A 69173-nucleotide genomic window follows, 5' to 3' on the forward strand; every position below is an offset into this window, starting at 1 on the left:
CATTGCTGTATAGCCTGGTAGTGTGGATCAGTGAATCGATGTCTCGTTCACTCTTGGCATACAGCTTGATGTCATCCATGTACAGGAGGTGGCTGACAACTGCTCCGTTCCGTAGTCGGTATCCGTAGCCAGTCTTGTTAATGATCTCACTGAGGGGGTTCAGGCCTATGCAGAACAGCAGTGGGGACAGAGCATCTCCTTGGTAGATCCCGCACTTGATGGTGACTTGTGCTATGGGCTTGGAGTTGGCCTCTAGTGTTGTACGCCACATCCCCATTGAGTTCCTGATGAAGGCTCTTAGGGTCCCATTGATCTTGTACAATTCTAGGCATTCCAGTATCCAGCTGTGGGGCATTGAGTCATAGGCCTTCTTGTAATCAATCCAGGCAGTGCACAGGTTGGTCAGTCTGGTCTTGCAGTCTCGGCTGATTGTTCTGTCTACCAGTAGCTGGTGTTTTGCGCCTCTGGTATTCTTGCCAATTCCTTTCTGTGTCCCGCTCATGTATTGACCCATGTGCCTGTTCATCTTAGCCGATATGATGCCTGACAGGAGCTTCCATGTAGTACTGAGGCAGGTTATTGGTCGGTATATATATATATATATATATATATATATATATATGTGTGTGTGTGTGTGTGTGTGTGTGTGTGTGTGTGTGTGTGTGTGTGTGTGTGTGTGTGTGTGTTTATATGTGCTCAGGACGATAGGGACTTTAACCTAAGTTTTATATTGTGAACTGATGAGGCATTTCAGGACATGACAGGGACACGGAAAAGTAAAATGACGAGTAGTGTAACAGTTTATTTCCTCCAGGGCAAAATAAAGGAATGTGCAATGCATTACTTTTTGGGGGGGCTAACTATCCCAACACTGGACTACACTGACCAGTCAGTGATGTCATGATGGCTACTCCCTTCTTTGATTTACAGTTTATAGTGCCACCTCATACCCTTCCCTTTAGCTACAGCCATGGTGCCCTCTGTCTCATTTTACTTGCTGTGTATTCTCTTTATAGGATAAGCTAATGTGTTTGCACTGAGGATCATTACAACCAACTTCATATTATAAAATTAAAAATGAAAACAAATAGAGCACACAAATAAAAAAAAAGAAAAGATTATTAGAACTGTGTTGGATGATTATTAGAAGTAAAAATAGAAGCCTGTATATTTCAGTATAATCACCTCGCTTCATCATTTTTTCCAACACTATCATCTTTAAAGCGTTTACGTCATAAGGTCTTCCCGGAATACTTTTGGTGTTTTCAGATTTTAGTGGGAGTGGGAGTGGTCTGGAAAAGACCAGAAGAGGGCGGTGCTAATCTCTTCATATTCCCAAATGTCAATGAAAACTCTCCACAGCAAAGTTGAATCCTGAGGGGTGGAGTGGAAATAATTGAAGAATAATGCGTGCCGAGGATTGGGATGAAGTAGTCCAAGCTAAGCCTGCAGAGGATTTAAACACGACAAAAGGCGGAATTAAACTCAGCATTTCTAAATGTCTGTTGTAGCAGTTTTATAACAGGGAAAGAGGACGTTATTAGCAAATGGGCATCCTTAGATAAAGCACTTGAATGCGCCTTCTTGCCTTGTTTTACCTTATGCAGACTTACAGCGCAGTCAGGATGAGGCTGTGGATTCTGCTGCTCATTTTCCCGGTGAGCGCATCCTCTCCTCTGTTAGCCGGTGAGTATGAACCTGCTTGGTGTTTCTTTTCAGTGTCATTTAAGAAAGTTGTTTAACTGTTGGAAAATGCTAGCTGGATCTCCAATTACTAATATCCCAAAAGTAAACACACACTTTCTCTCCCCAGTAACGTCTAAAGCCAGGGATCACCGCTGCTCTGGACGAGCCTGCAACCCCCGCATGGGCAACTTGGCCCTGGGTAGAGTGCTGAGCACTCGGTCGGTGTGCGGCTTCAACTCCTCGGAGCCCTTCTGCTTCTACAGACAGACCTCCGCCCCCCGCAGCAGCAGGGGGTCTTGCTCGGCGGCAACGTGCAGCCGGTGTAACTCTGCCATCCCCAGCCAGGAGCACCCTCCATCTGCCATGAGCGACTCCTCTTTCCGCCACCCTGACACCTGGTGGCAATCTGCGGAGGGGGTAAAGGAGGAGACGCTCCAGCTGGATCTGGAGACGGAGTTCCTCTTCACCCATTTGATCCTGGTGTTCCGCTCCCCACGCCCTGCTGCCATGGTGCTGGAGCGCTCCCAGGACCGTGGACGCACATGGAAGACCCTCAGATATTTTGCCAGAAACTGCGACGAGACGTTTGGCCTGGTGGAGGGGTCACCAGTTGGCGAGGGTGGGGCAACTTGCACCTCCAAGTATTCAGGAGCTTATCCTTGTAGCAGAGGAGAGGTGAGTGTTGTCCTGAAATCTGAGTTATGTGCTTATGGAGTTATGGAACGTTTCGGATTTACATATCTAATCAAACAAGTCATCTGAAGTCGAATCATTTTGAAATAAGCCTTGAAAAGGGGAGAAGAGTGATGTACTGTAGCTCTGACAGAGATCTGGAGGGCAGATCTGGAGTGTCATTTCTGAGATATGTGATCACATCAGTGCTGCCAGACATCCCAGCACTTCACAGCAACTGCTTCACCTTTGTGATTTATTTATTGGCACTTTATTAGCTGCTATCACACAAACTACCAACCAAACAGTTGACCAAGCTTTGTAAACTAATCTCCCTCTCATGGGCCGTGCCTTCAAGGCCTCAAGCTGCTGTGATATGCACAGCTACAATATCAGAGTTCATTTTGACACTTTTTTTTTTTACACACACAAGCCATATGCTGCCTTACCACCAGCTATGTTTCATTCACAGATCGACTCTCGCTGGACAGAGTAAAGATTTGTTTTGCTCTAAATTTGCCTAAGAACATGTTGGGAGGTTCTGGTTGGATAACACAATGAATATATGGCTGATCTCATAATTGCAGTGCATTTGCCTGAAGTGTGTGTGTTGCCAGTATGTGAGCTCTGCTTCTCATCCTTTATAATTAGCGTCCCTTCTTCTGCTAACACTCAAAGAAGCCCTGAAATGTTAATTGTTGAAATGAATATTTAGAGTCAACCTTGTTTTTTGTTGTTGTTTGTTTTTGGTAAAGAGATGAAGTAAAACGTGCTCCTTATAAATCAGCCTTTTCAGATTGCACATCAGATTCTGTATATTTACCAAGTGCGTGGTGCCACGGTGTTGCACAACCATTCTGACACAGCAACAAGTCTCTCTCATGCTCATGACTTGTACAAACCTTAGCAAAGTAATCACTCCCTCATTTTCAGCTTCATATTTCTATTCTTGAGGTTCTCTAGAGTTCTCATTGTCTCATGCTGGGCCTCGGTACGAGCTCTCAGTTTGTTTGCTGTCCTTTAGTTCCACTCCCTCAAATGGTTTCTGCAAGCGTGCCCCTTGCAAACAGACGGTTTAAACAGCAGGTGACTGTGTGGGTTTTGAAGGAAAAGTGACAAAATTCAAGTATGCTTCCAGAAAAACATATAATTCACTTCCAGTTGGCTCAACATGTTTAAAAATAATCTATATGGGCTGGAAAGGAAAGGCCATTTGGAGAGGATATTGTAGTATATAGTGTATTTTATACACAGACTTGGTCCATAGATATTAAAAGTGAATGTTTTGAGCCTGTGATAACTTCCTTCTCCTCTGTGTGACTCACAGTTTTCATCCCTGTTCTTAGAATTCAGAGGCGGGCTGAGATTATTCGTCTAAACAATCAACATTTAACAAAATGTAACGAGGGAGAAGAAGAACCATACACTGATGTTCACATTTAAGCTACTCATGTATTGCTGTAACAGCAGCTGTAGCACAAGCGTGTGAGGAAATCCAGGCTGGTGCCTGCTTTTACAAACTTAATTTATGTTTGGTCATGATCCGTCAGTGCATCTAAGATTGTTTTTTTAATACTTGTTAGAGAGGTTTTTGGAGGTTTTCACATGTGCTGCCCTTCATCCTCCAGGTGATCTACCGAGCCTTGTCACCCTGGCACTCAGTGGATCCCTATGGCCCGGCTGCTCAGGACCAGCTCATGGTCACCAACCTGAGAGTCCGTCTGCTGCAGATTCAGCCGTGCCCCTGCCAGGCCAAGCATCCTGGTGCCTCTGCCCTCCCCACGGATCATTACGCCATCTATGATTTTATAGTCAAAGGCAGCTGCCTTTGCAATGGACACGCCGACCACTGCGAACCGGCCCGTGCCCACCTTTCTGGCACACAGAACATCAGCAACATGGTGAGCACTCATTGAGCTTGAGTTTGTGAAACGGTTTGCAGGTACATGACAACCCACTAACAAAAATGCCCCGTTGTGAGAATGTACTCAAATGTTGTGTCACATTGAAATCTGCTGATGCCCCCAGTTTGTCTCGAGGTTTGTGATGTGGTTTGGGTTTGGGGTTTTGTTCCCACCACTCCCTCGTTACCCAGCTGTGTGCTGGTATGTGCTGCTGAAGTGGAGGGCTGCAGTGAAGACTGAATATTAAGCCACAGCTTTACCTACCATTACAGGGATTTAAGGGGGTGGAAACCTTAATTATGGTATTCGGCCTAATACTTTAACAGCCCATAGTCTCAGTCATGTTATTCTCTTAACTGTAAGTGGAGAATAGAAACAATAGTTTATTGCCAACACAGCCTAAGAGGTGTAGACATGTTGCACAGTGTGTAAACACTGTCAGCGTGCATTTAGATGCCACTATGTTGCGATACTTAAGAAGGAGGTTGGTTATAAGTACATTAGGTGCTTATTACAATGTGCATGGTTGTTTATGTGCAGCATCAATTTTAGAAAATGGATCAACAATGACTCCAAAATACACATTTATTTAAAATGGCTATTATTGTGTATAATTAACTATAAACAGCTAAATTAACAATTTCAAATTGGTCACATGACACATGAAGTCATAACTGATCTCTAAGCGATGTTCCTTTAGTGCATGCAGATACAATAAAACGCTCAATAACTGTTAAATTCTCACTGTCTGGTGCGTTTGTCCGGCAGGTCCACGGCAAGTGTGCCTGCAGACATAACACGGCCGGCGAGCACTGCGAGCGCTGCGCACCTCTCTACAACGATCAACCCTGGCAGGCCGCCAACGGCATCACGGGGACGGCGCACGAGTGTCAGAGTGAGTGATGGGGCGAGAGAGTGAGATGCATCGTAGGACACGCGGCTCGTTGGCTTATCGGGAAAATTAATTTAGCGTCATAAATCACACGCACACCTTTTAGATGCTGATGCACCGCTTAAAGAGTGTCACTGGGGTTCAAAGTTGAGAGGTGAGCTGATTAAAGCGTCACACTTGAATGTTTCTTTTCTTTTCCCACGCTCGTCTGAACAAAGAGTGCAAGTGTAACAGCCACGCCAGGAGCTGTCACTTCAGTCGAGGGCTGTGGCTCGCAACGGGGCGACGGCGTGGCGGGGTGTGCGACGACTGCCGCCACAACACGGAGGGCCGTCACTGCCAGAGCTGTAAGAAGGGCTTTTACAGAGATCCCAGCCGACCAAAAATGGCACCTGACTCCTGCAAAGGTAAGACCCCACAGTGTGTCTTTGTTTTTTGGCCTTAAACCAAAACTTTAAACTCTATTTGGAGCAACGCCAGCTGAAAAGTCCAACTAAGAGTTGCAGAATTTGCTATTTGGAGGGTTTTGATTTTTCTTTTTTACCCTCTGGATTAAAGCACATTGATCTCCTTGATAAGGGGATTTTGCTCCAGCACCTTCCTAAGTCACTGATGAGACACAAAGCAGACTTTTAGCCCGCTCCTTAACAGGAGTCTCTGTAATTCTTGCTTAAGTTGCATTCGAGGTTTCAGAGTGTGGCTGTAATTGCAAACAGTGGAGGAATGTCTCCACGTTTTTCCCCATTGTTGCCCTTCCATCCTTCCAAGCATTCTGCAACATTCTTTCTTACACAAACTAGAAATGAAAAAAAAAAATCAATCTGTCATGTCAACGAGCCTTCAGACAGCGAGCCGAGGGAGTCCTTCACTGTTTGTTTTTGCTGCATCTGCTCAAAGCACACTGACTACATAACATACTTCCGACTTGTCGCTTGTAACGAGTGCAATGATAAAATACAGCTGATGTGGAAGTTCAGAAGTGTTTGCTACAGAGATGTTAACACGCAGTTCTCTTGTTCTGTCACTCTCTCCTGCACAGCCTGTTCTTGCCACCCTGTCGGCTCAGTCCACTCAGGTGGCAGCACTCTCTGCAACCCTAACACCGGGGAGTGCACTTGTAAGCCCGGTGTCGGAGGCTCCTACTGTGACAGCTGCATGACGGGATACTGGGGGCTTAATGAATACGGCTGCCGTCCGTGTGACTGCACGGGGGACTGTGACCCCTACACTGGTGACTGCATTTCTGGGTAAGAGCCAAGACTCAACCATATGTATTAATGGAAATAAATCAGGTGATTTATGCTGGGGAGTTTGAGAGCATACTGGGTTATTAACTGGCTCTGACTGGTTTTACCTCTGCGGCACAGCTCAGATGTGGAGGTCTTCTATACAGCCAGTGGCCACATGGGACACAGCAGCAAATATAGTGAGACGGCACTCTTTAGGGTAGAGGAGCTTTTCTCTGCACTGCACCACTCCGGTGAGTCACAGGTCACATCACGCCAAACACTCTGCGTGCTCATCGGCCCACATAGATGCAAATAAGGCTGCTTTCATCTAACAATCTATACTTCACGGTGAAATTATGTGTATTAATCTTGTTATCTGTTTGACTTTCATTTTCCAGAGAAATGTGAATGCATAGAGGTAACCCTTGGCAACCCTAAACTCTTCTGTGCTGCAGAGTTTGACTATGGTAAAAAAAATGTTTACATTTATTGTAAACCTGTGAGAGTCAATCTTAACAATCTGAATGATTTATAATGAAATGCTTGATGTCTTGAGGCCAGGATAGGGTTAGGGTCTCATATTTTAAATCATTTTTGCACATGACCTGTGGACAGTGTCAAGATAATCAGGTCCTGTCTCACAGGGAGCACACAACAGGACAAAGTCCGCTTCAGACGTGCTCTCCTGACTTGAAGTGATCAGTTTGGGTTAGGTGAGGCTGCTACCTGGAAAGAATGTGCAGAAGGCAGGACATATGACACCCGATGGCTCAGGGGGGAATTCACTAGATAATTACCTTCACCTTTGATGCAAGACACCATGCAAATCAGTAAAATTGGACATCGTGTGGTCTTTGTCTACGGAGCTAGCAGGTTAAACATTTCATGCTTATGTCACATCTGACTGACCACAGGTACCACCCCATATCTTAAATTACATGCCTTAAAAAGAACATATTTTCATAAATGTGAGGAAATGTTCCTTCAGAGCCAAAAAACACATTAGAAAATTCTAATTAGAGTCTTATTAGTACTACTATTAGTCAACACTTATATTCTAAACGATTAGAATGTTTCTCACATGGTTATTATTTGTTTACTTCTTTTGGTTGTTTTCTTGCCTTGGCAGTACTGGTGGCAAAGGTGATGTCAGCCCACGACAAAGGCTCTCACGCAGAGGTCAAGGTCAAGGTCAAGAAGGTGTTGTATCAGAACCCTCAGATGAAGATCCAGAGGGGAAGTGTTACCCTTTACCCAGAGTCCTGGACCACCCACGGCTGTACCTGCCCCATCCTCAACCCAGGTCAGCTGCAGCCGGCTCCAATGAGAAACTTTATTGCTCACGATGCAGAAGTGTATAATTAGTCGACTCTTGAGTGCACAAGAGTGCCGGCTTTGTGCAGAGTGAAAGATCCCTGTCGCCTCTCACAGAGGCTTTGAGTGAGTGCCAACATCCAAGCATTACTCATTTAAATTGGACATTTACAACTAAAAGATTAGACACACTTCTCTGTTATGAGACTATTTCACGTCTAACACTCCACAATAATCGCTTCTGCTAAGCTAGCCAGGGAAGCGCGGTATTTAACTTGTTATAGCTAAATGATGTACATTTCCATAGTCATTTTTTTTCTCTTTTTTCTTCACCCTGCTGTAGTGGCATTCTCAGCAGATCTGAAATACATTATTGCTTTTTTTCCCCTTCTCCAATATAGGATCTGAGTATGTGGTGGCTGGTCATGAAGACTGGAAGAAAGGCCGACTTATTGTTAACACCAAGAGCTTTGTTAAACCTTGGAAGGCAAGCCTCGGACGCAAACTCCTCCACATCCTCAGAAAACACTGCGGCCACTGGTAGGGAACCGCCGAGAAGTGCAGTGGACGCAGCTGGCAGCAGGACTGTCTGAATTAGGCCTCACTTGGACATGAAAGTGAAACCGCTGCCTATTTCTTTTTCTTTTTTTCCACGGTCCATGGTCTCAGAACAAAAGGGGGAAAAAGCTATAGGACTGAGGTTGTGAACCTGTGATAAAAATAAGCATGTGAGAGCAGATACCTTCCAGACTACAGTCACTGTAGGATCAAAGAGAACAAAGCAGACCGTAAAAACCTTCATCCGCACAAAGCTGTCTGAATTGTATTCCTGTTATGCTGTGCCTCAGCTCATAAAACTTTCAAGATTATTTATAAAGCAGCAAGAAGTGCATATTAAATACTCAATTATACTTCATTTCCTGGCTCGATTTCCTCGCTGTCGGAGCTCACGAGCCAAAAAACAGTCGCGTCCTGCTGTATCCACTTTATGGAAGACTGTTTACTTTGAAATTTCGCAAAGGCACAGACTGAATGATCCGTGTCGTCACACAGATATTGCCGATAAATCATGAACGAGTAAACATCAGGCAGCGTGTGTGGAAGAGTACATATGCTAGATGTCCTTGGTGGTGAGTCTGGGACTGTGCAAGTCAGAACAAGTAACTCCGGGATGAAGGGAGAGGATGAAAAAACATTAAAGGAATCAGATGGCTTAAATCTGAGCAGCTCCACTTTACTCTGGGCCACTCGCCCCCCTGCTGACTGATGAGAACAAAACCCTCTCTGCATACAACAGGCTAAAACACTTGGGATTTGTTTGCTCTTATAGCCAGCTCGCTACGAAAGGATTTCACCTTCTTTGGAAGACCTGCTTCCACATGAGGAGGATTCGCTTGACAAGACCTCCCTTAAGTCAGCCCTGCAGGAAGCGGTGCGTGTTTGGGTGTTGCAAATGCTCTCTGAACATATGCTTCTCTTTTTGGCCTGTGACTCCTGCTGCCTCAAAATAAATATGTATTAAAAGCCGGGGTATTAATGGACATCACAGTGTATCAGATCCGGAGTCCACAAGCCACTTTAGAGCCAGCCCCCGGTTAAGAATAGGCCTGGTCTGCTGTCTCCAAGGAGAAAGGACAAACTGTATGAGGGGACACGATGCATTCCTCAGCCATAGCATCACCACCCATGCCCTTGTCTGAAAGACTTTGCCAAAATAAGAGAAATGGGCTGGAAATTTTCTTTTAGAGGACAAGGTGGTGATTTTTTTTTATTTTTTAGGGTGAATGAATGTGCTCTGTCGTCATCGTGATGCTTGCAACGCTGTTTCTGTGTCCTGTCCGTTCTGTTTCATCTAAACTGCATAAACTAAACATCAGTGTGCTCATTCTTAATGCTTCTGGGAAAAATCGGTTTCATTCCTCGGTCACATTATGCAGAAGCACCAGGCTATGAATAAACAGCCTGATGTGCCTTACTGCATCATCTTCACCAGCAGAGGTGGCTGACTGATATTTAACCCATGTTTGAGTACCGCCCTCCGTTGGTTAAAAGAGAGAAATACACATGTACGTGGTTAAAGTTTGACATCATTTGACATTTTTGCTTACTAGCTAAGAAAAGAGGGAGCAATATAAGTGGAAACAATAAACATTCACTGTTGTAATGTTTATTTTTGGTCAAACTCTTTCTTAAGACGGAGGTTTTTCCTCAGGTTTCAGCACTGCAGCACAGCCTGCATTAGGTATTGGAGTAGTCTTCCTAATAAACTGTAAAACTGCTGTGTATCGGTGATGTCTCTAGAGCTGCCAGAGAGCTCCATGAACTTGAATGCAGCATTGGATGCAAGATTTATAACAATTTATTTCTTATAAAACTGCCTCAAATTAAAATAAAGCAAAGAAATGTAGAAGTATAAATATTTGATAGCGGTTCCGTTTTCCTCACATGAGCTTAACAAGGCAATAAAGCACAGCATGTTCAGGCAAGGTGCGAGCACCTAAACCTCCTTTTTTTTGCATGATTCTTTTGCATAAATCTCTTTTGCATATTACCTAAAAGCAGCACATCAAAAAAAAGCTAAAATGACAACGCTGAATCAGTTAAAGATATGCCCTTTTTACTATTGGCTTGATCCTTTGGAGAGAGAGAAAGAAATGAAACAAAACTATCTCAGCTAACTTCATGAGAGTCTTTTTTTTTTTTTTTGCTAAAACAATTATCTAAAGGTATTCAAGCACTGGAAATTTAGGTCAGAGAAATATTGCATATTTGCTGTCAGTCTGAAGAAGTCTGTCGTCTCCTGGTTCGTTGTGGATTTTGGCGCATGCTTAGTAGTCGTCGCCCCGGCTCACCACCTCTTTGCATGTGGGCCTGAGTAGGATGGTGTGCTCATACTGGGCGGTGTAGCTGCCCTTGATGTCGCAGAGAGGTGGGTACGGGTCTATGATGCCAAGGTCGCACAGATTCTTCAACGCCATGAGGTACTTGCTCTCTCCCAGGCGGTCCAGCCAGCGGCGGCAGAATGCCAGAGTGCCAAAATTCTCATTGATCACGTTCAGCAGATGTTTAGCCCTCGGAAGTCTGCGGTGTTGGTGGCGACACGGAAAGAGAGGTGAGAGAAACGTGACAAACTGGAGATCGAAGAAAGCCACCGTATAAAAACATAAAGCACGAGGCGATGAGGTGAAAACAGAAACCTTATTGGCACGTGTCCCACGTTGAAGTTTTTCATGTAATGCGAGCACTCCATGTCATCGTGGACAGCGCCTCTTCCAGTGCTGCCAAATGTCTCGATGGCATAAGCTTCACCTTCCTGAGAAGCAGCAAAAGAAGCAAAAAGAGACGAGGACTTTAAAGTGCAGAAATGAAAGACTGTTAGAGCAGGGCAGGTGTCATTGAGCACTCATAGGACAAAAGCACTTTAGAGGGAGGAGGGGAGGCTGAGAGCAAATTTAACAAAAACCTCAAGTTGTCAGCCGATGACATATTCGTGTGGAGTCTATTAAAGGGCGGTAGTGCTCTTTTCAGCTGTTGATTGGTCGGATCTCACTGGCACTTTGCTTCTCTATCAGCACGTGACTGCTGTCGGAGTCCCCCGTGGTACGAGCTGATAGCACTGAGACGCCCTTTCTCGCTGCACCGATAATCAGTCAAAGTGCTAGCAGTCCCCGTGGCACACCCAGCTGCCACTCTCTGATCACAAAGAGGGTAATTGCCCTTTTACACCAACACACTTTAGCTAAAAATACAATACACAAAGCTGCCACATCAGCATCAACCCCTCCTCAACTCTCCTGGAACCATCAGGTGAAAGGCTTGACGCAGCAACTTCCCAATTAAAATGCCCACTTCTGTCCAAGATAAAACCCCAGCCATGCACCACAGCTGTGCAGCCAGGCACAGGCTCACTTTAGTTCCCTGCATAATGCGAAGCCGTCTTTCTCCTTGGCCCCGTTAATGAACTCTTGATGCCCACGATTGAAACGAGTGGCTGGTGTGCTAACACGTGTTGCAACTCGATGGGGCCGCTAATTCCATTAAAAAGTGTAATTAGGGTGCTTAGGAGGGTGACCGAGAAGCTGTTAAAGCGGCGAATTGGAACATTTCTCCAGACCCCGTCGTAACCCTAACCAGCCACATGTTCGTCCAGTTGCACTTAAGAATTAAAAAGGGTCCATTTGCATTCACGCAAGGTCAGTCAGGTGGAAAAGGTTTAATTTCAAACGCTTTAGTAAAAAAAAAAAAAAGAGGTCTGCAGTTTTTTAATTTGGGCCCCACAGTCTAATCCACGTGTAATCTGTGGTAAATGGTGTACAAACCTCCATCCTTGTGGCTTCTCCACCTTTTACGATAGGGACCGTCTTCCCTGAGTGTATCCTGTATTGTCCAATAGAGTGGCCGTTGAGATTCCTTACCGGCTTCACTGTCAAGAGAGCGGCACACAGAGGGTTTCATAAACAGGAAGCAGCTCTAAGCCTTGTTCGTGATTAAAAAGGATGAAGCATGGCATCATTTTTATTTTACCTTGATATGTTTTCCCATCTATCTCCACTTCATAAGACTCCATCACCTCCTGAATGGTCTCGCCAACATCGCACAGGCGCACATCAATTCCGGCGAACTGGGACAGATCAGAGTTTGCACACACACGTCAGTAAATAACACGCCATCCATCGCACACTGAAGGTCTGGAGAGTAAGAATCACATCCCACTTCTTTTTTTTTCTGATTTTTGAGGGGGAACTAACTCTGAATAAGTGAATCGTATACTGACAGCCTTTAATATATCCAGTCTGAGCATCATCAGGTAACATCAGGTACCAAAGTAGTCACATTTAAGTGAGACATCATCTTTTTCCAGCCACATGTTTAATAAAAAAATATAAATTATTGTTTTTTTGCATTATGCGCTGTTCAGTTGCTGTATATCCATGCATTTCTATTTTACACTTGATTGCTTTTATGCTTTCTCACTATAAGATTACATCAGATTTTAACAGTGTGTCCCCTGCAGCTGGCAGGAATTCAACAGCGTGCACATTTTATGTCACCCTGAATTATTACACGCCACTGTACGTTATGATTTGTGCCGTTATTTCAGAGTTATCGTCACCCGTTATCACAGTTGCATTTCAGACTAGATATGAATTATAACCTAAACTGTGATCTGGTTTGATGATTCTCGTTTTTTTTCATAAGTCTTTGTGTAAGCACGGTGCATGGGAGGACGGGCCCTATTACCCTGATGCCAGTGTTGGTTGCGTCTCTCACAGCCTCCAGCAGTCGGTCGTACTTTGGATTGAAAGTGACGGTGAAGGCACAGTCTATTATTCGACCTGAAAATACCAAACAGTTTGGTTAGTGCCGGCAGCGGCTAATTATTTTCATTTTTTTACACTTTTTTTTTTTTGCAGAAACATTCAGCATGTATTCATCCAGAAAAAGAGGACGTTAATTAACTTATGAGAACAGTTTATTCCAGGCGGCCAGAATCATAAGGCAATCATCACTCCACCGTGCCAAATGGGGAATGGGAGACCGTAACTTGAAAAAGCACTTAAAAAGTTATTAGCGAGCTCTCACCGTTGATGTGCGTTCCAAAGTCAATTTTGCAGACGTCGTCGTAGCGCAGCACAGTCGGGTCTCCGGCGTTTGGGGTGTAGTGGGCTGCGCAGTGGTTGATGGAGCAGCCTGTGGGGAAAGCCAGGCCCGCCTTTAACCCATCTTCTTTGATGAGCCGCCTGGAGCAGTCTTCCAGCTTCTCACTGACAGAAGCAGAAAGAAACACAAAGAGGCAGCAGATGTTAGAGAGAAGCCAGGTAAAACATTCAGAGGAGAAAAGGTGGGAGCAGATCCTCCCTTTCTTTCAAGGTCTTAATCACATTCTCATCTTCTCAGACCATATCAATAACTCTCAAAGACAAATCAGCGTGTTTCTCACCAGATCTCTATCATGGTCATCCCTGGTTTGATCCAGCTCATGACATACGCACGGACCTGCCGGTGTGCCTCGGCCGCCTGCCTGAAATCATTCCACATTTCCTCGTTAGCCCTGTCCAGGGCCCGCTTCTCCTCGCTGGTGGTCCGCCACGCTGCGCTGCGCCTGGGGGTGGGTGCAGGGGAGCACCACGGAGAGGAGGCACTCATTATTTTCTCATTATACAAATGTTTGTAATGAGGCTATGACACATGCTCCCTGAAAAAAACACTGCACAGGTGAAAACAGTGCTGATATTTTTAACTGCAGCAAAACATACTAAAAAAAAAAAGAGAATGGATTTACATCTTTACTGGAAACACGATCAATTAGTATATTATAGCCTGTATGGATAGGCGGAAAGTGGGACCTAAGTTAAATGTAGGAATGCCACACAACGGAAGACGGAAGGAACAACGTAGAGGTCACACACACCCGTCTTTTGATGGGGGATATTCACACTCCTCTCCCTTTGGAAAGTCTCCGTTGGGATACAGCTCACAAATAGGGACTGAGGGAGGGTCAGTCTGTCCCTTCACTGTGGCCCAGATACAGAAAAGGCGGAGCAGAGGAAAAAGCAGCAGGAGAGGGGAAATAAAACACGTTAACAAGTTATGAGCCCTTGTGCTCATGACATTGATATTTTGACTTTAAGAGAACAATGCCTGGCATTCTGGTACAGAAAGAGAATTACAGTGCTGGGGAAGTCATTCATATCGTCCTGTCTGAACAACATGCAGTTTTGTCCGACTGCATGTTGCAATACTGACGACTAATGACATGGATTTAAAAAAGACAAACTGCTGTTGTGCTCTGTTTGCAATCATCTGGTGTTCCAAAGCGCTTTCAACGCAGTGACGTCTGTTTTCGAATACACGCCGATGCTCATACACAACCGCAAAGATTTTACTGAACGATCTTTCAATGCTATCAACAAATGCTACATATCTACTTAATATCTTAAGTGTGCGTGTGTTTGCTTTTTAAATGAACAAACAATAAGAAAAATCCTCTTGCTGAGTGAAGAATTTAAATTCTTGGTGCATTTTGGTGCGCTACGGGAAAAAAAATAGCTTACATCCTTTCTTCTTCTTCTTCTTCCTCTTCTTTTTTCCAGCTGAGTTCTCTCCCTCGTCCCCATCTGTTGAAAGCATCATTAGTTTCAATACAGTTTGCAAAGTGAGAAATATCGACAGGCGTTTGGGCACAATTCCCGGAGTGCTACTGAAAATCAAATATCACATTGCAGATATGATCAGCTGAATTTCACAGTGCACTTTCTGGGACTTGAAGTCCAGCAGCATGACCGCTGCAGACAATGATGCTGATAGTGGGCGGCTGTAATAAGAAGATACCTTCTTCTCCATCCTCGGCCCTTTCTTTGTCCTCCAGCGTTTGCTGTTCCAACTGTTTTGTCACATCACCAACACCTCCGGCGTCTCTATCCCCCTCAGCCTCGCTTGTCCCTGCTGCAAAGTCACACAATGCCGTGCATGCATGTGCAGGTGAACATGCACGTGCATGCACGCACACACACATACACAGAGGGAGTAAATTATCTGTGGTTCAGAGTCCATTCAAGAAAGTGCATCTACCATGATCTGAACTTGGCAGGATGTGTGAATAATTTCTTGCCTTGAGAAGTCAGTATCCTCAAGGGCATATGCAGCTTGCAGCATTATGACATTTAGCCCTTCATAGACAGAGCTGTGAGGACCACGCTTGACTTAGGGCAGCTTCAGCAACTTAACCTTTTGGGATTTTACTGCTGATGAAGCAGTAATGCTGCAACTGGCAACATGTCATCGTATTGCACTACAACTGTGGGTCTATTACATAATTTCACGCAGATTATGTGGAGAATTATAGGATCAAACATATTTAATCTGGGCAAGTTACATTTATTCCCCTCATATCTTCAAGTGACAGCTTCCAATCCATTTTTGACGTTACATTTCATTTTCGGAGTCTGTCCCGTTTCCAGATGAGCGCCCTCAGCTTCAGCAGCAGCCGCTGAGAGTTGGGACATCTGGACAGGAATACCCTCTGACAGGTTGAAAAAGTCTCATGTCCAGTACACTTAATGCTCTGCACAACACCGAGCAGTAAGGGGAATATTTTTTTTTTTGCGCTATTTTCTTTAAAAGGATCCTCTAACCGCAAAATGCGCTCCTTACCTGGCGCTGTGGTTCTGCTCCTCTTCTTCTTTCTTCTTTTTTTCTTTACCGATTCCGAGGCGTCCGCTTCTTCTCTTTCCTCGTTCAAGTCATCCCCATTGAGAAGTTGAGGCTCCACTTCAGCCTGGAACTGTAGCTCCGCCATGATCAGCGGCTAAGAGACGAAGTGACGCATAAGCTGCTGGGAGCCTCCAGTGGTCAAAGCAGAAAAGTGTGCTGGAGGGAGCTTCAGCCAATAACGAGCTATTAGACGATCTCTATGCAACAACTTAACCAGAACAGAAGAAGACGATCCTCCTGTGCGCCAAGCAGCAAAAAAAAAAAAAAGAAAAAAGAAAAAAAGTTTCAATCGTCATCAGATTTTTAGAGTTACATTGTTTGGACTCACAGTTCCTGTGATGCTCAGATGTATGTGACAGTCCTGTCCCGGTGTGTGGCCTTTAAAAGCTGCACTGTGCTGGACTCTTTCTCCGATCGTCCAGCGGCTGAGTTTCAGGTTACCTGGCAGCCCAGCGCACACCTGACTGCTACAGCTCCTCAGTATCAACCTGCGCGCCCTTTCTTTCTCTTTGTGTGTCCACATTGCCAAACGCTCGACACCTTATCTGTTATTGAGAGTAACGTATTGTTGTTTGCACTGTCACAGATTCAATTTGATGCCCAGAGTCGATCATTAACGTGCGTAACGCGAGAAGTGCGTATCCAAGCAACAAGGCGAGAACATGAACGGAGAGGGGGGTATTTGCTGGAGTGAAATGTTGATCTTGAAGCACTTTTTCTCAGCTAGGTTACTTTTGCTTTGCTGCAAAGAGATACAGTGTGGGGGATTTCTCCCTTTGTAACGGGAAATGAGTTCTTCTGGTGGGACAGAAGGCAGACGGGGGCCCTTTTATTTCTTTGATCAGGTGAGGTGAGGATGCGTTTTGCTGACTGTGTAGTTTAAAAGAAAGAGCACAACTTTTACCGTCCACTTGCCTCTCTGCAGCCAGCAGGACGAAATCGAGTTAAAGGAGAGCGAGGAAACATTTTACATTTGAGTGTGATAAATGGAGGAGCACAATTCGAGGGCAGGATACGAAGGTAATTAGAGGCTTGCACATTCTGACAGAGATGATCTGCTGTGGGAGCATCCGAAAAAAGGAGGAGGAGAAGGAAACGTGGTTTACTGTAAATAACCTGTCTTATTTTCTCATAGTAATCTGGAGGAGAACGAGGGAAGGGAGGAAGAAGGCGATAAACCTGGCACATCGTCTGCTTTAACCCTGAACGGTTCGATCGAGGCATACAAGCAAGCAGCGCCTCAGTTATTAAATGAATTGGCTCGCCTGCTTTGGCAGCATAGGTGGGCTGATGAGAGGCGTCTTCCTCACGGGGTTGTAAATATTCTGAACTGCTCCTGGCACGATCTTACTGCAGGGGCGCTGCGTTCAAGTCCCAAACTGACTGACAAGCTACCGAAGTCTGTGGGCTCCCCGAAGCTGCAGCAACCTCCCCGCCAGGTGTCAGCCAGCGGCCGGGAGGAAACGGCAGAGGAGAACCCGTGCGCAGCAAGAAGTGCTGGTTTCACAGGGAGAAAGTCGCGAGCCAAACTAAACCCACATGTGAAAAAGAGCGAGCCAAGATGCAGTAGAGGTAAAAGAAATAATTTCAGGCACATTTCTGTGGCCATAAAAACACTACAAGGGAAGATAACATACCAGGAAGGTATCCATCTAATCCCCCCCCCCCCCCCCCCAAATTGGACCTTTCCAACAGCCCATACTTGTTCAGTCTTCTTTTGTGAGGCATGTAGAAACTGAGATGTAGCTCTTGTTTTTTTTTGTTTGTTTGTTTGTTTGTTTTCTTTTTGCAGTTTCTCTGAGCATTGCACTCTGAGTTTGGAGTGCATTTACGTGAAATTCCTTGGAAATTGTATTATAATCCTTCTAAGACTAAGTTTCACATTCTTGCTCTTAAACAGCTCGCAGCTCCACAGCAGCCACTCCCTCCATCTCATCCAGTAAGTGTAAACATGCAGGTATGACATGCAGCTGCAGCACTGCGTAGATGACTCTGTCACTGCCTCCGCTGTGTCGTGTGTTTTGTGTGCAGGTTTGATCGCTCAGCCTAATCAGGCCTCCAGTGATGTGCTGAACAGGATCAGTTTGTATCAGTGGGTGGTGGAGAGACTGCAGGGAGCAAAAGATCCAGAGTGAGTTGTCAGCGTCTGTTTCTGCATTAATAGCATTTGCATTTCCAAATGATCAGATCCTGTTGGTCGGCTGATCTGATGAATCCATTTTGATTGAATTTCAGGCTATTTTACATTTGGTCATCAGTTACTGAAATCCTTATCTGGTTAAAGCAATATAATCCAGTACTTTCACATGCATTGTTTAATATACGTTAAGGTCCATAGGCTTTTGGACAGTGACACATTTATTTGTAATTTTGCCTCTGTACACAACACAGGGGATCTGAAATCAAACAGTCAATATGTGGTTGAAGTGCTGACTTTTAGTTTTATTTCAAAGGGTTTGACAAAGGTTGCACATAAACTGTTTGGAACTGTTTGATGGTCAAATGAGGTCGATTCCCTCTTTATCTCATGACTAATTGGGCAGATAAAAGATCTGGAGTTGATTTCAAATGATGCAATTGCATTTGATAGTTTTTCATTTAAATTCTCAATATGAGGTCCAAAGAAAGGTCAGTAAAAGCAAAGGCCATCTGAAGATGGGGAAAAAACAAACCTATCAGAGACGGAGCAAAAACTTTAGGAGTAGCAAAATCAACAAATAGAACAACACCAAAAGATGACGGCTTATTTCCATGGTTCAAAAAAACCCCTTCACAACATCTAACCCAGTCAAGAACACTCACACGAAAACGACAAAAGTCACATTTGTCCAAAAACGTTTACACTTAACCGTATTTTTTTTAACGTAGAAAACTGCCAACAACTGAGCTGGATCCGAACGAACAGCTTATCCTCCGTCACTATGGGGATACGAAGGCTAACGTGACACGCAGGAGAAGAAAGGACCATCCTTCCTCTTTAGTCAACGGGATGCCACAGATACCAGAAGTGAAACAGCAGGATCCTGCCCGGCAAAAACTGCACTACAGGATCAACGATGGCTCCTCATTCATATAGTATCATCTTTTTCTCATCATGTTTATTCATAAAGATTTCAATTTTAATGAGTGTCCAGAATTAAAGGCGGATTTGGGCATATGGAAAATGTGTCACTGCTGCTGACCTTATGACCTGTAATTGTGGCCCCTCAGTTACCCATCTGGTTGCATGGCAGTGTGCCAGAGTCACTCAGGCCTGCCCTGCGGAGGCTTCTATACCAATGTGTTCACTGACAGCCAATTTCCCACCATCCTCGCGACTATTACAGCATTTGGGCGCGGGGCCGTCACGCATCCTCTCAGGTGAGTGCATGCCAGGTGGCTTCCATTCTTTTCATTTTTTTTTTCTTACTGAAAAATATGAAGTAACATGTAAAAATACACGTATAACAAAATTCTGTTGCACATGCTTCGCCTGTTTGTTTTAAATCTTTTGTAACTGTTAATGCAGCTCGGCCGTCACAGCACTGTGGGACCAGAACGGTGGATTCGTGTGCGATATTTACGGAAACAAAACTAAGGAGTGGAGTTGGAAGCCATATCACAGGGAAAAGATTGCAATACAGGTGGGGTCTACGAATTAATCTCCTCTCGATGTTGTTGTTGCTATTCTCTCATCAATAAACTGAAAAATTCGGAGCAAAAGTAGCCAGAGACACACAGGAGGAACTGGCAGTACAGTGTGTACTTATATTTCTGGGGAGGCAGCTGATTGATTTTTTTTTATTGAATTTCAATGAAATAATAAAAACATTTTATGCAGCACTCCTCATTTTGTTAGGCAAGAATGCTTTTACATCTGAAAAACCTTTAAAAAATTACTAAGTTGAAAATAAATATGAATATTACATTTTTTTTTAGCAAACTATCTAAATGATTTTTGGTCCCTGTGGTTTTTGCCTTTGGAATTACATATGCTAAATCATATGTTATGGTACTATAACCACAAGAGACTTGGAAAAAAATCATAAAAATATGATGGGGGAGTTTTGTTGTCAATGTTATACTTTAGGGTTCAGGATATATAATCCACTCTCATGCACATCAGCTCACTTTGTAGGGTTTCAGTGGGGTTTGCGGTTACGATGTAGCTACGGTGTAGATTTCCTACTCATGCATAAATCCCAGCAACACTAACTGTCTCTGACAGGACGTAGAGATTCATATTTTATTGTCTGCAGGGTTTCTTTGCTTTAGATTGGATCGTTTCGGGCGACAAAGACAGGAGGACTTGCTAACTCTTTATGCCACTTTGCTGTTCTTTAGGGTTTTCATTTTCTAATAACCGATAAAAGTGTTTGCTTGTCTCCTGCAGATTTCTGATCACGTGTCTGTGAGTCTGTCCAGCGGTACGTCTGCAGTGCTCACCTTCAGGTGTGAAAATGAAACCGCCCAGCTTCCGCTTTCTGCTCGGTCTCACCTTAATCAGCCAAAGGAAACAGTAAGATTACATTGTTTTTCACCTTGATATTGAGGAAGCTAAAATATTTCTCTGTAATATCAGTTCTGCATTTGCAGTCTTATTTGAAGACTCGGGAAACGTTTATCTCTGATGCTGCTCAAGACCTCCTGTATCCCCCACTGACACATGTAAGACACTTTTAATGATCAGATGATTGTGTCTGAGTGGAAAAGTGACACAAACAGTGAATCAAACAGCTGATTAGATAAAGAGGAGCAGTTAGCTTAATAGCCACCAGTGCGTTTGTGCACAAATAGTCGGTGGTTGCTGTGTATAGAGCAGCTAGCTAAATGCTTTACATAACATAATCTACCATGCGCACATAATGTTGTGTGGCAGAAGTCGGTGTGCTCTCGGGATGCTCTCCAGATGGTGAGAGAAGGGAAGAGGCAGGAGGAGTCGTCAGCACACTGGAAAAGAGGAGGTCATCCTAGCGGGACACTGATCAGGCTTCAGCAAAGAGTACACAAAACCGTGGAAGATTGGTTGGACTGTTATCGTGTGGCTGTCGGTACTTACACGCTCACAGCTTCCAAACATAGCCTCTCTAGCTTCTCTGACATTCACCCTGTTCTCCCCACATGTGATAAAACTGCAACAGCTGGTTGTAACATCAAGAAAACCTGACCTGGTCGGAGCTGCTTGGAATAGTTCAATGAAGCAAAAAGTTACAGGATCACTTTATCCTGCAAACTCGACATTATTGAATAGTTCCATGAGGATCTTGTTCACGGTCATCTGTGCAACTCTGTATCTGTGTGCATTTCTGAGTGACCTCTTCCTCTCCTTCAGGTATCAAGTGTCCTGGCTCAAAGCGGATGCCAGATGCCCCACCGAGGACCAGGCCGAGAAAAGAGGCACAGTCAGCTGCTCTGCCCTCTGTGAAGCTACCTGAACGAGTAAATGCTAACCCTGTCCAGCCGGAGGATAGCAGAGATGAGTTTCGGGAGCTTCACGGACACCTGTCGCAATCAGCCGAAAGAGCGCCGGACTTTCCCGTTGTCCTGCCTAGGTGCACGCTAAAGCCATTTCCACACACAAACTCTGAACAATGTTATGTTAGGAGGATCAGGTCAGGACATTTTCTGACATTTTCAGGAGATTTTGCTCTTCAGTCGATTTCCAAAACTGCTAGAAACAGGACACATGGCACCCGATGGTGCTCTGTAAATTCACTGGGCAAATACCTTCGCTACTCTCACAGAGATGAAATTAAACATTACACAGTCTTCACCCTGAAGATGTAGCAGTTTGAAAAACATTTAATGAGTTGGACATTTTCCTCCCGACATACAGCTCCACTGGGCGACATTTAGAAGGGCTCAGTGCTCCAGTGGATGTGTGAAAATGATGTGACATACAGCGATATCTGGATGTTTCTACTCTGGATAACTTAACCAAGTAAACACACTAAAGAGAATTTATATATATTATTTATTTATCCAGGTAAAAGTCTCATTGAGATTTTAAAATATGTATTTTTCATGATGGACTTAGCCGAGAGGCCAGCGGGGACAAAAACTGCTTTACAGTGTATGGATTACCTGCTCAACCAGCGAGTTATAACGGCACCTGCTTTAGTTATTCTTGAGCTGCAGTAACAGAAACACATTGCGGAGCAGTTTCAGTGCTTCACTTGTGCTACACTTGCACTAGATCTTTGCTGCATTATTGAAAGGCACACTAAAGAACAGTTTAACTTTTTTTTGACCTGTTTGTTGTCAGGACACCTAGAAAGCCTGAAAAGAAGGAACGTGGATTCACGCAGCTAGGACCCCTTCGGATTTACGGGAGCATCAAACCAGAGTAAGACCAGACGCTCTAGTTTGATGAAAAAAGTCAATTGCTACATGTTTTAGTAGCCTTATAAAACATCAGATTCCCTGTCTCCCAGGTCAGTTTTTCTTCCAAATAATCCCGAATTGCAGATGGCCGCCGTCACCCTCCTTCCTGCAGTGGCACCGTTCCCCCCCTCTGTCCCCCTCACAGTGTGCCCGGATCTACTCAGAGCGGCACTGCTGGGGGAAGGGCAGCGGAGGAGCTGCTGCTGCTGCAGCACTAAACTAATGCCGGTAGTGACAGACCTGGAGTATGATGCTCTCATTATGGGCCAGCCTCCACAGAGTCAACAGATCCTTGTTGTGTGTGTGACTTGTCCACGTCAGCCTGTCGACACGCACGCAACGCTTGGCCAGGACTCGCTGGAGTATCTTTACAGGAGGAAGAACAAACACAGAACATCGCCTTGCACTCAGGTGTGAATCTAGGCAAAATAAGAGTTATGTTAGTGATACTGAGGCACATTTTCAAGGGTAAAAACAGTGTTGCTTAGAGCCAGTCAGATTCAGTAACAGGTTGATTTTTTTTTTCTTAAAATCCAGTGTCAGATGGACTCTTTTCGTGTGGTGAGGTATGAAATAGAAATGGAGAATCCCTGCTACGAATCCAAGAACATCCTGCTGCGCCAGCGACACAGAGCTGCTCCCGGCACGGTCCTGGTCAGTAAACCTACTGCAGACTTGTCCAAAAGCTGCATGCTATGCAAAGTGCACGCCTTCATGGTCCCCACTGGGTGGCAGCAACAAGCACCGCTCCACTACTTTCCCCTGATGTCCAAACATTCCTGTAAAAGTATTAAAAGTATTAAAAGTAGGAAATACAAAAGGGAGCTCTAATGACAACTGCTTCAGTGACGTTTGCTAACGTCCTTCACTATCAAACATAAAGGTCTGAGTTATAGTCACATGACACACTGTCAGCACTTAAATAATGTAGGTCAGCAGGCCCTACTCAGAAACTCTGAAAGCACATACATTACAAATAACAGGATGTGGTGTCGCATCAACGCCAATCTGTGTTGAAATCTAAAGCTTAAAAATAACCTCATGATGTATGACCTTTGTTGTGAAACGTTTTTGTAAACCACTTCTCTGCAGAAAAAAAAAAAAGCCCTCCCCGCTTAACATTTTTACATGTGGGGAGGGTAAAAATAACTGCAGTGGGGGACTGCAGAGGCGTTTTCTTCCACTTTCAGACGTGTAAAGTACTTTTTATATGCTCATGTGATAGATGTATATCAGAGGGAAGCTGCTGTTCGCGGGCTACATATGCAGCGATCACAGCTTCTCAGCCAGGGTCCTTGAAAAGCAAATCTCCAGAAGCAGAAGAGACTACAGATTAGGTCTGATTCTCCCTTCAGACTACAAGTTCAGGTATTACTCCACAATCCCCTCTGATTTGATGTCCTGTAAGCCAATGAATCAAACTGGTTATTGCATACTGGAACACATCACCACAGAACCACAAATAACAGAAGTTGGCTTTCTAAAGCTGAACACTTTACTGGTGTTCTTCCAATCTTTGCACACAGTGATTCCGTGAACACTCCTGCGGCTGCAGACACAGCACTAACCTGAGGCGACGACATCACGCCGAGCCCTTCACAGAAAAGGGAAACGGCGAAGGCAATGTAAAATTGTCATCAACATTTACGTGAAATTCGGACGGATTTCTCTGTGGAATAAAAAAATGAAACTGAAACATAACATGATGCTTGAGTCCTTATTTATATTATCAATTAAGTCTTCACTTTCCCTTCTTTAAGATATGTAACCCCTCTGCAGGGACGGGAATCACACTGCATCATTCCAGCAACAGACCAAAACGCCCTCCCTTCCCTTGTCTTGTCACACACTCGATATTCCTCCATGAAATAAAACATGGATCAGGGGCAAGAGATCTGCCACAAGTTCCTGGATTCAGTGAGTTTCGACTTGGCCAAATAAACATGGCAAAAAGCAACAACTAATCCATTATTTATATTCAATCCTTCATATTATTCACCAAGTCAAGCTGTCAGTCATCTGACTTTCTTTGTGACTTCCTGTAAATAACTAAATGCAGAATCAACCTGCTGACACAAGGAGGGAACTGATGGGAAATATATATATATATTTTCAAGTATTTCTTCCTCTGCGTAAAATATGTGTTACAAAGGAGCTGCTGGCTTCCTGGCATAATTTTGGCTTCTTAGTCATACCATTAATAATAGAAAAGATGATGTAGGAGGAAAGATATGCGTGCATGGCACCTTGCAAAATTCCTGAGCAGTCATGAGCCAGCGTTAAATCTTACTACAAGTCAGTGTTTATTGTTTCCGCGTGGAGAAGAGATTTTACAGTGTGACAACTCATAATAATGCCAATTTGTGGAAGATTTGGATGCAAAGATTGACTCTGGCCGTCTGTGGCTCCTGGGGGGCCTCTAGTGGATCGTCCTCGGAAACAAAAAGGAAGCTCGCGGCTATTGGCTGGCTACATATCGCAGAACATCAACAGCCGGTGCGCCAGAGAGAAGAACTTGTTTGCGGCGGAATCACGTGTGCCGCTCGGGTTAAAATCAAAGAAAATGTCGATTATTTGACACATTATGAATCGACGATCTGAACTTTATCCGGATATGAAGGACTTTTGTCTTCACTGATTTATTTATTTATTTTTAATATAAGGACCGGAAAACAATAAAGAAAGAAAAACAGAAGCGAAGTGAGTGGAGCGATGATGAACTCAGGTAAGTTCCCCGTTCGATGACTTTTCTGGTTTATACGTGAACACGGTGAGCTTATAATGGCTAATCGGGAAATAGTAAATGCTCAGAGATGTACTTCTATACTGTAGTTCAGCATGTTTTTTCTTTCTATTCCTACACAGTATAAATCTCACCTGTTTAGGTTTAGCCTGCTCGGTAGTCATTTAAACAGCATAGCTCTAAATGAAGTTACATTTGATTATCTCGAGTTTTGTATTGATTTTGTTCGCAGTCAGCAGTTCAAACTGTGTCTTGTTGAACAGGGAAATATTTGAAAACAACGCCTTGAAAACCCTGCTTGTCAACAGGCTTGCCTTTTACTGCTTCTCCCACTCTTCATCTCCCACCTGCTAATCCCCCACTTTTGCGTGTTGACGCGAGCTATTAGTTGGAGTAATGTGCTGCTACATAGAGGGGCAAACATAAATCATGTGATATTTGAACCCTTGGAGAGGTTGTTTATGATGTATACCAAGGTTAGGATCAGCAGTGAAAGAAAACACAGTCATTACATTATAGTCAGGGTTACAGTCATTTAGATGTTGTTTTCCCTCAGAGGAAATAACTTTACCTCAAGTCCCAACTTCATATATTTCATTTCTCTATTCCCAGGCATGCATAAGCCACCTGTGGCCCCTAAACCAAAGCTGCCTTACTACGAAAGTCCACGGCAATCTCCTTTGATCCCTAGAAAAGGTGGCCTCTCGCAACCATCTCCTGGCACGCAGATGAAGGTGAAACCGGCACTAGCCCCCAAACCCTGCCCCTCTAAATTCAACACTCCTGTGGAAGAGAGGCAACCTGTCTGGACGAGCCCACGTCAGACATCTGCGTCGGATACCCCCCAGACTGTAGGTCGCCTTGCTTCCCAAAATGGACTGCCGCACGAGAGCAAAAGGCCTGACTGGGATTACGTTGTTCCTATTTGTCTGTGCAGCAGTGACAACTGCACGTGCGACCATTCTCAAGGCACCCGCAATCATAGCAGAGAGAAAATAAACAATGAATACTTCAGAACAACGAACGCCTCTCCCACCCATACTCACTATCAGTCTGTTCAAGACGAACATGCTATTTACCAAAATGTCACTGTAAATACTAATATTTCCCGTCCTAAGGTGGCTTTTCGGCCGACTTCTCCTCACAGAACGCGGGGTGATGAGGCAAATGATGGAATTCTTGACGGTGTACCTGGACAAGTACCAGAGGAAGATGCTCTCAGTGTGCCACGACCCAAACTAATCCCAGCTCCCCCTAGGAAGCCCAGTCCTATCCCTGTACCACAGAAACCCAGGCAAGCTGTTCAGGACCATAAGGAAAAGGGGGAGAAGGGGAAGGAAGAGTCTGTAAGCCAAGATGGCAGAGAAATAAACACCAAAAATGTGGCGGTGTCACCAGACAGGAAGGGCACATCATCACTGTCTGTCAGTGCACCTGAAAGTGAAAAGAAACTGCCAGCTTTTCCGTCAGTGAAAACTTGTCCCCCTCCAGCTGCTCCACCCAAGAAAAAACCTTTTCTGTCTGAGCTTGAAAAAGTACTGAGCTCGGCTCCTCAGGCAATTCCAAAGGACGTGAAAGGGGAACATCTCGATTGGGGCCGTGGCACTTATGAGATGGATTTCTCCGCTAAAAAGAATAATAAAAAGATTCAGAGGAAAGCAAAGGGTGATGAGGAGGAAGCTTGTGGCATTTTGCATAGTCAGCAGGCCCTCAGCCAGCCTGTTGCCACAGTGGAGAAAACTGGGATGGGTAAAGTACCTCCAAAGAAGCCCCAGAGAAAGAAGCTGCTGAATCAGAATAAGGGATCATCTGAGGAGAGAGCAGCAAGGGAGTTTGAAGGACACGGGAAAAAGAAGGAGCCGCCTCTGCCTTCCACTGACAAATCAAGCGGTAACCATCCAGCAGCTGAAGTTAATAGGCATTCTCGCTCCAGTGTGAGCAAAGCCAAGTCCTTCTCCGGCGCTGACATCATTCGCTCTAAAAAAGTACAGAAGACAATTTCTTTCCGGAAACAACCCTTGAAATTATCAAAGAGTAGGTTACCCAGGCAGACGGAAAAAGAAGACCAGTTCCCAGACTACACTCCCGATGATAATGAACTAAGTGTTGACAACGACGAAGACCTATGGCAGAACTATCCCGAACGTAAATTCTCCGCTCCATTTACTGAGTTTGAGCAAAATGTGGACGGAGAAAATGAAGGAGAAGTTGTCCCATTTGAGGACAGCCCTGTGTATGAGGAGATATCAGACTTCGCCAATGTGGAAAATTCAGGGCCATATCCTCAGGACCCCTACTCACAGCCTAAACCATGGCAGAGCTCAGTTTACACTGACCCACAGGGCTTATACTTACACCCTGACTCCTCGGAGAGCTCGGTGTATGATAATGAGGGCATTTATGAGGAGCAGGATCCATATATGTCCCTGGAGAAAGACCACCAACAGACACCAGCACTCTGTGACAGGTAGACCTGATGTACTCGACTACCTCTAAACCTGATTTATTTTTAACAGCACGTTCTTCATTGTGTCCTGAAATTTCTTTTAAACAACCATTCATCTGCAAAATATGTTTCTGATGACAGAGGGCGAAAAGGAAGAGCGCAGAGGGCCTTCGCATTGTTTGTTTTTCTAATTCCTGTCAGGGTAGTTTGACAGGTATGGTGTGCTTGCATAGCCTTGACACACTGACTTAAACTACACAAATTTAAAGTATAAACATGTTGTTATTATTACAGGCAGAGACAATCTTTAGCCTAGAAGGGAAGAATACATACTAGATCAATGCAATCCACATTTCTGTGGTTTAAGAAGCACTTTCACAGTGTCTTTGTGTTTGCAGCTCTGCGGTTATCTGGTGTTAGGAAGACGCTAAAACGACACCTGTTTCTCTTCTTAAAGGCTCAGTTCAATAGAGTGGAGGTGATAGAATTAAAAATCTGCTGCTTAAAGAGGAAACCTTTCATCAGAACTCAATATAAGACTTTATTTTTCATTTTACAATGATTATCCGTTATCAGTCCATTATCAGGGACTACAACATCTAGTCCTTTTACTGAATAGTTAGATTTGTTTGTTTTCAAACCAAAAACCTACAATCCCAACTATAACTACCTAATGCTAAAAACTATATATGTTTATAAAACTGTTAGTGATGTGTGCATTAGGGGAACAAAAGGAGTTTCTGGCCTTTGTTCACAAATGTGCGGGTGGTGACGTGCTTATGCTTCTCACAAAATTCCCGTCAGATTCATGAAGCGTGTCCACTGGCCAGTTTTGTTCTGTAGTGACTTAGAATAATCTGCAATCTGCATGCCATGATCAACACTAAGATGTAATGAAGAAAGTGATGATGGTGATGCATTAAGTTAGTACTAAATAAATAAGGGGTGAAGAAATGGAAACAGTAGTGTCAGAGGAGGAAGCCACAAAAACAGCAACACCTTTCAAAACTGTTTCAGATAATAGAGCTGATGATTAGTATTTTCCTGGAGACTAGGGTTTAAAAATCAGTCAAACAATAAACATAGAAAAGACTTTGCATGAACAGACCAGAACAAAATGAAGGAAGGAGCGTGCGATCTATCAGCTCAAGATTAAAAAAATAAAAAAAGGCACTACACTTACTGGAAAAACAAAACGAAAAACATCCTCCAGCATGCACGCGACATTGCCAACCATCATCTTATCATTCATTGAGAAGAAGTACCTGACCAGGATAAGATATACTTAAATAATCATAGTAACTGGAACATTTGTTCCAAATGTGTCATGTGTGAAGGACGAGTTTTGTTTGGTCTTTGTATTGGTTTGTTAAACTACTATATGTTGAGTCACTGTCTACTCTTGCTCCCATTTTCTTAACATTTAATCTAATTATTGTCCTCTGTCATTAATTTAATTCTATTAGTGTTTTATTTTGTTTCTGTCATTTTGGAAAACTGTAAATAATGGCTAATGAAAGTGTTACCGTGGCACGGTGTTGTGCTGGACAGCACTGTCATCTCATAACAAGCAGCTCCTGTGTTTGATCCACGGGCTGGCCGCTCTTTCTGTGTGGAGTTTGCATTTCCTCTCCAGGTACTCCGCCTTCCTGCCAGAGTCCAAAGACATGATCTTAGGCTATTTAGTGATTCTAAACTGGCTATAGATGTGAATGTGACTGTAAATGGCTTTCTTGCAATATTTTAGTGACTTGTCCAAACAATTGCCGTCTCCCCTCCACCTTCAATCCTAAATTGAATCAGTGGAAAACGGATGGGTGAAATATTTTTGATCATCAACATTATTAGTGGTAGTTGTAGTAAAGTTTTAAGATGTGCTTTCTATTATTTGTTCCTGAACATGTTCTAACTTTGTTTGCAGATTATGAACGAATTCAGCTGAGAAAATATCACAGATTTGTGCATTAAATCTGTTTATGTACAGATTTGTGTTTGCACTGTTAGATATTGCGCCGTTTCTGCAGATCTACATACATTCATCATAAGAAGCAGATCAGTGCTAAATAGATACGTTTTTACTTTTTTGCACTTTTGTTGAACTGACCCTTTTTTATTCTTTTCTGTTTTGTTTTTTTTAAATGTTTCTGAGTTTGCGTCTTCATTGGCTCCAGTTTTTAATTTTTTTTTTTTTTCCTGTGTGTATATTCCCTGAAGTAATCTTTGTAGTAATCCTGTTAGTAGGCAAAGAATTTCACATGTCTGGTTTTGAATGAGCAGTTTTGCAGAAGTCAGCTGGATAACAGGATTACAGTTTGTGTAACTGTACACGCTGCCTCCAACAGCTTAGCATGTCGCAGCGCTTTGGTTCAAACACTCACATGTTGGAAACACGTTGGCTCATAGCAGAGACCGCTCACTGCGAAGTACTACAGCGGTTGTAAAGGGGGCACAGACCCTTAGCTTTGTCTGCTTTCTTTCTTTGTAAGTTTTGTTCAGGGAGGTGCCTTCTGAGAATCCTCTGGGAATTGTGGCATTTTAGACATGCGGCGCATCTTTGGCACAATTTCCTGTTAGCTGTTCATGTGAAGTCCTGTTAAAACTGCTGACGATGACGGTGCCTTATTTCTGAGTTCTGTGAGCAGATGTAAAAAGATGCAGTAGGAGTAGGCTTGTGATTGTATTGATAATTAGATTTAACATTTAAAGGTGTCAAGTCTTCCCTTTCCTGTGTGCATTTCTATGACTTTTAATAATAAATGCTCCCATATAAGAAATTCTTGGGATTAAATGCTGAGGAGAGTTTTTTTTTTATATCAGAAATCTTCCTCATTCTTCTGAAATTCCCTTCCCCTCGCTCGTGTGCCATGTGTATTTTAAAGGTGTGTCAGCGCCTTTCAAATGCAGAATAAATGCCTTCAGATAGTTGTGTGTCAAGACTACCTGCCCTGTTTGTGTTTGTCGGTCCCTGTTTTGCTCTTTGACTAACACGTGTTTCTGACTTTTTTTTTTTTTTACAGAAGCTCCTTTGAAAAAGACATTGTTCTTGAGGTGCCGTTTGATGATGACTTTATCCAGACCACCTCAGAAGACGAAGGCGAGAATGACAGCAGCTCTGACTCAAGTAAAGGTGACCCTGAGCAGCCAGAGGAGAAAACGGTGAGGAGCAGAAGCTGTTAGATCCTGACAGGGTTTGCTCATTGCAGGAATTTCAAGGATGCAGGCAAAATAGTCCTGCAGGGGAGAACACGCCTTCCTTTAACAAGAAAAACAAAAACATTTATAGCATCATCCTCATGCTGTTTCTAATAGATTAATATATTATTATTGCATCTTGTACGTCTGCTGCGAGCAGTGTGTGTGCTACATTTACTGTACTGTTTTATTCAAACTGTACTGTTTTTATTGATTGTCTTCATCAGACGGCGAGTGAAAAGAAGAAAAACAAGATATTCAACATTGCACAAGAAATTATGACCTCTGAGAGTGTGTGAGTGTCCTTTTTTTCCCTCATTTGCATTTCTTGAACTCCACGTGTGCACATAGTCTAGGATAATTTTGCCCATACTTTGGGATGTCTGTCTCTCAGGTTTGTTGTGGGTTTTTGTAGATTAAAAGTTTCTCTTGGTGTTTGCAACATTAACTTACACACTGGGGGGAAAAGACTGGAGAAAAAGCCATTTAACTAAACATTTAATTGTTAAGAAGTGCAAATTCAACAGTACATCTCAGTTTTTCTACATGAAATATTAAAGAAAAAGTTCTAGTAGCTCATCATCCAGATCATCTGGTGTGTGTCTTGTATTGTTTAACTATATTATATGTTGGAATTAGTCGGACCTGCCTTGCAAGACTGCAGTTGGTCCCGAATGCTGCAGCTCGCCTTCTGATGCAAACTAAAAGATGTGAACGTATTTCCCGGTGCTTGCCTCTTTCCACTGACTCTCTTTTCACTTCAGAACTGATTTTAAAATGTTATTGTTGATTATAAAGCTATGAATGGACAGGCTCCCGGGTATTTGTTTGACCTCTTGCAGCCTTATGCGCCCTCTAAATCTCTTAGACCAAATGATCTTTTGCTTTTAGTCATACCAAGGTCGAGGCTGGTTCACAGAGGCGATCGAGCATTTGGCGTCGTAGCGCCTAAACTGTGGAATAATCTACCCCAACACACCAGGCAGGCTCCTACTGTCAATCAATTTAAATCTCATCTAAAAATACATTTGTATCCACTGGCTTTTAATACAGTATGAGAGGTACTTGGTGCTAATAATAAAAGTTACTTGGTACTAGTTATTTTGGATTTCTGTACAGCACTTTGGTCAGCGTTGCTTTTGTCATTAAATGTGCTATAAAAAAAAAAAAAAAAAAACTACTTTGGTGTAGTATGAATGGCAGTAGGGGAGGTCTTTCTCCATAGGGAAAGCTGTAAAACGTGAAAGTACAGTTAAATGATCAAAATCTATGAACTCCTTCACATTTTGCAAAGCCTTCCAGCGGGCCTGACTGGAATCTTTGTCAGGCTGATTCTGGCCCCTGGGCCATATGTTTGACACACTGGTCCACTTGCACCCAACAGATGGTAGAGTCTTGCAGAATCTGTGTATAATCGCCTGACTGGAAAAAAACAAAACAATTTCCATTCACCTTCATTGTAATGGGTAGACACACATATATGTCAAAACCTCACAAAACATGATGATGTATTGTTGTATGGAGGCAGCGATTGCGTAACCATTATAACTGTATTTTGTTTTTCCAGGTTTGTTGACGTCCTGAAGCTGCTTCATGTTGTGAGTACTTCCACATGTCACCTTTTAAACAAAAGCAACCACTGTGTTTGCCATGAAAAGAGCTGTGGGTATATATTTGAGCCAGTGCTGGTCTAGTGTCGGAGCCCACATTCTCCATATGTGTTTGATTTGATCCTCATAGAAGGGCAGAATAGACTTTTCTCCGTCCTTCTGGCAATAAAAGGTTCTTATTGTAACACTATACTTGCTCTGAATGATACACAGTCGCGTTGTTTTAACCGCTGCCAAAAAAATGATCTGATTCCTATGCTGTACTTCCCCTGCAGTGTTTGCTGTGCGACAAGAAGGGAAGAACAATATTTTTTATGTGTCGTCCAACCAGTCTAACCAAGTCTTTGCCAACCCACTCTTAGATTGGTGAAGTAAAGCACTCCCTATCTCTACGAGAATCTCCACATCTGCTTCTGTTTGTTTGTTGAGTCGCTTTTTCTTGACAGTTCATCATATCTGCTCAGGAAGAGGAGATGTGATAAATTCAGGAATTGCAGTGTTAAGTGTGAGGAAATTTGATCAGGGCTGGTACGTAAGATGTAGTAGCCTTGAGTGACGACTCCCATCTATGACTGTATAGCATACACGGGAAGCGCTCGAGTCTCCGTGGATTGCACATTTGTGAAGAACAGATCAGATGAAGTTCAAAGCAATGTTGAAGTGGCTTTCTATTTTACCCAGCTCTGTCAGGTACTCAAACGGACATCAGCACTCACCACAGCATGTGTATTCTATCTGATTTATCTGGTAATGCATATTCTTAGACGCTCTCGTTTTCGGGATCTAAATGCAGACAATAAAAGCTACTTTGATTTAGCTGCTTTGTTTGTCTAACCCATGTGTTATAATGGAAACGAGATAACCAAACTGGCCTTTTTCTCAACAAACGTCACACGTTTGTTACCGCTGACTGTCTGCAGCGTAGTCTCGTGAAACGTATATGCTTTTAATTTTTTTTTTTCTGCTACATCCTTCACCATGTGAGCCGCCTCCTACACTGTCAGCTGTTTTTTTTTTTTTGTTTTTTTTTTAAGTAGGAGGAAATCGCACGTTAACCACAGGAGCTCTCTGCTGGGTACATGGTCTGTTGGCAGTTTTATTTGCCATGTGTCGCTATAAACCACCAGAAAGCGAACCATAAATGGTACCCTCAGTGTTTGCTGCTCTGTATTTATTATTTCTTTGGTCCTGATTTTATTTTATAAGAATGACAGTGCGTCTTTTGTCCTGTCTTGCCCCTTTAACCCCTAACCGGTCACAGAGGATGGCCGCCTCTCCCTGAGCCTGGTTCTGCCGGAGTTTTCCAGTTAAAAGGGAGTTTTTCTTTCCCACTGCCACCAAGTGCTTCCTCATATGGGGTCATTTTATTTTTGGGGTTTTCTCTGTGTTATTGTAGGGTCTTTACTTTGCAACATAAAGTGCCTTTAGGCAGCTGTTGTGATTTAGCACTATGCAAATAAAACAGAATTTAATTGTCTTTTAAGAATGCACTTAAGCTGTGTCCATCTGACTTTTTATCTGTCTATCAACAGGACTTCCGTGATGCAGTGTCTAAAGCCTCTCGCCAGAGTGGGAAGCCTGTGATTGAGGACCGTCTTCTAAACCAGATACTGTACTCCCTCCCACAGCTCTACGAACTCAACCAAAACCTCCTCTCCGAACTGAGACAAAGAATAGCTAAATGGTATAACAAAGTTTTTTATTTATTTATTTTTTTTACTGAGAGCTTTACATGTGCTCTTGTTGCCGATTGGGAGCTAAACCATGCAGTAATAACTGATAGTCTTCAGAGGAAGAGGGATGTTTTTATGTTTTAACTCCATACTAATGCCCACGGTCTTAAATCAAGTCACGATACCTATGTGGTGCCGTTAGTGCCTGTTGAAAGTGTGGTTAGTCGGGTAAAGAGGAAACTCAGAACATTGGTGATTTTTTTTCTGTTCATGATCCACAAGGAAGTATTCAAGCTCTGGGTAAGAATATATATTTTCACATGTTTTTGATTATTCATTTACTCTATAGGAGAAAAAATAGATACTATAAAACAAAAGTATGGACCAAAGTAAGCCCCCCCCCCCCCCCCCCCCCCCCCCCCACCTAATCACATAGATGGATCGAGGAACTGACCAGTGTTTTTCTTTTCGCTCTGTTTTGTTTACAGGAACGAGAATCCCCAGGTAGCAGACATTTTCCTGAAACAGGGGCCCTATCTGAAGATGTACTCGACATACATTCGTGAGTTTGACAGGAATGTGGTTCTCCTGGATGAGCAGACTAAGAAGAATCCAGCATTTGGCGCAGTAGTACGGGAATTTGAGGTAATGGTGCTCAACCTGTTCTGCGTGTAAGTGTCTTTGCTCCCTTTTTCAAAAACAAAACAAAAACCATTAAATGTTGATTTGGTTTTGTTCTCTTTTTTTGTTAAGGCTAGTCCACGCTGCGCCAGCTTGGCTCTGAAGCATTACCTGTTAAAACCTGTACAGAGGATTCCTCAGTACCAGCTGCTACTCACAGGTAAACCTGTAAATAAAGAGTCATTGAAATAGATCTTTTATGTTTCTTATTTAATACTTAAAGGTGAGTTTAACTTAAGTACAAACTCAGCTCACTGTTGTAGTTTTGGACTCCTAAACTGTACACGTTGGCGCAGCCTTTGATGTCTCATCTCAGGCATCATGCTGCCCTCTGGTGCTTATTATGAAAATCTTTTGTGCTCCTTCTTGACTCCTTGTATAATAAGGCTTTTGAAGTAGGGTCCGAATCAGATTTGGTGACATAACATAAGCTTCAACAAGAGTGAGCTTGTGGATTCACGAGTCTGGTTAATCGGTCAGTGCCAACATATGATGAATGTTTCCCACGTCACTCTTGTATAGCTGCGTTACGTAAACACCTGAAGACCTTTTCATCCAGGATTTAAGTTCTGAATCATTCCAGGAATTGGATATAGAGACTGAGCCCTTAACACCCATTTGCGTACTTATTGATCACTTGTTGTGGTTACACTGTTGATAGCAAAACTTAAATGTTTTTATTTTGTTTTAGATTATCTAAAAAACCTGCCTGAAGATGCAGACGACTACAAAGACACAGAAGGTAACGACATAACCTTTATTTTATTAATTTCTTTAAACCTGCAGATCCGTAAATATTCTTGATGGTGTTAGTGGAATGGAAATATTTCATGTCATGTGTGTGACAATTACAAATTTGTGTCCATTCAGCTGCCCTTGCTATAGTGAAAGAGGTGGCCAGTCATGCAAATGACTTCATGAAACAAGGGGTGAGAGCAAAATAGAAATTTCATGATAAGCAATCACATGGTAAATCCCTAATACACGTTACTTACACATTCCACTCGTTTTTTTTCTCAGGATATCTTCCAGAGTTTGATCCGTGTCCAGTGCCGTCTGATTGGCAACCATGAGATTGTCCAGCCTGGCCGGGTGAGGTCATAAAGCTTTTGTAAGATTTTGTACGTACACAGGCAATGTCAATGTAGGACAAGCAAAGGTTGTGCTAACACGGATGATGTCTCTCTGATTCTAATGTCCCAGTGAGCCATCACGCTTTTCCAGCATGAAGGACTCTGGGAAAAACTGAAGCAGCTAAACTGGTTTCCCGTTAGGCGATACATACTGTACTCAAGCAGGTGTAACCACCAGAGTCTGGTTTATTTGACTATGCTTGGGCATATTTAACTGAGTTGTTCCACTTGGTGAGAAAGTGGGAACGCAATGTTTCCTCAGTTGAGATTAACAATATGTTTTGCAAGAGTTTCCTGGGCTGACGTAGGCAGCGTTAACGTAGCATGTTATTTATTGATGGGCGAAACTGAAGCTCCCACACAAGCACTGGGACACCATGAAAACAGCACACGGGAGTGTGCCTGAGTCCAGGATGTTCTTGCTAACCACTGAGCCACCATGCTGCCACGTGATTATTAAGGCGGGCTGCTAATATTGACCTTCTCTAGGCCATCAATTGGAGAAAATAATGAACTTCAAGCTCTGCAAAGTACTTTTCTTCACATGTTGCACGAAGAAGTTCTGGATAAAGAAAAGGCAGTGAGAAGAGTGATAAAGTAAAATATGGGGAGGGATATTTTTTGCTAATTTACACTTTTGTGATTTCTCTCTCCCCCCCCCCCCCCCCCCTTTTTTTTTTTTTTTTTTCCCAGATATACCTTAAAGAGGGGATCTTGATGAAGCTGTCGAGGAAAGTTATGCAGCCCAGAATGTTCTTCCTGGTATAGTCGATATTTCCTTTTATGCTTTCATAACCAAATCACAATCGAACAGCAGTGTTTCTGTCATGTGCCTCCACTCATGGTTCCCTTCCTAGTAAAACATGTGGTCATACATTCTGTTGAGCTGATATAAGGAACTTGGCTTGATTAATAGATTTAGCTTCCATGGTGCTCAGATTTTTGTTTGATATTTTCCCCACATTTTTATGATCTTATTACTGGTGTATTTGAGACTCGATGGTCATGACAGAATGAAAATGTTTCATGTCATTTTCCATTTAGTTTAACGACATGTTGCTGTACACCAAACCCGTTCAGTCAGGCCAGTACATGTTCAAAAACACGCTGCCCCTCAGAGGAATGAAGGTGAGAACTCATTCTTATTCTGTTTGTCAATTTTCACATTTTCTCACATCACGAGATCATCTTTATCCTGGCATCACGGCTCACAGTGAAAATAATTACAGGTTAGCAAACCGAGTCAAGAGGCCTATCAGAACGAGCTGAACATCGTGAGCGTGGAGCGCTCTTTCATTCTCTCCGCGAGGTAATGATCAGAAATGAAAGAGGCCTTTGTAATTTAAGATGGTGTGTTGTTGTTGTTGTTGTTGTTATTACATTTTATTTCATTAGTGTATGTTCTTCTTTTTTGTTTTTCTTGAATCTATTTTGGGGGTTTTTTGTTTTTTTTTACATATGCTCTGTTTTCTCTTTCTGTAGCTCGGCCGAGGAACAGGACGAATGGCTTGAAACGATTTCCACAGCGATCAGTGAACACATCAAGAAGACGAGCAGCTTTACCCCTGGCAAGCCTCGAGATGTGGTAAGATCACTTAAAAAAGTACATCTCCGGCTGTTGCAATATGTGAGCAACATTTAACATTGTATGAGCAGCCACTGAAACTCCTGTGTGCCTTCATTTTTTTTCGTACCACTCATATTCAGCTGGATGGCACTGATGTTGGCGATGGTGCTCCTTTGGGATCCAAAGCCCCCATATGGATCCCTGACAAGCGGGCCTCCATGTGTATGGTCTGCACCTCCAAGTTCACCCAAACGTGGAGGAGACATCACTGCCGTGCGTGCGGAAAGGTGAGGCATCAGTTGTACAACATGCTTACTGTCCAGAATGAGGGAGAGATGGAAGGGCAAAAAAAGTAAAACTTGTGCTTTATTCTTCCACAGGTTGTGTGCCAATCTTGCTCCTCCAATGAATTCCCTCTCGAATATAAAAAGAACAAGTTTACTCGAGTGTGTGACCAGTGTTTCCAAGTTCTTTTGGAGCAGAAAGGCGAACAGACCCATCAACTTGGAAAAAGAACTGCGTTTACTTTCCACAAAAAGCAGAAGTTGATACCCGCAACCCTCAAAGAGGTAGTTCATATGTCGCCCTCATCTGTATACACTTTCCATTACAACCTTATTACTGCAGTAGTTTATTTATTATTCACAATAGAACAATAGAAAAAATTTTGGACTGCTGGACTTTCAAGAGAGGGATGTTGTCCCATTTTTGTCTGATATAGGATTCTAACTGCTGAACAGTCCTGGGTCTTCTTTAACGTATTTATTGTTTTATGGTGCTTGAAATGTTTTCAGTAGGGGACTGTTGATGTATGCAGTTTAGCATTTTCTTGCTGAAGTATACAAGGTCTTCACTGAAAAAGATTTCATCTGTATGGGACCATATATTGCTTTTAATACCTCTAAGCATTAATAACGGCTTTTCAGATATGCAAGCTGCAAATTCCATAAGCTCTTGTGCGACCCCCCCCAAACCATCAGAGATCCAGGCTTTTGTACTGAATGCTAATAAGGCAGGGGTGTCCAACTCCAGGCCTCGAGGGCTGGTGTCCTGCAGGTTTTAGATGTGTTCTTGATCCAACTCAGCTGATTTAAAATTACCTCCTCATAAAGTTCATAAAACCTGCAGGACACCGGCACTCGAGGCCTGGAGTTGCCTACCCCTGGACTAAGGGAAAGCAGAAAACTGTTCCGTGGACCCCACCAGAGGACCAGAAGACCCCTTATTGCAGGGGTGCCCAACTCCAGGCCTCAAGGGCCGGTGTCCTGCAGGTTTTAGATATCACCCTGGGTCAACACACCTGAATCAAAAGATTAGTTCATTACCAGGCCTCTGGAGAACTTCAGGACATGTTGAGGAGGTAATTTAGCCATTTGAATCAGCTGTGTTGGATCAAAGACACCTAAAACCTGCAGGACACCGGCACTCGAGGCCTGGAGTTGGACACCCCTGCCTCAGTCCATTTTAAATGAGTTTTGGTCCAGAGAAGATGGCAGTGATTCTAGCTCATGTTCACATATGGCTTCTTCTTTGCATGATATATTTCTCCAGAATCTCTGAATCTTTTGAAGACTTTATGTATCCAGGTTAATTAGTTATAGAAAGTTCTTTCCAGCCTTTATTTCCCCCTGTTCCAACTTTTTGAGAAGTTTTGCTGCCATCAAATTTAAAATGAGTTAATATTTTTCATTAAATAGTAAAATTTCTAAACATTTAATGTTTTCAATTCTTGTTATAAAAATTTGGATTTAGAAGATTTGCATTCTGTTTATATTTACATTTTACAGTGTCCCAACTTGGCTTCATATAATGTTCAGAAAACTCATCAGACTGCTTTTACTTTGTAAAGGTGACGGCCAGCACAGACGACTCCTCTATGAGTGGGTACCTGCAGGTGTCCAAGGTGGCTAAAAAGCACGGGAAGAGGTTATGGTTCGTCATTAAAGACAAGGTCCTGTACAAATACGCAGCAAGTGAGGTAAAGTCTTCTACTTGTATTAATAAAAGCTCAGTATGGCAGTTGGAACAAAGAGAATTATTGCAACGTTTGTTTTTCATTTCTTCATGCAGGACGTGGCAGCTTTGGAGAGTCTGCCCCTGCTGGGATTTGTTGTAAAAGCTGATTCCTCACAGACGTCGCAGTTCAAACTCTACCACAAAAACAAAGTTTACTACATTTTTAAAGCTGACAGCCCAGAGACTGCCCAAAAGTACTGTAGAGAGAGATGCTATTTATTATTGTATATAGTGACAATATTAATAATATTAAAATATTGTAATAATATTTTCTTTTTTCTTTTTTTAACAGATGGATCACGTCTTTTAAAGAGGCTGCTGTGCTTTAATATCTGCTGTGTGAAGCTGCTGGCTGTGCTTGCCTCGGCTGAAACTGTTTTACCTCAGTGCTCCCAGAAATCTGTAAACAGCATCTGGAGTCACCAGTTTTGTGCGTTTTGTTTTTATTGATTTTATTGTAATTACTGTAACTACTTTTTACATTGTTTTTAGAGCTCTCTTGTGGAGATGGGATTTACCCATTTTTATTTTTGCACAGTCACATGAATCTTTTCCACATGCATTTAAAAAGTTTAGGCTTCAATGTCAGAAATCCATTTTTAGACTTTAATTTTGGGTTATGCTTTTAATGCAATTGTCTAATGTCGTGCTTGGATTGCCATAGCACAGATTTGGTGAAAAAGAGAATTATCCATTAGTTACTGTGGACACGGCTGCTGTCATAACATGTGAACACACGTCTATCCAGCAGATTCCTAAATAAATTATGTGGGTATTTCTTGTGGTTTGAGAATGCTTTTTTTTTTTTTTTTTTTTTTTTTTTTTTTTCACACTTCATAAGTTACCATAGAGCACGTTCAGAGCAATGTTAAAACAATGTTCACTTCCTGCTTGGGTAAGAAATGTTTACTTTATCTTCTTAGACTGGAGTCTGCAATCTAAAGTCTCAATGATGTATTGGTGGAGAATTCACTGTTCAAACTGTCCCATAATGGGTTCTGCACCTAAGTCAATCAAATGGCTTCATATGATTATACCCTAAATATATATCTGTGTAAATAGAAGTGATTGTAATTAGATTGACAAGAAATTAATTTTTACTGCTCAAATTCTGTCATTGTAATAAATCTTTATTTTCATGTGTTTATTGTTGTTGTATGTATGTTTGCTGAAATTATTCTTTTCCAACGTTAACGCTATACTTTACACCCAAATCACTTTTACTTTAAATGCTGCAAATTGACTGTACAGTTTAGTCACTTATATAAGTCCTCATGATGGATCTTAAAGGTTTATACTAGGGGTGCAACGATATTCGTATCGATATTGAACCGTTCGATACAGTGCTTTCGGTTCGGTACGCATATGTATGAACAATACAAAATTTGTAATTTATTTTATCAACTTTCCTTCTGACGATGCTGTCTGTGTTGAGCGCTCAGTGGATCTGCGCTCGACAGTGCAGCCTAGGCGGAGTAGTCGAACGCAGATTCACTGAGCGCTCAACACAGACAGCATCGTCAGAAGGAAGAGCGCAGGGCAAGCTAGCGAGACAGAAGTTAAGCTCTCCTTGCAACATGGCAAATTGAACCTCCCCCACCCTCATTCAGATCTGGGGCCCGTTCTTCGTACGTCGCTTACTACATCCAAGATCAAATGACACATCCAAGATCAAATCATCGCGCTAACTCTGAGCTCGCTATTCCGGTTCCCCGAACACACCTGTTGTTGACAATTAGTATAGCTGGATGAAGTAATGTGAGATCACTGGGTGGCCCAACAGGGGCTACGCATCGATAGTAGAAACATTGATCGGCAACCCTTTGATTGGTCGGCGAAAATGTCGAAGGAGCGCGCTCGGTATTCTTCGGCAGCAGAGCAAGAACTCTTGAGTGAGGGATTTTAGGAGTTTCAGAGTCTAATTAAAACGCAAGGGAACACTGCAAAGGCTGCAAAAGCAAGGAGAGAGGGCTGGCAGAAAGTTGCTGACAAATTAAACTCGTAAGTAATTTAATAATAACAATAATAATGGAGTGGATCTATATAGCGCTTTTCAAGGCACCCAAAGCGTTTTACAATGCCACTATTCAGTCACTCTCACATTCACACACTGGTGGAGGCAGCTACGGTTGTAGCCACAGCTGCCCTGGGACAGACTGACAGAAGCCAGGCTGCCATATCGCGCCATCGGCCCCTCTGGCCAACACCAGTAGGTGGTAGGGTAGATTTATCATATCACACTATATTATCCAATATTATATTACATTATATTATATTATAATATGTTATATTATATCCCCTTTCACATTAGAGCCACAACAGGACCCACTAGAACATGGGAACAAGTAAAAGTGAAATATAAGAATATTCTACAGAATGGTAATATTTATCACTTATATTGCTTTTCGTCTCTTGGACAGAGACCCTGAAATAATCTGTTTGTTTGTTTATAACAGCAACCAAGAAAAGGGGCAGCGCAAAAAAAGACAGGTGGTGGTCCTGCACCCCCTCGTCAACAAGTTGGTTAAGTGAATAATACCCTCACGGGAAAATCGATATCTCTCTATGAGCACACTGTCGCGCTGAGCTAAAGGATCCTGTCTGTCCCGCAATATACGCTGGATTCTGAGGACTCTCCTTATCAATCTTGCACCTTCCGCAATGGGTGGCTCGCGTATACGGACAGGACATGGCTGCGACAGGCTTCCCAAATCCACCTTCGCTTTTATAGCCGTGGTCTCCCATCTTGATTACACGAAGTAATTTGCAATTACTACTCTGAAATCTGAATTACATCTGTAATAATCACATACATGTAATAGAATGTTAATAGTACATTTCCCTTTTTTAGGAAATGACCTGTATGTATCTGTGTGACATCAATAAAAGGATCAAGTGCTGCATTATCTTTAGTTACATTGATGTTATTTATTTATGGTACAACAGTGGTAAAATATCGCTGTTGCTTTCGTATACATGAAGCGGAAATACCTGAGTGGCCGCGATCTAATCCTGTTTACATAAAGTAAACCTGCTCCCGAGCAGGTTTACGCTTACGGCTCTGTTGCTATGACAGCAAGTCCCGGATGGGCTTCGAAGAACCGAACGATCCAGGATCACGCGAAATCGTCAACAGTCAAATCCGGCTAACTTACTTAGCGAGGTACGAAGAACGGGCCCCTGGCGTTTAGAATTATTTTGGTTTTCATGTGAGGTATGACCCTGAAGGTAAGCCCGTCATGGACTAAAGTAAAACAGTATGTTGGATGTGTCAGCAATGCTCAATTACATGGGTGGGAACTAGTGTGTTAGCGCAGTTAGCTCGTTAACGTGTTGGCCGTCTAGCCCCACGCAAGGGCGATCAGGGGTAGCTCGTTAACGGAGATTTGCCGTGTTGTGGCGTTAACGTCATTTCAACGAGATTAACGCTGACAGCACTAGTGGGAACACAACGAATATGACTGCGCGTTTACGCCGACATCATCCTAGTGCAAAGACAAGTGGAAGCAGACAAAAACAACAAGCATGCATGCTACAAACTTTACTCGAGTCATTTAGACAGCCGTTAGCACATGATTCTCCTTATGGGGACCTGATATGTTTAATATTGTGGCGAGCTCAGACAAGGTGGAGACGGAGGTGTCGTTTGGTCTTGCTTCCCGTGAGCTAGCCAGGGAGCACAGCCATTTATTGACATTTGCAGAAGAACACTGCCGCTAGCTAACTGCTCAGTGCGGCAACCGCACAGCAACAACAACACACAGGGCGCCCTCTGACCCCGGAAGGACACACCGTCGCAGCGAGAGGGCGTCACCCATCACTATGGCAACATAAACAAAACATAACTGTACAAACAGAACCCCGAACAGCCCTGACCCGCTACATAGCCCCCACCTATGGGGTCAGTCGTCCCCGACGACCCCATTACCCCATACAAAGTCCTGCAAATGTCCAGGTGCCGTCTTTTGGCGCACCGGCCGGTCAAGACCCGCGGGGGAAAAGTCACTCGGGTCAGAACATGGGGTGCCACCATCATCCCACTTCTGACACCAATGTGGCGAGCTTAGACAAGGAGGAGACGGAGGTGTCGTTTGGTCTTGCTTCCCGTGAGCTAGCCAGGGAGCACAGCCGTTTATTGATGTTGGATTGTGTGTCCACAGGTGTTTGTACTTTGCGTCGTAATAAAATGACGGTAAAAGGCTCCGCCCACTTCCTATCCATGTCTTACCATGCAACGACTCTGTGAATGGACTGGAGAAGTGTAGTGGTAGAGTCCTCCGTCAGGAATGAGATATGTGTGTCGACTTTTTATTCTCCCTTAAAATTATTATGCCATAACGCTGCACAGAGCAGCTCTGCTAACAATTGACATCTGCAGAAGAACACTGCCGCTAGCTAACTGCTCAGCGCGGCAACAGCACAGCAACAACAACACACAGGGCGCCCTCTGACCCCGGAAGGACACACCGTCGCAGCGAGAGGGCGTCACCCGTCACTATGGCAACATAAACAAAACATAACTGTACAAACAGAACTCTGTAATAAACTCTCTTTTCCAAAGATGAGTGATTCCTCAATCAGATAATTTATTTTTTTTAATTACTTTTGTTTCAGCAACATTCAATTTAAAAACTGTACTTTTGAGTTAAAATATATATTTATAATTTTAATAAATGACAAATTAAAAAGGCATGAACATTTTTTTGTATCGAAAAAATATCGAACCGTGACACCAAAGTATCGAACCGAACCGAACCGTGAATTTTGTGTATCGTTGCACCCCTAGTTTATACAGTCTTTTGCGGATATCTTGAGTCACCCCTCATTTCATTACCAGAATTGCTCTTGAGCCATAGCTCTTCAGGCTTTCAGAAGGTCTTTAAAAGTGTCTTCTTTGGACATGTCTGCTTTTTCATTCATTTTCCGTCCAGTCCTTGTACCTAAATTTTATCTTTACACGCTGTGTTACTAGCAGCCTGTTGCAAAAAGATTAACACCGTTTGGCAGGCATAAAAATAGTAGTTTTGCGCCAACAAAGTGATTCTCAAAGAGCTACTAGTAACATTCAATTCAATTTTATTTATATAGCGCCAAATCACAACAACAGTCGCCCCAAGACGCTTCAACATCAGATGGACAGTATCTGAAAGTTATGTCCTTAAGAAATAGGAAAAAAACAAGCAAAGACCTGACACAGGACCTGAGAGATGCATGTGGTCTTTCAACTGATTCATCTACTTTTCATTGAAGCCACATCAGAAATGGTCTCAGTGGAAGGGTGGCAGGCAAAACACCATTCTTAAGGGATGGAAACAAGAAAAGGATGAGATATGCCAAAGTACACAAGAACTGGACTTAAAATCAGTCTTATGAGGTGATGACCCCAGATTTTGTTAATGTGTCCAGAAGAGGCCTGGAAAGAGATACAACAGTGAGTGTCTACAGTCACCTGTAAACATGGTTTGGATTTGGAATTCAGTCAGTGGTGTGGGGGATTTTATCTAAACTGATGGAATGAATACAAAGAAGCACTGGCAGATTTTGATGTGCCATGAAACATCAAAGCAACAGTGTCAGTCATGGATTGGTCTCACCAGAGATCAACACTATTGAAGCAGTGTGGGTTCATCCTTTTTTAAAAATAATGTCATTCAAGAATCCTCGAGAACTGTTCCTGAAAATTTCTTTAAGAAATTACAAGAAAGTTTAACTACGAGAGTTCAAGCTGTGTTGAAGAAACACATGATATGATGTTATTAAAATTGTACACACTCTGTTTCTGCCTTATAGACTCTATTTCTAATTATGTTTACATGTGCCAATAAGTTATTGCACCTATTTCCTACTTTGCTAGCAAAATAGGGGCAGCTCATGACATGTACAGCATTGTGAGACCATCCATTACATAACATAAGTTACCAAAGCATAGTTTTAGGATTATTCATTTATCTTTACAATTAGAATTCTTCAAGTAATGACAGCAGAGCAAATGGCATCACTCATTTTTATGCTACTGTTATATGGAACTAAATATTATTTATTTATGTCACTTTAGTCACTCTCAATTATAATAATATAGAACCAGTAACCAGTCAAGAATATACTGGAAAAGACATGTAATGAGACAATTTAAAATTGTATTTATATAGCACCTTTCTAGATAAAAAGAGCATTTTGTGATCTTTTTAGTGCTTTTAAAAGAGCACTTTGTGATCTTTTTATCTGCACTTTATGTATCGAAAAGCTGGTTATGTAAAATGAATTTATTTGCACTTAAAAGAGGGCGGTTCATTTTTTGTCACTGTGCCCCTTTTTAGTATAAAGGTGCAATATTTTCAACATTTGATTATGAAATTTCAAAAGGCTTACAATGTCTTCATAACAGTTTGCTGAATTTTATCGTAATCTTCAATGTAAATTTATCAGTTTGCTGCGAAGACACCGTAACCCAACTGATAAGAAAAATGTTGTGCAATATCTAATCCTCACTAATGTGATATGTCACAAATTTAAGCCCAGTTGTGTGTACTCTTGCTAAATCATTCAAGTGCAGGGATTGTGAGAAAATGGTTTAGGACATTGTAGGCAATGGAATAATAGCTGGTGTGACAGAAGCTGTTTTAAAATTTCAGAATTAAACTTAAACCTAAAACTATGTGACAAAAATGACCAACAAAAAGATTTAACAATTTAAAGTATATTGTCATTGAGAAAAACATTAATCAAATGAAAGATTTCCTGTTCATTTTCTTTGAGTTTTGATTTTTGTCATGAGTATAATGAAAGGAAGACTACATTATGAACGGTTTACCAGGAATGTGACGTCTAAACATGACAATTGCTGTAGGTTTTAGTGTACACAATATGAATCGATGTTGCCCAAATGCGCATGTGCGAGTCTTATTTATTGATAAAAAAAAGGTCACGAACTCTGACCCTCCCACTACCTGCAGCAAACACTTAAAAATATTAATTTATTTAAGGCAGCAAAATATCTGACCCAACAGCTCGTCGAAAGGTAAGACTTTATTAGTTATGCGGAGAGAAGAGGTTAAAGAAGGATCCGTGAGCGACCAGTAACACAGGAAGGGAGGGAGTGTTCAGTAGGTCTACAGTAGGGAAGCTGCCATTAGCTACCAACTAGCAAAAAGCTAATTTAGCTCGCTAGCACTGTCGTGTGGAGCTGGGAGCATAAGACATAAGATCGGCAAGTATGTAAAGGTGCTGCTATGTTTGTGAGACTCTACAGACAGTTATAGAGCTAACATCATAGGTTAACGCATAACGTCAGTAATATCGTCAACATATATGCTATCTAGCTATGTTAGCCGCTTTAGCTAACCGTGCTACGGCTATCTAATGCTAGCGTCGCAAACCACACTGCGTAAAGCAAGCAACAGCATCCTTTCCGTAAGTGTGAGTATAACAGCAGCAATTTAAAAGTGTTAAATCGTGAGCTGTTCTCAAATGCCGACTCGCGTGGAAGTCCGGTGCCAGAATTATTGCGATTTTTGGTCAGTTGTGAAAAACGGAGCGCAACTGTTCACTGTACGATTCGGCATCATGGGCCTTGAACCCTAGCATGCTTTAACCCTTCAATGTTGACCTTTCACCCACAGGAAAAGAAATACCTTTATCTTCCGTATCGATTTTAAATAGTTGGCTGTCAGGAGGATGTATGTTTTCATACAGTGTCTTTGTCGTTCATTTATTGTTACTTTACCGCGACATTAAGCTGTCTTTTATCGCAAGGCCACCAATAGTGCATTTTCGAGCTAGCACCGGCTTGATTGGTTAGCACAGGCCACAAATTAACATGTAGTTACTGACACTGTACATAACAGATTAAATACCTATATTTTTATATTGGTTTAGTAAAAGTTATTTCAAGCAATGCATGACTTATTAGCTTTTGACATAATTTAAAAATATAAACAGATGTCGGGCTGTAACTACAAGGACTGGAGAAAACTGGAGTATGAATAATTATTGGTTATGTAAGTATAAGTTCTGCCAGACTTATTTGCTCTTAGTTGAAATATATCACGTTGTCCCAGCTCCCTTTGCAGACATCAGATTATTAAAAAACACTAATTAGATCTTTGGTAGAACCTAAGAAATATTTTTTGTGATTAAAAGATGAGTCTTCTGCTATTTTACATTACTCTTTCTATTAACATGTTATCAGTTGATTAATCAAGTTAACTTTGATTGTGTTTGTTCCTCCTATTTATAGACTAGGGCTATTGTCCAGAAATATGAGATCGAGCCAACAACAATAATAATTATAACATTAACTATAATAATATAATGATAACAGAGGAAATGTAACTCCAGGGTGACCTCTTCCTGCATTATTTGCACTGTTCATTGTAAAACACTTAGAAGCTGAACTGCGTTTCAACAAGTGTGAACTGTGAACTGAGGGATTTTCCTGACTCAAACTGACCTGTGGTGGTGTCGACTGAACTGCATATAGTTAAGTCAAAGGGCAATGTGGCCTTAATTAACAGAGGACTATGCATTTTTTTGGCCATATTAAAATCAAACTCCAATTATCGAAAAAAATTTTTTGAAAAAATACTTTCATCAAGTTCTCGTGATTTCACTGTAGTAGAAGGCCAAACCCTCTTTGGTTGGCAAATTTCTGCTTACTTAAGACAAGTCTGTGCCTTTTCTTGTTATTTGATGCCATTTGATGAACACAAACATATTTTACAATTGAGTAAAGAAAACTACTTTGAAAAATGTGTTACATTTTTTTTAAATTTTTATATCACAGTTCTATATTCCTGGGAAATCCCTGGCATCTGCTAAAAATGGTCTTAAAATGTATTTGCTAGATCTCAACCTATAGAATATTATTGAGGTTGACTTTAATGTTTATTTTTAGATAGGAAAGCATTTCTGTATATCAGCTGAGACTGACTTTATTTAGCCAGTCAATCAGTGTGTTGAAAAATGAAATGACTGGCAGTTTGTTTTAAGAACTATTTGGCAATTTACTGTGAAGCCACTGCTGACTTTGCTTTTCTGTTGAATTTTTGTGCAAAACAACCAGTCATGCATATTTTTAGAAAAAGCCTCAGCATTAGAAAAAACATATTTTTATCGTGGGGGAAAGGATGATAAATCAGAAGTGATGATAAGTGATTCGGGGATTTGTTTACTGTAAGAACATTGTGAAGTAATTGTTTTGTTTTTAAAGGATATTCTCTGATCCCAACAGAGTAATACAGATGTTTAATTGTACAGGTGTGCCTGTTTCATGGGGCACTGATGTGAACGGTGGTGGAGGAAGGTGTGTGCAATATCAGAATGGATGGACAGGCTCAAAGGATTCAGCTTGTGTCTGCAGACAACAACATGGCGTTAGGACACAGAATCCAGGTGACGATATGGCCCGTTCTCCCCCAGAGACTGAATTTGTGTGAATAAATAAAGATGCGCAATTTGCTTGTAAAATGTGTCAATTCCACTTATCATTTCAGCACATGCAGTAAACACCTGCTCATGTTTTTATATATATATATATATATATATATATATATATATATATATATATATATATATATATATATATATATATATATTTTTTTTTTTTTTTTTTTAACAGATTGTAACTGATCAGCAGACTGGACAGAAGATCCAGATCGTCACAGCACTTGAGCCATCTTCCCCTGGAAAGCAGCAGTTTATCCTTGCAAATGCTGATTATTCTTCTGGGAGTAAAGTAATTCTGGCCAAGCAGGAAGGCTCACCCAACAAGGTCATCCTCACTACTCCAGATGGTTCTGGGGTTAATCAGCTGCTGTTTGCCTCCTCCGAACTCACTGGGCAGCAGATTCAGGTATTGCCTGAAGATGTTATTGACTCCTTCCAGTTTTGATAAACAAGCTGAAAAGTCTAATGACTGGGGCATGAATATGTTTAGTCAGCCTGCTTGCAGTGTTTGCTGTATTAAATTATTCAATTTCTGGGGTTGTTTGGCAGTTTGTGACTGAAAGCTCAGACCAGTCTATTGTGAAGCCTGTTGTGGAGTACTGCGTTGTCTGTGGGGATAAGGCCTCAGGTATGCATTAGGTATATATATATGTGTGTATAGAGAGAAAGAGATTTTTTTTATAATGTTGGTATTGAAATGACACATAAGCACACCTGATTACATTTCCCTTTCATCTTTCAGGACGTCATTATGGAGCCGTTAGCTGTGAAGGCTGTAAAGGCTTCTTCAAACGCAGCATAAGGAAGAACCTGGTGTACACATGCAGGGGCTCCGGAGAATGTGCTATTAACAAGCTACACCGAAATCGCTGCCAGTACTGTCGACTGCAGCGCTGTATAGCTCTGGGCATGAAGCAGGACTGTAAGAAACTGTAATACTATATTAAGTTATTAAGAACCTGCACGATAAAATACTGACGTGACTATGACTTTGATCTCTTAGCTGTTCAGTGTGAGAGAAAGCCTGTTGAAGTCACTGCGAGAGAAAAATCCGTCAACTGTGCAGCCTCCACTGAAAAGATCTACATCCGCAAGAACTTGTGTAGCCCTCTGGCTGCTACACCTACTTTTGCATCCGACAAGGAAACTGCTCGGTAAATCTTACTTAAACTCTAATATACTGATAAGACAGTTGTTGTTATTATTAGTTTTGTTGAATTCTGCTAAATGTCCACAGTGTAAGAAAACATAATAAATAAAATGTGCTGTACATGTTATTTTTCTACATTTCCAATGCCTTTGCTTAGTTATGTCTGTGAAGGTTCTCAGTCATCCAGGTCATCGTAGTCAAAGGAGCTTGCAAAGAAAAGCGTCTGGACTTCTTTAAGTTGCTTGAAGACGTTTCACCTCTCATCCGAGAAGCTTCTTCAGTTCTAAGGTCAAATGGTGGAGAGTCCCAGATATAAACCTAGTGGGAGTGACCCCCCACAGAGGGACAAAAGGACCCCCTGATGATCCTCTAATCGCCTGAGACAAGGTGGGAAACTGGGCGTGGGTCCCAATCAGCCAGAGTTTCGGGTGTGTTCATTGTGAAACCTGGCCCCATCTTATCATGCGAATTCCTGAGGTCAGATGGCCCAGGATGTGAGTGGGCGTTAAGGCGTCTGGGAAGGGATCTCAAAACTGGATTATAGATGGCAGAGAGTTGGTGTCGTAAACCCCCGCCTCTGTTCAAAGATGGTCGCTCACAGTGGACATAGATGGCTTCTTTCACTCCTCTTTCAAACCATCTGTCCTCTCTGTCCAAAATTTCAGACCCAGCAACACGCTCAGACAGAAACTGGTTCACCCGAAAGACAAAACGCCAAAACACAAACTTAACAATGTGGTGTATGCTGTACAGTGCAGCGAGGAATGCCCAGACCTCTACATTGGAGAGACCAAACAGCCACTTCACAAGCGCATGGCACAACACAGAAGAGCCACCTCCACAGGACAAGACTCAGCAGTCCATCTGCATCTTAAGGATAAAGGACACTCTTTCGAGGATGCCAATGTTCACATTTTGGACAGAGAGGACAGATGGTTTGAAAGAGGAGTGAAAGAAGCCATCTATGTCCACTGTGAGCGACCATCTTTGAACAGAGGCGGGGGTTTACGACACCAACTCTCTGCCATCTATAATCCAGTTTTGAGTTCCCTCCCCAGACGCCTTAACGCCCACTCACATCCTGGGCCATCTGACCTCAGGAATTCGCATGATAAGGTGGGGCCAGGTTTCACAATGAACACACCCGAAACCCTGGCTGATTGGGACCCACACCCAGTTTCCCACCTTGGCTCAGGCGATTAGAGGATCATCAGGGGGTCCTTTTGTCCCTCTGTGGGGGGAAACTCCCACTAGGTTTATATCTGGGACTCTCCACCATTTGACCTTAGAACTGAAGAAGCTTCTCGGATGAGAGGTGAAACGTCTTCAAGCAACTTAAAGAAGTCCAGACGCTTTTCTTTGCAAGCTCCTTTGACTTTGCTTAGTTATATTGAACTTACATTGGAAGTCTTTTATGTAACGTTATATACAATTAGAAGCTCGATTAATATTTCTGCCTGGAAATGATTATTTTGCTACACGGCCTTGTAAAGTATAATGCAATATGTGATGTCAAATCTCTTAACATCAGATCTACAAGTTTGCTTGAGTCAAGCATGTTGCTCAACATTCAGCAACCCTTCTCCAAGCTGGAAAACACCATCTTGATTCCAGCTTCACCTGAAAAGGTAACACGGATGCAGTATAACTGTATTATGCTTATATGTTTTCTACCTTATATACAAGCAGAGAACTTTAGAGTGTTTAGGATTAAACAAACAAACGAAACTCATTGCACATTCACTGATGAAGACGTGTCCTAATAAGTTTGCTGTGAACCAGTTTTGTCCCTGTTGTTTCTGGGACCAGTTCAGTGACCAGACTGTTCGATAACAACTGTCCCCTCCTCAGCAGGAGGACCCATGCCAGGGTGACCTTGGAACACTGGCAAATGTAGTAACATCCCTTGCCCACCTCAACAAGAGCAGAGAAGCGAGTGACAGCGGAAATGATCTGATGGGAGCTGAAACACTTAGCAACGGTGACAGCTCAATGACTGATATCCAGGGAGATGAACAAACTGCAAGTGATATCTCGAGGTGAGAGCTGTCGTAAGAAATCAAGATGCTATGATGCTGATACCGAGGCCTAAAGAAGCACCAGAATGAAACTCACGAAACTCTGGCTTCTATTTTCTGTTTGTCATAAAGCTGTAATTGAATTTCCTGCAGGGCCATGTGGTTTCTAATTCGATCTTAAGGCTTTAATTAGACTGGCACTCTGCTGATCAAAAGTATAGCATTTTGCATCTGTGACAGTGGTGCTGTATTGCTTTGTGATGAATCTCCTGTAATATACAACTTATAAATGCAAATGTGAGGATTTTTCAGTGCAAGCATTTTTCAAAATATAATAAGTGTATATGTTGTGTATCATTAGAGCTTTTGACACCCTGGCCAAAGTCCTGCACCCTGGTGATGGCTCAGCAGGAGAGTCCTTGGAGGCTACAATGCAGCTGATATCAGGGGACCAGTCGGGCCCTGTGGTGGAGCTGGAAGGACCTCTACTTTCTGACAGCCATATTCCTTTCAAGGTAAAAGGACAGCCACTGATTGTGACTCTCCCCTTTGATTAAAAACACCTGATTGTGTTAAACAGAGCTGCATTGTTAGCATATTTTTGTTTTCTTTCCCCATTCCTGCAGCTTATGATGCCTTTGCCTGTGCCAGAGTACCTCAATGTCAACTACATCTGTGAATCGGCTTCACGGCTACTTTTTCTCTCTATGCACTGGGCACGCTCCATACCTGCCTTTCAAACCCTCGGGTAAGCCTGTTGTTGCAAGAATATTCTTTGTGGATAATGTCTGTTAAATCACGTGTCTTTGAAGTGCACCGTTACATGTGCACGCACTGTCCTTTGTAGTACATTAACCATGTGCATTTTGTTTTACAGCGGGCAAGACAATGACATTAACCTGATGAAAGCCTGCTGGAATGAACTTTTTGCCCTGGGTCTGGCACAGTGTTCAAATGTAATGAATGTCGGCACCATCTTAAGTGCTATTATCAACCATCTCCAGACCAGCTTACAGGAAGGTAGGAGAGCTCTGCTGCTGTCTTCCTGAGAGGTTTAATACTTGTTTACAGTTTGAGAAAGAGGAAAGCTGTTAAGCTAGACAGACTCAGGGGACAGTAACACAAGATGTTCAATGAATCAAACAAATTTTTATTTTGAAAATGGAAGCAACAAGTGCTAATGCATATAAAAAAACAAATAAACACAAAATCATTAAAAGCCATCCTATTCACAAAGAAAAAAACAAAATGTTGACAGTTTCCTGTTTGAAAAGGAGGACGAGGAAGCAAATGCTTATCAATTCCTACCCCTATCTTGTCTTATTCACTTTTGTGGCATGTCTGTTACATCATGCCCTTTTTTCCCCCTTGGTCTCACAGAGAAGCTGTCCCCAGAGAGAGTGAAAATAGTGATGGAGCACATTTGGAGGATGCAGGAGTTCTGTAACAGCGTGTCCAAGCTTTCCCCCGACTCGTATGAATATGCCTACCTCAAAGCTATTGTACTCTTCAGCCCTGGTGCGTAGACAATCCCCCCCGATTTGCACAAAAGCAGATTCCTTGGTGTACTCAAGTCTGACTGTGCATATACATTATTTTTTGTAACAGATCATCCGGGCATAGATAATATCCCACAGATAGAGAGATTCCAGGAAAAAGCCTACATGGAGCTGCAGGACTATGTAACCAGAACATATCCAGAAGACTCTTACAGGTTTGTAGGCTTCACCTCTGTGCTGCATAACGCCGGCAATGCTGGAAACGCACCATAAGTTTTTTAACTCTTAAAAAGCAGGACAGAGGTGTGTGTGTGTGTGTGTGTGTGTGTGTGTGTGTGTGTGTGTGTGTGTGTGTGTGTGTGTGTGTGTGTGTGTGTGTGTGTGTGTGTGTGTGTGTGTGTGTGTGTGTGTGTGTGTGTGTGTGTGTGTGTGTGTGTGTGTGTTGTTCTCGTAGATTTACTTGTTACATGTTGAATTTGATGTCTGTTTCTCATCAATCCCAGGTTATCCAAGCTGTTGCTGCGTCTCCCTGCCCTCAGGCTGATAAGTGCAGCTGTCACCGAGGAGCTGTTTTTCGCTGGGCTCATTGGCAACGTGCAGATTGACAGCATCATCCCTTACATCCTCAAAATGGAGTCCACTGATTATAATAGCCAGGCCGCCTCTGCTGTCTGACGCGCAGCTATTTATTATAGCGACACGAGACTGAAGATTCAGTGGCCGCCTATTCACGTCACTGAAAGGTCATAACATAATGACCCAGTTTAACTTGTGAATTTTTTTTTTCACATCTTAACTTTGTCCTTCATCTGACCCCTTAGGAACCTGTCAGTAGAGCGCAGCTCACAATTAGGACAAATAAAATCAACTCCCAATTGCAAGGAAGCCTATCTGTATCTGCCTGTTCAGGAACAAACCCTTTGAAACTTGGATGGTAGGCTTGGTGCGTGCTTTTTATTGTACATAATATTTTATCCTTAAAAGACTCCAGGCCTTGTGTTTTTTTGTTTTGTTTTGTTTTTTGGCAAATCTTGTTTGTACTTTTGACGACATCAGTATGGTTTGTTTTCATACACAGCTTTTTTTATAGTGGTAATTATTAAGTAATTAAGAAAAAAAAAGTTGTCATAATGTGAACTGAATTGTGAGATCAATTAAAGTTAAAACTTTTATTTTTCATTTGTTTGCCAGTCCAAAGGATTGGCAACATCGCTTTTCAAAAAACGGACGTCATCTGGATCTGAAGTATTTGTGTATATAGCTTTGTATATAGAATTGACCAAGGCTAACGGGCAGCACTTGGTAGTTCGTGGGTTTCATCTTTTTTTGGACAAATTCACACGAACAGAAAATGATGGTCATATCATTTGAAAATAAAAACATCTTTCAAACATGATTGTCAGCAGGAGTTGACGGCACTGATTATTTTGAATGAATGATACTTTTATATAGCGCACACAAATATAACACGTGTTTTGCACCATTACCAGTCATGTTAAGAAAACTTTGCACATAAACAGGTTTTGTTTTCATTATCATTCAGTTTTAGGTGAAAATATTTCAGTCATAACTGCAAAAGTGCTTTAAAAATACAGCCTCACTGGAGAAAGACAACAGCTTGTGAATTGTGATAATCTGCAGATGGATGAACATTCATACTTCAATAAGAATTTAATAGTGTAGTTGTTTACATATTTACCTAACAAGCAAAAGTTCCCAGATTCATTTGCAGGAGGAGACATAAATCCCTTTGGGGTTGCATCCAGTGCACAAAATCATGCAGTTGCCTGCTATGGTGACCCCGTATGAATAAGGCAGCATCTGAAAGTAGCTTTCTAGAAGTAAATGAGACAAATGTTCTTGAGCATGCAGAGACAAAGCTCAAACACCATTTTAAACACCTTTCTCATGAACTAAATCATTCTCAGAACGAAACTGGCTCAAAGTGGTTGACCACAAGGGGTTTGTAAACCCACTGTCTCATGCAAAGCAGAAAAGCCCACTTCCAAAAGGCCATTTAACTGAGATCTATTCAGAACTTCACAGAGAAATAACGCTAACCCTAGCTATGTACTCATAAGTGCAGAGGGCTGATCAGGTGATATTTGTCACATTTATATTTTCAGTGGCTTCCTCTCCGCCACAGCGCTGAAAGTATCCAGTTTGCAGCCAATCCCAGAGCCAGCCTTCCTAATCAGTTTATTCAGTCTGTTCAGTGTCACCAGCTCTGATGCTGTCCCCCAGCAGAGTACACAGTGCTTGCCACAGCTTAGTGATAGAAAATCTCCCATCATTTTGTGGCACACACTGAGAGATATCATCTTACCTGGGAAATCAAACTTACTACTCCCCTTTCTGTACACAGCTCTTTGTGTTGGTCCTGCAGTTCAGCCTGTTGTAAACAATGATGATGACGATGGTGGTAAAAGTATAACTTCCAAGGGGGAATAAATGTATTTTGTCAGACTTTTCTCTATATAAGTACATTTAAGTAATGCTTCAAAATAAGAATTTCAGGATGTCTCCTGAGTTGCAAGACCTGTTTCTAGCAGGACTTTGGTTTCACTTAGTCTAAATGCTAATTCTTGGAAGCTGAACCGCTTCTATAAACACACCAGATTGTTTACATGTCCCTTCTGAATTAGTAATACAAAATCTGCATCCTGCCCAACTGACTTATTGTTGTGTTTTGTGTCAAATGACATGACGGTGGAAGATGTTGCAGGGCGCTGTGCTTACAGCTTGTGTTATAAGCTCATCAATGTTTAATCAGAGCTCAGCGCATATACGTAACTGAACGGAGGACAGTGTCTGCAGGCTTTGTGGTAGTTACACCATGGGTGTGTCCAGCTAATTAAAAGCACGGATAGGAGCATTAAAACTTGATGAACAAATGAATGATGTTGTCTGCTGCTATTTTTTGGAAGTCTATTGTCCAGTGTATCCCAGAAGCTTCTTTGTGTGGTTCTCCTTAGTCCTGTCAAACTAGTTCATCGCTTTAGTCACCACCTTTGAACTGCATAAGCTCCTGCATATCAATGTGTGATGCAAACCAGTTAAGAAATGGGAAACAACACGGTAACTGTTAAGGTTCGGGGATTTGTGATGCAACACGAGCCTGAGTATTTATGGTGGATTAGCTCATTCTGAGCTGAATCTGAATGAAAGAACCAGTTGGGTTGTTCTCATGGCCTCTGGGGTGTCTGTGCAGCTGGGAGGGGTGAGGAGGGGGAGGGGGGGTAGTGTTGAAAAACAAGGTGACAGAACCGGTTATATGTAAGCCAGATTCTTTTACATCAAATTGAAATACTTCTTGGAGGGAAACATCAGCACGATATGTCAGTTATGCTGTCGGTTTATCTAAAATGATCAAACTTGCTGTGAGTATCATCAGGCCAAACCTCCTTCCTTCCTGTTAGGCCTGCTGATTGTCTGGTTATAGATACATGCAATCATCACCCTATTTTACAACATTTTTCACTTTGCAGCGTGTACTGCTTAGTTTTCTTCCGCATTTTGACTGCCACCCTGTTTTTCACCACTTAAGCTGAAATATTATCACGTAATAATGGTCATCACATTTTTTTTGTACTTTTGCACTTTCATTTCTTGTATTTATTTTTGCACAGTTTTAAAAATGACCGCATCGTTCAATGGCATTAACCCTACAGTAAGAAACAAAGGGTTTGTTCCCCACAAGTAATTACTTTAATAGTTTATATAGATTGGTTTTGAATACATGTTCATCGGTGTATTTTTTTACAACGACACAGTAAGTAATATCTGAGTGAATCATCATGCACTTTGTGATACTTAAATTGTCAAAACTTCATAGCTCAGAGGAAAAAAACACTTTTTTCTTTTTCACACCACAACAACACCACATTAACAGCTGGGTACTAGTAACCCAGTTTCAGTACTACTTCTTTTTTTAACTGCTCCCTTCAGTGGCCCCTACTGCAGATCATCCGCACCCTTCTCCACATGTCCTCCTTCATGACATCCATGAGATTCTTTGATGTGTGTTGATCCATGCTCAATCATCCAGCTCAATCCCACAAAACTCTGTTCACTTTTGGTCGTAGGAACATTTTCATCACTCATCCAAGTGACTTCTTCACCCTCCTCTGTTGTCCTTTCTCCCTCCATATACTATATTGGACATCCTTTGTCCAATATAGTCACTCTCCCTCCTCTGCACACGTCTGAACCAAGTCAGCCAAGTGTGCCTCCTTAACTTCGTCTCCAAACCACAGTCTCCAACTCATCCTTCTATCTTTCAGTCAGTGCTGCCACCTCCAAAACACACATAGAATAGAATAGAATAGAATTCAACTTTATTGTCATTGCACATGCACAGGTACAGGGCAACGAAATGCAATCTGGTAAACCTTCCCTTTCACACTTTACTAAATTTAAAAACTCAGCCCTTCAGAAAATGTATGCATTATTCAGCTTACTGAATGACTTAGGTAATGCTCTGTAGGGTAAGTAGAACCCAATTCAGGATGTGCACTTTGATACTTCAAGAGCAACAAATGAGCTTTTAAACTGATATTTGCAACAGTAATTTTAAACCACAGTCCTTCAGCTTTTACTCTAGCAAATGCTCTCAAGAGTTCAATCGATGATAACTAGATTGCCTGCTTATAATGCATTTTTTCCCCTTTAATAACACATGTAGGCTAAGTGGTTTAAATATTCATAAGTTATTATCTACTTTTACTTTCCAAAACGAGATTCCTCCATTTATAATATATCTAAAACCGTATTTAATGCGCATATTTCTAACTACAGTACCTTAAATTGTTGTGGTAATAGAGAGAAAGAGAGAAAAAGAGTTTCAAGGCTGTGTTATCTTCAGCAGGCAGGTACGTGTGTTTAAAGAGTTAACCCCTCCTCTTTCAGCTGAGCCACCCTTCAGAGAGACGAGTGGGCGGGGTTTAGGTTCACGCGCAGTTTTGTTGAAGGGAGCAGCCAGTGCACGGGTGAGTGAGTGAGTAAGGGAGTGAGAGAGAGAGCAAAAAAGGGGGGCTAAACATGGATACGAGTTTAGGCGACAGTTGTAAACTAGTCCTGACACCGAAGTGACGACCCACCAGCTCCTAACTGGCCACTAACTGGAGGTTATTATGCCCAGCGCAAACGTGTCCGTGCGAAGTTTGTCCGAAGTCGAGAAATACCTCAGCAGCAGCACCAGCAGCAGCAACCGGATGGTGAGTGTGTGAATGACTGTTTTTGCAGCATTGTTGTGTGATGAACGGCAGGACCCGTACTGTACCGGCGATGCATTGTTGCCTCTCGAGCTCCACGTCATGTGAAACCGACAGCTGCGCCGCTTTTAAAGCTGCGTGTTTCCCCGAACAAAGAGCTTTCAGTGAGCCGCTCTCATACAGATACCGTAGAAAAGGGCATGTCTTCATGGGGATGTGAAGGGACTCCGAGGATGTGAACTCCGGGCTACCGAAAGCGGTTGATCCTATGGTTTAATAATAATCTGAAAAGTTTTATTGATTCTTAGAGACACACGCCCACCACTCCTAAATATGGTTTCTAAACACAAGGGTGGTAAGTTTAGTGGAAGCATGCAAACATTAAACCAAACAAACACGTGACTCCTTAATACATATTCCATGCATTTGTTCATTTTCGAGGCTATGGTTTGTGATCCTGCTGTGTTGCTCACAGGTGTGGAGTCTGCCCGATATGTGAGTCAGCCTAGGCCAATATTGGGTAAATGTTCAGTAAGGCCAGCTGGTATGAGGACCAGCTTTAAGTTGCGAACAAGTTTATGAAACGTATTGTTGGAAAGTAAATTATGAGCTGGCCATTTTCCCCCATTGTTTCCAAGAATATTGGCTGGGTTATCAGTTTTGCTATCAGCAGAACTAATAGTCTGAGCGGAAACTTAATAGCTTAGGTAGTGTGTTTGTTATAAGCTACTGTACTGCGCTGCGTCTTACAGGTGCTTCTGTGTTTGTGCTCAGTGACTCAGTTCATAACCTTGTTTTTAAAGGGTAAAAAAACATAAACTCTCATCCATCCCCACCTTACTGTCATGCACAGCTGTGAAAAAGTAGTAAGTAGAACCCACGGAAAGGGTTAACTTAAAAACAAAAAACAAACATATTTGGACACGTAAACAGCTTATTGTCTTTTAAACAATCAAAGAGATATACTCAATCAAGTGATACATAAAATCAATATTTTCTAGTGATTTCTCCCAATTTAAGCAAATAAAAAGCAGGTCAGTCACACAGAAAAGGTAAATACGCTCCCCGCATTTATTCGACTTTCAAATCAATTAGAATCAGTGCCTGCTGTTCCCTTTGCAAGTCTGTCATGATGATTGCTCGTAAATTTGAAAGATCATCAATTCTTTCTTGGAAAGATGTTCACTTTAAAGAAAAAATCTAAAGTACTGAATATTTAACATGTAATATGCGCACTCACTGCTAATTTTCCCAGGAAGCTGGTGTCAGACTGATAAGAAACTATGCAAAGTACCTACAAGAAGTCGGTTCCTCTACAGGGGACAATACAAGTTTCTCAGGCGAACGGCTTGCTTACTGACTTTTTCCACCAGGGAATATTTTTGCTGAATTGGTCTTTGTAAAAACAGCTATGGTGTTGTTCAAATACAAACCTTAATCACGCAAACACTGTATCAAATATTTGCTTGTTCAGAGCAACCTATTCTGATTGGATTTATTTACTATTTCACAACCATATGAGGATCCCAGCTCATCTATATTAAAGCGATAACAGCAGATATTTAAAGGAAACTATACCATAATATATTCTTTTGATAGCGCAGTTGAGTTTTCTTTGTGGTCAGCGACCACATAAGTTAGGATTTCAGATGTAGATGAAGGGTAAGGAGGATTATATCACAAAATCTCCTGATGACTCATATTACAATTTCATGAAAGTAAGGAAAAAAGAAAGTTTTTATTTATATGCTTATATCCTCAAAATCTTAAGAGTACACAGTATCAGAATGGCACTTAACTCAAGTCCCATGACAAGTCTTTTAGCTGAAAGAAACTTGACAAAAGTAGCTAACTAAAACTGGGTGGTTAGGGGGAAAACCACACGAGGAGTCAGAAGTCCCCTAATGGCTGGGGCAGATCTGTTATCTGTTAAAAGCCAGAAACTTTAACACATAAAACGTGTGATTCTTTCGCTGCTTCAGTAAAGTGGCATGAAGCAGCAAACTGTTTCTCATTTTCAGTATGAACCTTTACATCTGACACCCAGTCACTAAAAAGTGCTATTACGGGTTTTTTCCCCCTTTTTTTTAGGTTCCTGTTAATAGACTGAATTTAAACTGAATTAAGAGTATAAGTAATTGAAATCGATCACTTCTCCCCTGGAGTACAGCTTGAAAGAATCATGCGGAAAAACTTTATAGCCGGATTCTTATATAAGCAGTCAGACCAGTTTTGTTATAATCGCTAACACAGTAAAGTGGATCAGCTCATCTGACTGTTAGCTGGTTTATTAATGCTGTGCTGTGTAGTTTTGCTTTTCCTCATTTTGTTGCCCGTAAATGGCATTCCAGTTTTGTTTCTCAAAAAGCCATTGTGCAGCAGATATAGTGGGTTAGAGGCCAAAAATGATGCAACTTGGCTTTTCGTGGCTGGCTTCCAGAGACTGCCTTTAACCCTTACTGAGTGGTGGCTCTGCTGAGATTGTGGCATTTCTCCGTGACCCAGCTCTCCATATGTGAACTGTGCCCTTTACCTGTAATGCTATTCTCGCATGCGTGTTATCGTGCAAAAGGTGCACATTGACCTTCACGTCGGCATAATATTTACATGTTGTGCATTGTATGCCAGAGTCCTTAAATAAAAGTTTTTAAAGTAGGTCCTGTGTGTTTCTTTTTAAGGCTAAAGAAGTGCTTCAGTCCTCAGTGGCTCTGTGATGTAGTGCTTTACTGAAAGATCTCCTGTTCGATGCCGGGAGGAGACACGAATCCTTTTAGTGTTGTTTCAGGAAGAGCACCAGTGTTATAAAAAAAAAAAATCTGCCAAACCAAACATGCAGAGCTACCTGCCGTGACACCTCGCGAATAAGGGAGCAGCCGAAAATATCTTTTGAAGTGTTCGAGTCCTCGCCAGCCTCGTTACATCAACGGTTTTGGTCACTTGAATATAGTTGCGTATTTATCTTAATTGAATCCCGCTCAATACTCTCTCAGTCACTGGAGGCAAGCAGGCACTAGTAAGTGTTAATGGACTATTGATTTAGTCCTGGAGCAGCTTGTCTTCTAAGATAATAGTGAATATGTCTTAAGCAATTAATTCCCCTGACCCCCTGGGGATCATTCATTCAGGGAATTTAAGACTTTAGACTCTGTTGCAAGTTTCCCCATTCCTTTTAGTCCAATAAGGTGCACAGTTTGGCCCCTCAGTAAAGAAAGCAATCAAAGTTTGACCACATATGCAGCTGTGGGATGCAGATGAGAGGAGAGGGCGGAGGGGGGAGACGCCGGGTCAGGTTTCTTTAAAATGAAAGATGTGCTCCTTGTCCCTCTCACGCTCCATATCGCTGGTTTTCTTCCTGTTTCCCTGTGTGAGCCCTGAGTGGGAGAGCGTCTGTATCCATGAGGATCAGCTGGAGGGAATACCAATAAGCATCGAGGGCTTCTTCCCCTCTGTGATTCTGTTCTCGGCTGAAGGGACGGTTTTGTTCCATCTCTTCAAGTGTGCCAGCTCCGTTGCCTTGTTTGTGCGTGTTTACTTGGGCGTGCCAAGAGCCAGTGACAGCACACCAAACACCAAATGTTTTGTCATTTGGATCCAGTTACATCAAACTGGTGCAAACACCTGTGCTTGTATTTGAATGTGCTTGTGCACTTGCATGACCAGGCCCTGTGAACTGATGGTTTCTCTAGATTGCAAAAGGGATTGTGAGTACTAGCAAACATTACTTCCTGGTATTGGGGACAATGTGTTCCTGTTTGCATAAGAAAATGTCTGTGGTTATAATAATGTTCACTCAAACTGAAAGGGGCAGTGGGTTCAGCAAGATGAAAAGAAATCAGCTGCACGTTCAATCAATCTAAACCAATATTTATTTTATCCATACTACTCAGAATTTAGTAAACATCCCCTGCATATCCACCCAGTTCTAAATAATTTGTGAGCTCTCACCCTTGCTCTTCCTCAGAACTTAAATGCTGAATTGCTGCTCAGTCTGTTTCTCGTGGTGGTGCAGTGGGCAGATGAGTGCGAGGCCTGCCTTTGCATGAAAAATTGAATCACTAACTAGATCATTGATCCAAGAGAGAGTACACTTCAGTGCAAGATAAGCAGCATCTGCAGCGACTTTGCCCTCGAACTGTAGCTAAGTTTTGAGTGGGTTTTCTCAGGCCTAACAACACACAGCGTTTCCTTGTTGGGTTAAGATTGAGGCTAATGCAGATGGATCTTTATGTTATGCTGTCAAGCGAGGTCAGGGCTTATTAAATGGGTCATGGTGCTGGACAGACTGTGTGCTATGTAGGACAGCGTGGGAGGGGGAACAGGGGGCTCATGCAGGGTTGAGTTGTGAAGGAGGCACCCTGAGGGCACGGAGGACTCCTGCTGATCCTGCTGTTGGAGATGATGATGATGATTGGGATGATGTGTGCTGCTGAGCTCTGTTTGGGGGCAACCTCTGTTCCTGTCCTTTTTATATCTGTTTCAGTTCTCTCTCTCTGCCTTGTCTCCCGCTCTCTGTTTTCTTCTTCTTCTGCTCTACTGACACACTAAAATATATTTGTGAGTCAAAACACCAGTGGGTGTATTGCCTGGCTTGCTAATTCAAAAGACAGCATCTCGAAGACTTTATTTAGGGTGAGAACACACCTCATTTGTAGTGATAAAACATATTTTAAAGGCACGATTAGAGGGGATCAAAAATGTAACCGGGATCTCACCGGTCTCTGGCTGCGCAAATGTTTTTGGAGAAAGTGAGTGAAAAGTAGGGCAGCTCCTCAGCAGATTTGGGGAGGACATTTTCATCAGCGTGAGCCTACTTCATTTAGCAGGACCACTCATCCACAGAGACCTTCAGATTGCTCCTGCGGTTATTCAGAGTGGTTCGAAATTTTAAGTAGCAGCAGCAGTGGTGGTGCAGATGTGCTTATTAAATTGAAATGATACAATTTCATCAATCTCGTGTGAGGAAATTGCCAGCTGTCATACTTGCAGATGGTTTCCAGAATGTAAAAAATGTCTGGGTTATGTTATTTAGGTCGCTCTCACGATTATGGCCTCATCCAGTTAAAAGACACTTGTGTTTATATCACAAAGTTCCTTGTTTTATCATTTTTAAGCTTGAAATTCAGGTGCAGTACAAGTGTGGAAGTTTTATCAATACCCTTTACATAAATCTTACTGCAGGCCTCGGCAGTGATTCACCAGTGGTTGCCAGGTTTCCATCTGATCTATTTTGCACTTGTTCCATATTTATGTTATCTCAGCACATTGAAGCAACAGAGTAAGACCCCTGTGCTCAGTGTTTAGCCCCTAATGGTGCAGAGGACAATATTGAACATTTCCAAAGTAAATGCTAGTGGTGGGAGAGCGCCTGAGGAGCTAGCTTTGTTCAAGCACTGCAGAAATAGCATGCAGTCTAAGCTGTCTGGTGGAACAGGCAGTTCTTTGTGACTGTCATATGAACTCTGAAAAGATTTGGTAATTTGAGTGAGCAATACAGCAGCTTACTTTACACTTCCTCTTAAGCGAGGCAACATTAAGTTTCTCATTGTTTTGTATGGAAATCAGGTTTGACTAAAAGGTCGGTTTATATGTGAAACCTATTGTTTGGTGGAGAATTAGAGCCTTCACAGCCGATGGGGCAAGACCACAACTGGATGCAGGGTTCGTCTGGCTTTACGTCAGGCCAGTGATTCCATATGCAGTGGCTCAGTCCTGGACAGGACAGAGGTAGAACATGACAAAGTAAGCTTTTTTCTCTGCAGAGAAAGACTTCTGTGTTCAATAAGGACAGATGCCAGAGAGAGTGTGAGAGTAGGATGAGGACAGAGGCTGAAAAAAACCCTGGCTTGCTTGTAGAAATAAGCGTGCTGTTCTCCAGTTACACACTACACATAATGAAGAATATACTGTGTAATTACAGACAAATATATATATTTATATATGTGTGTGTGTGTGTGTGTATAAATGACATTAGTTTAAATCCATGATGGCAGCTTAATGCTGATTTTGCCTTTGCAACAGGCTCATAATGATGTTTAACAAGTGTAATTGTTACTGTTTTCACAATCTTAGCTGAGCCTGTTAGCATTCCAACATTTGCTGATTTGCACTAAATCAGTGATTCTCTAATAGATGGATGCTGTGGAGTTAGTTTGTCCTCTTCATTCCTAGAGGAAGTAATGGATCTGTCAGCTCAGCCATCACAGTTTGCCACCATGTTTTGTTTTGTTTTTTGAGCTGATCATGTTATCCCAGTGGTGTCCTTCTTAGAGGGCTCAGTTCAAGGGGAGCATCCAGGATGGGTGAAATGGTCTGAAACTAACATGGCTAGCTTGAATCTTATATTATAATAAATAAAACAACAGTTTAACTTTAGCTTTTAAGTTTTTGTTTGTGTATTATTAAAACATGATTAGTTTGCTGATTGTTGATTAAAGTACACTTGTTTCTGGGGTGGAAGTAACTTTTTGGACTTTGAAAGCAGAGACCGAACAGAACACGTTTGAGGAACATGTCACTAACCATGCCATTAGTGGCATTGTTGACTTTTTGACCCGATGATGGCATTACAAAGTCACGATACATATTATACATATTCCTGGGATCACAGATATGTATATATAAATTATGTCACAGTTCATCCAGTGGCTGCTGAGGATTGCAGTCTGCACCAACGTAACTAACAGCTTCTTCTAGTAATAATCAGTTCTTCCCTAACTTATCAGGCTATCAAACAAGTTTGACTAGTTGAGCGTGAAGTCATAGTGCCAGCAGCAGGTAAATGGAATTTACCTCCTTTACCTGACCTCATACTCTGTTTACAGGAAGTAAACTGAATTTACTTGTGTAATAGGATACCTTGAATGAATAGCAATGAATAAAACAGCAGCGTGACCTCACTTTGTATGTTTGATTGCATATTATCAATGCTTGATTAATTAACTGGTAGTTGATTAAAAGTCTTTTTTCCTGGTGTGGAAATAATTTTTATTTTTGGACTTCTAAAGTTGCTGCCAGAAGTTCCCTTTAAGAACAAGGCACTGAACATGCTATTAGTTGCGTTGATAGTTAGGTTAAATATTGGGGAAAATTGCCTTGTTGCCTGATGATGGCATTACAACACCAGTAGATATATATTCCTGGAGCCATAGTTATGTGTGCTAAATCATGCAGCATGTCATTCAGTGGCTGCAGACTGATTACAGTCTGCATCAACGTGACCACAAGCATGGCTACAAATATACGTGAAGCTGTTTGTGCTTGTTCACTGTGGTACAAACACAGTGCGCTGCAGTAATAATCATGTCATTAGATTCTTGCCTTCACATTATTAAACAAGTGTGGCTAGTTTGGTGTGACATCATAGAGCCAACAGCAGGTAAATCCTATTCACCTGTGTAATTGGATACCTTGAATTAAGCTGAATTCAGAAAGATGGTCCCGCTGACTGTGTTTTTGTTTTAGTCTGAGCAGTGTTTTTCAGTGTGTTCACCAGGCATGTACTCATACATCATCCTGTAAACCTTCTCTCGAGGTTCACGTGGGAGTCATGTGTTGAGAAGTTTCATTATGTGGTTAACTGTGGGTGCATTTGCTGATGTCAAGATACTTAGCTTGCAATAAGTGACCATTACGTGGCGATGCTGAAATGCTAAGCAAGATTGAGCCTGCTTGAGTTAGCTGTTTATTTACTAACTAGCGGTGTTACATTTGTTAAGGATTAGTGCAGTTTTGTGCCGCCTATAGTGCTTATTGTACAACACTTAGTGTAAGGCTTTAATAGCTTACACACTCTTTCACTACAGGGGTGTTGCACTGTGATCAGCTTGCAAGACGAAATGGTTTGTTGAGCCACCGATGGGCTGCAGTTTTTTTTTTACACTTTAAGCGACACTTCTGCTCTTTAAAGTGCAGCTTAGAAGCATGATTACATTTTTGCTTCTCTGCTTTCCTACAGTTTCCTCATAACGGGATGTCTTCTAGTTCCCTAGTAAATGCAATCTTGCTTACTCAGCCTGTATATATTATGCTTACTTCCTCAAACCTACAACAGAGTACAAAAAGTGAGCATAACGTTCAGCTTTAATCACAAAAAACGGTTATTAACTGTAAAACTAGGGTACATTGTCTGGAATAGGGATTTTCTGCTGCCTTGCGCCTTTGTGTGACATTATCACTGACCTACATTAGATGTACATGCTCCACTTCTTTCACACATACTAAGAGTAGTTGTATGAATTTTGTCAACTGTTTTTTTAATCTATATTATAAACAAACAGGATTAAATTCTGGCTCTTAAAATGTAACAGATTTTCCAAATAAGAGCATTATAGACACACCCAGATGGCCTCACAGTGTGAAATGCTGAATAGTGCTCGAGCCAGAGATTACTATGTGGAAATGTTGTATTTTCTTGTATGTATCTAAGAAAATAATGATGTTTACCCCAATTATTTAAGCTAGTAATTTGAAGCAAATGAGCACCTGAAAACATCGGATTCATAGTATGAGCAGTTGGTCACATGTGCTTTTACTTTACAGCTGCAGCTGTAGATTGTAATGCTTAGTTAAAAATGCTGACCTACTTTTAGGTTGTTTAGCATAGCTGTGTCTCTGTGATAATGATAAAGACCCTCTGTATTAAAGACTCGTACCCAGGAAGTGTACATGTAATTTTATTGTCGAATTAGAGCTGGGCGATATGAGATTTTTTCATATCACGATATGTTTTTTTCATTTCAGGCGATAACGATATCTATCACGATATAAGCCAAATAACTATATTTGTAAGATTTAAATGTGCCGTTGCTCACAAGTAAAATGTGAAATAATCAGCAGCTTGTTTTTATTTAAATATTTATTTCCCATAATAAGTTCAACAGGGTAGATGTACTTAAGGAACATGAGACTTTTTCAGATAAATAAAGGCAAATATTGCAAACTACACAAAAGGCAGCCGCTAAAGCGTTTAAGTTTCAAAATAGAACAAACAAAACAGACTAAATTGTCAATTCCACTTAGAAACAAAATATTAATTCTAAAAATAAATCTTAGTTTGTTTTACAGAAGAACAGACAAAACTGACTAACTTTTGTCAATATCAAATAAACTGAGAACTAAAAGGAAATTCTCAATCTCTCCTTGTTGTATAGCTGAGCTTTTCAAACAGTTTTAACAGTTACTTTAGTCTGACAAAAGCCGAATGACGAATTAGCGCTTCCAGTCAGAGACTGAGGCTACGTCCACACGTACACGGGTATTTTTGAAAACTGAGATTTTCCGTTTTCGTTTTAAAAAAGAATCCCGTCCACACATAAAGGCAGAAATGAAGGAAAACGCTGCTATGAACATGCCAAAGCAGCAGGTGGCGCTAGATTCCTAACCGTGCAGAAATGTTGGCCAATCAGAAGTCTAGAAGCCTCGGTGGGAAAAAGTAAACAAAGCTGGGGCATAGAAGCAGAACCGAGTCGTATGTGTGGAGGGACAGTAACTGTGTGTATATGTAAGCATTTAAACACTGCAGAGAGTAGAATTAACAGTAACAGTATTGTAGAAATTCATTTCACCGAAACAATAACGTGGCGCACAGTGTGACGCATGCACCAGTTTATTGTATTTCCAGACTTGCTTTCGGCACAATTTACAGTGCACGCTACTCTGTTTTTTGTCAGACTTGAAATAGCCGAAATACCTTCACACTACGGAACTTCTATGGCTCTTCCGTTTGACAATCTCTCCGGCGTTGGAACCATCATCTGTTTTCTCTTCGGTCACGCTCGGTTGATTTTTCTAGTCGGCACACCCATTTCCTCCATTACCCGCTGGCTCCATTACCCGCTGGCTGCTTCCCAAACAAACACATGTGCGGCTTGGCACTTGTGCTGTACGTAACAAGTCACGCGACGTGACGCTGCGGCTGTGATTGGTTCGGCTCTGCGCTACTTAGTTTGGATTGGCTGACCTTTTTTTTTTTTTTTTTTTTTGAGGACAAGAGCGGCGAGGTCTATCGCGATAGCTTAATTTCTCTATCAGTAAAAGTTATATCGCGATACATATCGTTATCGTTCTATCGCCCAGCTCTATGTCGAATAAAATAATATGATCAAATTTAAAATTGGGGCCAAAACTAGAAAACAGGCCCTGATCTTAAAAAGGGGTAAAATAAAAACCTTACTTTTTGAATTCAGACTTTTTTAGTTGGAAGTCTTGATAAAATATTTACTTTCCCAGAATGCTGTGGGGTTTTTTTTTATTAAGCAGAGTAAAAGGTAGTAAAAGGTCCTTCCTGTAAATGCACCAGTTTAATACATTATTTACACTGAAAAATATATCTCTTGTAAATTACAGTAAAATGCTGTCATCTACATTTAAAAGCATGAAACAGTTATAGGATACCTACTGCAATTGAAAACAGTGGATTTGTGCGATGAGTGTCCGTAGATTATGTGCCTTGTGTGTGTGGTACGATGTGCGTTTTACTTTTCTTTTTTGAATTTTGGATGGTTGCTTTTAGTGAC

General features: G+C 42.0%; 6 protein-coding genes and 1 long non-coding RNA gene across 11 annotated transcripts in view; 5 read left to right on the forward strand and 2 right to left on the reverse strand.

Moving 5' to 3' along the window:
• The first annotated feature begins 1209 nt into the window (after nt 1-1209).
• On the forward strand, nt 1210-9865 carry LOC113026557 (netrin-4-like). Its single transcript, XM_026175477.1, has 10 exons — nt 1210-1686; nt 1814-2361; nt 3987-4259; nt 5031-5157; nt 5373-5561; nt 6194-6401; nt 6522-6634; nt 6782-6850; nt 7513-7686; nt 8099-9865. The coding sequence occupies exons 1-10, from the start codon at nt 1575-1577 to the stop codon at nt 8239-8241; spliced, it is 1956 nt and encodes a 651-aa protein (XP_026031262.1). The 5' UTR covers nt 1210-1574; the 3' UTR covers nt 8242-9865.
• On the reverse strand, nt 9849-16059 carry LOC113026558 (methionine aminopeptidase 2-like). The gene is made up of 11 exons (XM_026175478.1): nt 15852-16059; nt 15030-15143; nt 14753-14815; nt 14110-14212; nt 13639-13800; nt 13281-13462; nt 12939-13033; nt 12222-12318; nt 12017-12120; nt 10895-11010; nt 9849-10778 (listed from the first exon to the last, which is right to left on the reverse strand). The coding sequence occupies exons 1-11, from the start codon at nt 15994-15996 to the stop codon at nt 10526-10528; spliced, it is 1434 nt and encodes a 477-aa protein (XP_026031263.1). The 5' UTR covers nt 15997-16059; the 3' UTR covers nt 9849-10525.
• Nucleotides 16060-16222: 163 nt separating this feature from the next.
• Nucleotides 16223-23975, forward strand: LOC113026556 (uncharacterized protein C3orf20). Of its 3 annotated transcripts, XM_026175473.1 has the most exons (17): nt 16223-16756; nt 16837-16931; nt 17047-17483; nt 17812-17850; nt 17943-18042; nt 18780-18986; nt 19122-19271; nt 19420-19534; nt 20284-20409; nt 20487-20558; nt 20770-20941; nt 21223-21442; nt 22156-22236; nt 22325-22685; nt 22812-22928; nt 23500-23642; nt 23801-23975. In XM_026175473.1, the coding sequence occupies exons 1-17, from the start codon at nt 16700-16702 to the stop codon at nt 23844-23846; spliced, it is 2538 nt and encodes an 845-aa protein (XP_026031258.1). In that variant the 5' UTR covers nt 16223-16699; the 3' UTR covers nt 23847-23975. The 3 variants fall into 3 exon arrangements, with proteins under 3 accessions (XP_026031258.1, XP_026031259.1, XP_026031261.1); XM_026175474.1 differs by lacking the exon at nt 20487-20558; XM_026175476.1 differs by lacking the exons at nt 22812-22928; nt 23500-23642; nt 23801-23975 and having other exon boundaries at nt 22359-22571.
• Nucleotides 23976-24595: 620 nt separating this feature from the next.
• LOC113026559 (FYVE, RhoGEF and PH domain-containing protein 6-like) lies at nt 24596-40478 on the forward strand. The gene is made up of 20 exons (XM_026175479.1): nt 24596-24999; nt 25630-27484; nt 30481-30619; nt 30883-30950; nt 32223-32253; nt 33798-33949; nt 34427-34583; nt 34692-34779; nt 35311-35361; nt 35490-35548; nt 35640-35711; nt 36446-36514; nt 36797-36880; nt 36982-37061; nt 37235-37337; nt 37460-37606; nt 37700-37888; nt 39169-39297; nt 39390-39529; nt 39628-40478. Exons 1-20 carry the CDS (start codon nt 24987-24989, stop codon nt 39662-39664), a joined length of 3663 nt encoding a protein of 1220 aa, XP_026031264.1. The 5' UTR covers nt 24596-24986; the 3' UTR covers nt 39665-40478.
• Nucleotides 40479-46121: 5643 nt separating this feature from the next.
• On the forward strand, nt 46122-54842 carry nr2c1 (nuclear receptor subfamily 2, group C, member 1). 2 transcript variants are annotated; one of them, XM_026175481.1, is made up of 14 exons: nt 46122-46353; nt 48591-48725; nt 48952-49185; nt 49329-49407; nt 49522-49701; nt 49783-49933; nt 51461-51557; nt 51784-51968; nt 52309-52462; nt 52574-52695; nt 52825-52967; nt 53328-53465; nt 53556-53661; nt 53950-54842. In XM_026175481.1, the coding sequence occupies exons 2-14, from the start codon at nt 48654-48656 to the stop codon at nt 54119-54121; spliced, it is 1833 nt and encodes a 610-aa protein (XP_026031266.1). In that variant the 5' UTR covers nt 46122-46353; nt 48591-48653; the 3' UTR covers nt 54122-54842. The 2 variants fall into 2 exon arrangements, with proteins under 2 accessions (XP_026031266.1, XP_026031265.1); XM_026175480.1 differs by having other exon boundaries at nt 46124-46353; nt 51781-51968.
• Nucleotides 54843-57038: 2196 nt separating this feature from the next.
• Nucleotides 57039-58304, reverse strand: LOC113026561 (uncharacterized). Its single transcript, XR_003272937.1, has 2 exons — nt 58247-58304; nt 57039-57742 (listed from the first exon to the last, which is right to left on the reverse strand). It is a non-coding gene; the product is annotated as an uncharacterized LOC113026561 (long non-coding RNA).
• A 91-nt stretch (nt 58305-58395) lies between these two features.
• Nucleotides 58396-69173, forward strand: part of LOC113026562 (transmembrane and coiled-coil domain protein 3-like) — a 14358-nt gene continuing 3580 nt past the window's right edge. The window contains exon 1 of one of the 2 annotated variants that reach the window (XM_026175483.1): nt 58396-58662. In XM_026175483.1, the coding sequence (XP_026031268.1) occupies nt 58579-58662 (84 nt within the window). In that variant the 5' untranslated portion in view covers nt 58396-58578. Of the gene's footprint in view, nt 58663-68129; nt 68159-69173 lie in introns of those variants that run through there. The other variant, XM_026175484.1, reaches the window with a different exon arrangement.

The sequence above is a fragment of the Astatotilapia calliptera genome, chromosome 7 (genome assembly GCF_900246225.1).
Source record: "Astatotilapia calliptera chromosome 7, fAstCal1.2, whole genome shotgun sequence".
In the NCBI taxonomy this organism is placed as follows: domain Eukaryota; kingdom Metazoa; phylum Chordata; class Actinopteri; order Cichliformes; family Cichlidae; genus Astatotilapia; species Astatotilapia calliptera.

Coding starts and splice junctions, on each gene's coding strand:
- nr2c1 (XM_026175480.1), top strand. CDS start 48,654: ATGGATGGACAGGCTCAAAGGATTCAGCTTGTGTCTGCAGACAACAAC. Junction 49,408..49,521: donor CTGTGGGGATAAGGCCTCAG/GTATGCATTAGG, acceptor TTCATCTTTCAG/GACGTCATTATGGAGCCGTT. Junction 53,466..53,555: donor TATTGTACTCTTCAGCCCTG/GTGCGTAGACAA, acceptor TTTTTGTAACAG/ATCATCCGGGCATAGATAAT.
- LOC113026556 (XM_026175473.1), top strand. CDS start 16,700: ATGAGTTCTTCTGGTGGGACAGAAGGCAGACGGGGGCCCTTTTATTTC. Junction 16,932..17,046: donor TTCGAGGGCAGGATACGAAG/GTAATTAGAGGC, acceptor ATTTTCTCATAG/TAATCTGGAGGAGAACGAGG. Junction 20,559..20,769: donor TGTATCCCCCACTGACACAT/GTAAGACACTTT, acceptor GTTGTGTGGCAG/AAGTCGGTGTGCTCTCGGGA.
- LOC113026559 (XM_026175479.1), top strand. Junction 32,254..33,797: donor TCCTGAAGCTGCTTCATGTT/GTGAGTACTTCC, acceptor GTCTATCAACAG/GACTTCCGTGATGCAGTGTC. Junction 33,950..34,426: donor AGACAAAGAATAGCTAAATG/GTATAACAAAGT, acceptor TTTTGTTTACAG/GAACGAGAATCCCCAGGTAG.
- LOC113026557 (XM_026175477.1), top strand. CDS start 1,575: ATGCGCCTTCTTGCCTTGTTTTACCTTATGCAGACTTACAGCGCAGTC. Junction 5,158..5,372: donor GACGGCGCACGAGTGTCAGA/GTGAGTGATGGG, acceptor GTCTGAACAAAG/AGTGCAAGTGTAACAGCCAC. Junction 5,562..6,193: donor GGCACCTGACTCCTGCAAAG/GTAAGACCCCAC, acceptor TCTCCTGCACAG/CCTGTTCTTGCCACCCTGTC.
- LOC113026558 (XM_026175478.1), bottom strand. CDS start 15,996: ATGGCGGAGCTACAGTTCCAGGCTGAAGTGGAGCCTCAACTTCTCAAT. Junction 14,213..14,752: donor GAAGAAGAAGAAGAAAGGAT/GTAAGCTATTTT, acceptor TCTGGGCCACAG/TGAAGGGACAGACTGACCCT. Junction 13,463..13,638: donor ATGACCATGATAGAGATCTG/GTGAGAAACACG, acceptor TGCTTCTGTCAG/TGAGAAGCTGGAAGACTGCT.